Source organism: Pongo pygmaeus, chromosome 11 (genome assembly GCF_028885625.2).
Source record: "Pongo pygmaeus isolate AG05252 chromosome 11, NHGRI_mPonPyg2-v2.0_pri, whole genome shotgun sequence".
In the NCBI taxonomy this organism is placed as follows: Eukaryota; Metazoa; Chordata; class Mammalia; order Primates; family Hominidae; genus Pongo; species Pongo pygmaeus.
Window position 1 is genome coordinate 10,460,239 of NC_072384.2, and position 72,089 is coordinate 10,532,327.

Below are 72,089 nucleotides of genomic sequence, written 5' to 3' on the forward strand. Positions count from 1 at the left end.
GGAATGGAATGTGCAATGGAATGTGGAATGCAATGTGGAATGGAATGAAATGGAATGGAATGGAATGGAATGCAACATGGAATGGAATATTGAAGGGAACGTTGAATGGAATGCGAAAAGGAATGTGGAATGGAATGCAATGGAATGGAAGTGAAGGTGGAATGGAATGGAATGCAATGTGGAATGGAATGGAATGGAATAGAATGGAATGGAATGGAATGTGGAATGGAATGTGGAATGGAATCTGGAATGGAATTGAAGGTGGAATGTAATGTAATGGAATGTGTAATTTAATGGAATGGAATGGAAGATGGAAAGGAAAGTGGAATGGAATGGAATGTGTAATTTAATGGAATGGAATGGAAGATGGAAAGGAAAGTGGAATAGAACGTGTAATGGAAAATGGAATGTAACGTGGAGTGGAACGTGGAATGGAACGTGGAATCGACTGGAATGGAATGGAATGGAATGTGGAATGGAATGGAATGGAATGGAATGTGAAATGGAAAGGTATGGAATGTGGAATGGAATGGAATGGAATGTGGAATGGAATGCAATGGAATGGAATGTAGAATGGAATGGAATGGAATGTGGAATGGAATGGAATGAAATGGAATGAGCAATGTAATGGAATTGAATGGCATGTGGAATGGAATGGAATGGAATGGAATGGAATGTGGAATGCCATGGAATGGAACGTGGAGTGGAATGCGGAATGGAATGAAATGGAATATGGAATGGAATGGAATGGAATGTGGAATGGAATGTAATGCTATGTAAAATGGAACGTGGAATGGAATGTGGAATGTAATGTGGAATGTAATGTAATAGAATGTGCAATGAAATGTGGAATGGAATATAAAGGAATGTGGAAAGCAATGGAATGGAAAGGAAAGGAATGTGGTATGGAATGTGGAATGGATTGTGGAAAGAAATGTGGAATACAACACAATTGAATGTGGAATGGAATGTGGAATGGAGTGTGGAATGGAATGTTGAATGGAACGGAATGGAATGTGTAATTGAATGTGGAGTGGAAAGTGGAATGGAGTTTGGAATGGAATGTGCAATGGATCGGAATGGAGTGTGGGATCGAAAGTGGAATGGAACGGAATGGAATGTGGAATGGAAGGTAGAATGGAAAGTGAAATGAAATGGAATTGAATGTGTAATTGAACGTGGAATGGAAAGTAATGGGACGTGGAATGGAAAGTGGAATGGAACGTGGAATGTGATGAAATGGAAAGTGAAATGGAAGGTGGAATGGAATGTGGAAAGGAACGGAATGGAATGTGCAATGGAATGTGGAATGGAATTAAATGGAATGTAGAATGGAATGTGGAATGGACTGGAATGGAATGTGGAATGGAATGTGAAATGGAATGTGGAATGGAACGTGGAATGGAATGGTAAATGGGATATGGAATGGAACCTAAGGAAATATGGAATGGAATGTGGAATGTAATGTGGAATGGAATGGAAAGGAAGGTGGAATGAAATGGAATGGAATAAGGAATGGAATGTGGAATGGAACCTGGAATGGAATGGTAAATGGAATATGGAATGGAACTGAAGGCAATGTGGAATGCAATGTGGAATGTAATGTGGAATGGAATGGAAAGGAAGGTGGAATGAAATGGAATGGAATAAGGAATGGAATGTCAAATGGAATATGATATGGAATGTGGAATGGAATGGAATGGAATATGAATGGAATGAGAAATGGAATGGAATGGAATATGAATGGAATGTGGAATGGAATGCGGAAAGAAATGGAATGAAATGGAATGTGGAATGGAATGTGTAATGGAATGTGGAAAGTAATGGAATGGATTGTGGAATGAAGGGTGGAATGGAATGTGGAATGGAACGTGGAATGGAGTGGAGTGTAATGTGGAATGGAAAGTGGAATGGAACGCAGAGTTGAAAGTGGAATGGAATGAAATGGAACGTAGAACGGAACGTGGAATGGAATGTGGAATGGAACGTGGAATAGAAGGTGGAATGGAATGGAATGGAATGTGGAATGGAATGTGTAATGGAATGCAATGGAATATGGAATGGAATGTGGAATGGAATGCAATGGAAGGCGGCATGGAATGGAATGAAACGTGGAATGGAATGTGGAATGGAACATGGATTTCAAAAAGGAATGGAATGTGGAATGGAAAGGAATTGAATGTGGAATGGAATGGAATGGAATGTAGGATGGAATGTGGAATGGAACGTGGAATGGAACGTGCAATGGAACGTGGAATGGAAAGTGGAATGGAATGTAGTATGGAATGGAATGGAAAGTAGAATGGAATGTGGAATGGAATGGAAAGAAAAGTGGAATGGAATGGAGTGGAATGTGGAACAGAATGTAATGCCTTGTGGAATGGAATTTGGAACGGAATGTGGAATGAAATGGAATGGAATGTGGAACGGAATGTGGAGTGGAATGTGGAATGGAAGGAAATGAATGTGGAATGAAATGGAATGTGGAATGAAATGTGGAAAGGAATGGAATGGAAAGTGGAATTGAATGGAATGGAATGTGGAATGGAATACAGTGGAAAGTGGAATAGAATGAAATGGAATGGAATGTGGAATGCAATGGAAAGTGGAATGGAATGGAATGGAATGTGGATTGGAAGGTAATGGAATGTAGATTGGACTGGAATGAGAAATGGAATATGGAATGGAAAGTGGAAGGGCATGAAATGTAAACTGGAATGCAATGGAATGGAACGTGGAATGGAATGCAATGGATCGTGGAATGAAACGTGGAATGGAACGTGGAATGGAATGTGGAATGGAATTTCGAATGGAATGGAATGGAATGTGGAATGGAATGTTGTATGGAATGGAATGGAATGTGGAAGGGTAAGTGAAATGGAATGGAATGGAATGGAAAGTAATGTGGAATGGAATGGAGAGTAATATGGAATGGAATGTGGAATGCAATGTGGAATGGAATGGAATGGAATGGAATCTGAAATGGAATGTGGCAGGGAATGTGAAATGGAATGTGGAATGAAATGTGGAATGGAATGAAATGGAAAGCTGAATGGAACGTGGAATGGAATGTGGAATAGAATGGTATGGAATATGGAATGGAATGTGGAATGGAATGTCGAATGGAACATGGAATGTAATGGAATGGAACGTGGAATGGAACGTGGAATGGAACTTGGAAATGAACGTGAAATAGAGTGGAATGGAATGTGGAATAGAGTGGAATGGAATGTGGAATAGTATGGAATGGAATGTGGAATGGAATGGAATGGAATGTGGAATGGAATGGAATGGAATGTGGAATGGAATGTGAAATCCAATGTGGAAAGAAACGTGGAATGGAATGGGAAATGGAATATGGAATGGAATGGAATGCAATGTGGACTGGAATGTGGAATGGAATGGAATGGAAAGTGGAATGAAATGGAATGGAATGAGGAATGGAATGTGAAATGCAATATGATATGGAATGTGGAATGGAATGGAATGAAATGTGTAATGGAATGTGGAATGCAATGTAGAATGGAATGGAATGGATTGGAATGGAATGTGGAATGGAATGTGTAATGGATTGTGGAAAGGAATGGAATGGAATGTGGAATGTAAGCTGGAATGTATTGTGGAATGTAAACTGGAATGTAATGGCGTGGATTGTGGAATTGAACGGAATGGAAAGTGGAATGTAACGTGGAATGGAATGTGGAATGGAACGTGGAATGTAATGTGGAATATAATGGAATGTACTGTGGAATGGATTGTGGAATGGTATGGTTTGGAACATACAATGGAACGTGGAATGGAATGCAATGGAAGGCAGAATGGAAGGGAATGAAAAGTGGAGTAGAATGTGGAATGGAATGTGTAATGGAAAGGAAAGGAATGTGAAATGGAATGGAATGGAATGTAGAATTCAATGTGGAATGGAACGTGTAATGGAACGTGCAATGGAACGTGGAAGGGAATGTGGAATGGAATGTGGTATGAAATGGAATTGAATGTGGAATGGAATGTGGAAAGCAGTGAAATGCAATGTGGAATTGGATTTGGAATCGAATGGAATGGAATGGAATGTGGAATTGAATCTGGAATGGAATGGAATGCCATGTGGAATGGAACAGAATGGAATGTGGAATGGAATGGAATGGAACGTGGAATGGAATGGAATGGAATATGGAGTGGAATTGAATGGAATGTGGAATGGATTGTGGAATGGATCGGAATGGAAAGCAGAATGGAATGCGTAATGGAATGTGGAATGGAATGTGAAATGGAATGTGGAATTTAATGTGGAATGGAATGTGTAAAGTAATGTGGAATGAAATGTGCAATGGATTGTGGAATGGAATGGAATGGAAAGTGGAAGGGAATGGAATGGAATGTGGAATGGAATGTGCAATGGAATGGAATGGACTGTGGAATGGAATGTGAAATGGAATGGAGTGGAATGTTGAATGGAATGCGGAATCGAATGGAATGGAATGTGGAACACAATGTGGAAAGTAATGTGGAATGGAACGGAATGGATTGTGGAATGGAATGTGGAATGGAGTTTGGAAAGGAATGTGAAAAGGGATGGAAAGGAACGCCGAATGAAATGTGGAATGGAATGGAATAGGATGTGGAAAGGAATGGAATGGAAAGTGGAATAGAATGGAATGGAATATAATGCGGAATGGAATTTGGAATGTAATCGAATGGAATGTGAAATGTAATAAAATGGAATCTGGAAATGAATGGAAAGGAATATGAAATGGAATGGAACGTGGAATGTAATTCAAAGTAATGTGGATTGGAATGGAATGGAATGTGGAGTGGAATGGAATGGAATGGAAAGGATTGTGAAATGGAATGTGGAATGGAATGTGAAATGGAATGTGGAATGGAAAAGTGAATGGATTGAAATGGAAAGTGGAATTGAATGCAATCGAATGTAGAGTGGAATGCAATGGAACATGGAATGGAACGTGGAATGGAATGTGCAATGGAATGTGGAAAGGAATGGAATGGAATGTGGAATGAAATGTGGAATGGAATGTGGAATGGAATGCAATGGAATGCAGGAAGAAATGCAATAGAACGTGCAAAAGACTGTAGAAAGGAATGTGCAATGGAATGTGGAATGGAAAGGAATGGAATGTGGAATGGAATGGAATGTGAAATGGAATGTTGAATGGAATGTGGAATGGAATGTGGAAAGGAATGTGGAATGGAATAGAATGGAACTGGATTGAAACGTGGAATGGAAAGTGGAATGGAATGAGGAATGGAACGTCGAATGGAATGTAATGGAATGTGGAGTGGGAAGGAATGGAATGTGGAATGGAATATGGAAAGGAGTGTAATGGAATGGAATGTGGAATGGAATGGAATGGAATGTGGAATGGAATGGAATGAAAGAGAAAGTAAAATGGAATGTGGAATGGAATGAGAAATGAAATGTGGAATGGAATGTGAAACAGAATAAAAAGGAACGTGGACTGGAATGGAATGGAACATGGAATGCAATATAATGGAAAGTGGATTGGAACATGGAATGGATCATGTAATGGATCGTGGAATGGAATGTGGAGGGAATATGGAATGGAATGGAATGGAATGTGGAATGTAATGTGGAATGGAATGGAAAGGACAGTGGAATGGATTGAGGAATGGAACGGAAAGGAATGTGGAATGCCATGTGGAATGGAATGTGGAAGGGAAGGTGGAATGGAATGTGTAAGGGAAGGTGGAATGGAATGTGGAATAGAACGAAATGGAATGTGGAAGGGAACGTGAAGTGGAAAGGAATGGAACATTGAAGAGAAGGCGAAATGTAATGGAATGGAATGTGGAATGGAATGGAAAGGAATGTGGTGTGGAATGGGAAGAGGACTGGAATGGAATGTGGAATGGAATGAAATGGAATGAGGAATGGAATCGTGAACGGAATGCCATGGATTATGGAATGTAATGTGGAATGAAATGTGGAATGGAAAGTGGAAAGAATATGGGATGGAATGGAATGTGAAATGGAATGGAATGCAATGTGGAATGATATGTGCAATGGAATGGAATGGAATGTGGAATTGAATGTGGAAAGCAATGTGTAATGGAACGGAAAGGAATGTGGAATGGAATGTGGAATGGAATGTGGAATGGATTGTGGAATGGAATGTGGAACAGAATGTGCTATGGAATGTGGAAAGAAATGTGAAAGGAATGTGGAATGGAACGGAATGGAATGTGAAATGGAATGGAATGGAATGTACAATGGAATGTGAAATGGAATGGAATAGAATGTGGAAAGGAATGTGGAAACGAATGTGGAATGGAATGGAATATAGTGTTTTATGTAATGGAATAGAATATGCAATGGAAAGGAATTAAACGTGGAAGAGAATGTGAAATGCAATGTGGAAAGTAATTGAATGGAATGTGTAATGGAATGGAATTGAATGTGGAATAAAATGAAATGGAATGGAATGTGGAATAGAATGGAATGGAATAGAATGGAATGTGGCATCTAATGGAATGGAGTGTGGAATGCAATGTAATGGAATGGAATGTGAAATTGAAAGGAATGTAAAGTGAAATTGACCGGAATGGAATATGGAATGGAATGGAATGAAACTTGGAATGGAATGGAATGGAATGGTATGTGAAACGGAATGGAACTAGAAATGGAATGGAATGTTGATAGCCATGGAATGGAATGTGTAATGGAATGGAATGGAATGGAATGGAAAGTGAAACGGAATGTGGAATTGAATGTGAAATGGATTGTGGAATGGAATGTGAAATTGAAAGTGGATTGGAATGAAATGAAATGAAATATGGAATGGAATGGAATGGAATGTGGACTGGAATGAGGAATGGAATGGAATGGAATATTGTTGGAATGTGGAATGGAATGTGGAATGGATAGTGAAATGAAATGGAATGGAATGGAATGGAATGTGGAAATGTATGTGGAATGGAATGTGGAATTGAACGGAACAGAATGAGGAATGGAATGGAATGGAATATCCTTGGAATGTGGAATGGAAAGTGGAATGGATAGTGAAATGAAAGGAGGAATGGAATGTGTAAGGGAACGTAATGAAATGTGGACAGGAATGTGGAATGGAATGTGGAGTGGAAAGTGGAAGGGAAAATGGAATGGAAAGGAAGGGAACGTAGAATGGAATGTGCCATGGAATGGAACGTGGAATGGAATGGAATGGAATGCGGAATGGAATGTGCAATGGAATGTGGAGTGGAATGGAATGGAATGTGGAATGTAATGTGGAGTGGAATGGAATGGAATGTGGAATGGAATGCAATGGAATGTGGAATGGAATGAGGAATGTAATGGAATGTGGGATGTAATGGAATGGAATGTGGAATGGAATGTTGATTGAAATGTGGAATGGAATGTGGATAGAAATGGAATGGAACGTGGAATGGAATGTGGAGTGGAATGAAATGGAATGTGGAATGGAATGCATAGGAATGTGGAATGGAATGTGGAATAGAATGTGGAATGGAATGTGGAATGGAATGTGCAATGGAATGTGGAGTGGAATGGAATGGAATGTGGAATGTAATGTGGAGTGGAATGGAATGGAATGTGGAATGGAATGAGGAATGTAATGGAATGTGGGATGTAATGGAATGGAATGTGGAATGGAATGTTGATTGAAATGTGGAATGGAATGTGGATAGAAATGGAATGGAACGTGGAATGGAATGTGGAGTGGAATGAAATGGAATGTGGAATGGAATGCATAGGAATGTGGAATGGAATGTGGAATAGAATGTGGAATGGAATGTGGAATGGAATGTAATGTAATGTGAAAAGGGATGGATTGGATTGTGGAAAGGAATATGGAATGGAATGTTAAATGGAACATGGAATGGAACGTGGAATGGAATGTGGAATGCAAGGTAGTATGGAACGTGGAATGGAATGTGGATAGAAATGGAATGGAACGTGGAATGGAATGTGGAGTGGAATGAAATGGAATGCGGAATGGAATGCATAGGAATGTGGAATGGAATGTAGAATGGAATTGAATGTGGAATGGAAAGGAATGTAATGTGGAATGGAATGTGGAATGGAAAGTGTAATGGAATGGAGTGGAATGTGGAATTGAACGTGGAATGGAATGGAAAGGAAAGTGGAGTGGAACGTGGAATTGAAAGTGGAAGGGAACGTGGAATGAAATGAAAAGAGGAATGGAATGCATGGGAATTTGGAATGGAATATGAAATGGAATGTGGAATGAAATGTTGAATCGAATGGAAAGGACTGTAGAATGGAATGTGGAATGGAATGTGAAAGAGAACATGGAATGGAATGGAACAGAAGGTGGAATGGAACATGGAATGGAATGGAACGGAAGGTGGAATGGAATGGGGAATACAATGTGAAATGGAATGTGGAATGGAATGGAATGGAATGTGGAATTTAATTTGGTATGGAATGGAATGGAATGTGGAATGGAATGTGGAATGGAATGTAATGTAATGTGAAAAGGGATGGATTGGATTGTGGAAAGGAATATGGAATGGAATGTTAAATGGAACGTGGAATGGAACGTGGAATGGAATGTGGAATGCAAGGTAGAATGGAACGTGGAATGGAACGTGTAATGGAATGGAATGGAATGTGGAATGGAATGTGCAATGCAATGGATAGGAATGTAGAATGGAACGTGTAATAGAATGGACAATAGAATGGAATGGAATGTGGAATGGAATGTGGGTTGGAATGTAATGGAATGTGGAATGGAATGGAATGGAAGGTGGAATGGAATGTAGTCTGGAATTCAATGGGATGTGGAATGGAATGTGGACTGGAATGGAATGGAAATTGGAATGGAATGCTATGGAATGTGGAATGGAACTGAAAGATGTGGAATGGAACTGAAAGATATGGAATGGAATGTGGAATGGAATGTGATATGTAATGTGGAATGGAACGTGGAATATAATGTGGAATGGAATGTAGAATGGAAGGTTATGGCATGCGGAATGGAATGTAATTAAATGTGGAATAGAATTGAATGGAATGCAGAGTGGAATGTGGAATGGAATGCAATAGAATGTGGAATGGATTGTTTAATGGAATGGAATGGAATATGGAATGCAAAGGAATTTACTGGTATGGAATTTGCAATGGAATGGAATGGAATGTGGAATGGAATTTGGAATGGAATGCAATAGAACGTGAAATGGAACGTAGAATTGAACGTGGAATGGAACATGGAATGGAATGAAGAATGGAAGATGGAATGATATGTGGAATGCTATGGAATGGAATGTGGAAGGAATGTAATGGAATGTGTAATGGAATGTATGGAATATGGAATGGAATGGAAAGGTATGCAAACTATAATGGAATGGAATGGAATGGAATGTGAAATGGAATGTACTGGAATGTGGAATAGAATGGAAGGGAATGTGAAATGGAATTGAATGAAATGTGGAATGGAATGGAATTGAATGTGGATTGGAATGAAATAGAATGTGGAATGAAATGGAATGGAATGGAATGGAATGGAATGTGGAATTGAGTGGAATGGAATGTGGAATGGAATGCAACAGAATGTGGAATGGAATGGAATGGAACTTGGAATGGAGTGTGGAATGGAACGGAATAGAAGGTGGAATGGAATGTGGAATGGAATGTGGAATGGAATGTAATGGAAAGTGGAGTGGAATGGAATGGAATGTAATGTGGACTGTAATGTGGAATGGAATGCAATGGAATGGAATGTGGAATGGAATGTGAAATGGAATGGAATGCAGTCTGGAAAGGAATGTAATCGAAAGTGGAATGGAATGTGCAATGGTATGGAATGGAATGTGGAATAGAATGTGGACTGGAATGGAATAGAAGGAGGTATGGAAAGGAATGTGGAATGGAAAGTGGAATGGAATGGAAAGGAATGTATAATGCAACAGAAGGGACTGTGGAATGGAATGTGGAATGCAATGTGCAACGGAATCTGGGATGGAACAAAATCCAATGTGTAATGGAATGTGGAATGGAATGGAATGGAATTCTATGAGGAATGTAATGGAATGGAATGATATGCAATGGAATAGAATGGAATGTGTAATGAAATGGAATGGAATATGGAATGGAATGTGGATTGGAATGGAATTGAATGTGGAATGGAATGAATTGGAATTTGAAATGGAATGTGGAATGAAATGGAATGGAATTTGGAATGGAATGAGGAATGGAATGGAATGGAATGTGGAATGCAATGTGAAATGCAATGGAATGTGGAATGGAAAGTGGAATGGAATGGAATGGAATTAGGAATGGAATTTGGAATGGAATGGAAAGTAATAGAACGTGGAATGTAATGTGGAATCGAATGTGGAATGGAATGGAATGGAATGTGGAACGGAATGGAATGGAATGTGGAATGGAATGTGGAACGGAATGTGAAATGGAATGGAATGGAGTGTGGAACGGAAAGGAACAGAATAGAATGTGGAACGGAATGGAATGGAATGTGGAATGGAATGTGCACTGTAATGGAAAGGAATGTGGAATGGAATGTGGAATGGATTGGAATGGAACGTGGATTGGAATGGAATGGAATGCGCAATTCAACCTGGAATGGAATGGATTGGAAGGTGTATTGGAATGTCGATTGGAACAAGGAATGGAACACGGAATGAAAAGTGGAAGGTAATGGAATGTAATTGAAAGTGGAATGCACTGGAATGGAAAGGAATGTGGAATAGAATGGAATGGAATGTGGGATGAAAAGGAATGGAAAATGGAATGGGACGTGGAATGGAAGGTAGAATGTAATATGGAATGTAATGTGCAATGGAAAGGAATGTGGAATGGAATGGTAAGAGGCATGTAATGGAAATGAATGTAATGCGGAATTGACTGGAATGGAATGCAACGGGATGCGGAATTTAATGGAATGGTACTTGGAATGGAATGTGGAATAGAATGTGGAATGGAATGTGGAACAGAATGTGGAAAGGGATGTGGAATGGAATGCAACAGAATGCGGAATGTAATGGAATGGAACTTGGAATGGAATGTGGAATGAAATTTAACAGAAGGTGAAATGGAATGTGGAATGGAATGTGGAATGGAATAGAATGTAATGTGGAATGGAATGTGGAATGCAATGTGGAATGGAATGGAATGGAATATGGAATTGAATGGAATGGAATGGAATGTGGAATGGAATATGGAATGGAATGTGGAATGGAAAGGAATGAAATGTGGAATTGAATGCAATGGAATGGAATGTGGAATGAAATGGAATGGACTGTGGAATGGAATATGGAATGGAATGCAATGGAATGGAATGTGGAATGGAACGTGCAATGGAATGGAATGCAATCTAGAATTTATTGCAATAGAAAGTGGAATGGAATGTTGAATGCTATGCAATGGAATGTGGAATGGAATGTGGAGTGGAATGTAATGGAAAGTGGAATGGAATGGAAAGTATAATGGAATGTAATGGAATGTGGAATGGAACGGAAGGGATTGTGGAATGGAATGTGGAATGGACTGTGCAATGGGATATGGAATGGAATGGAATGCAATGTGGAATGGAAAGGAATGGAAATCAATATGAAATGGGATACTATATGGAATGGAATGGAATGGAATGGAAGGTGGAACTGAATGGAATGGAATGATATGCAATGGAAAAGAATGGAATGTGGAATGAAATGGATTGGAATGTGGAATGGAATGTGAAATGCAATGGAATGGAAAGTGGAATGGAAGGTGGAATGGAATGCAATGGAATGTGAAATGGACTGTGGAATGTAATGGAATGGAATGTGGAATGGAATGTGGAATGGAATGGAATGCAATGTAGAATGGAATGTGAAACGGAATGGAATGTGGAATTTAATGAAATGGAATTTCGAATGGAATGGAAAGTAATAGAAAGTGCCATGTAATGTGGAAATGAATGTGGAATGGAATGGAAAGGAAAGTGGAATGGAATGGAATGGAATGCGGAATGGAGTGTGGAATGGAATGTGAAATGTAATGGAATGGAAAGTGGAATGGTATGAAATGGAATAGAACGTGAAATGCAATGTGGAATGGAATGGAAAGGAATTTGTAATGGAATGTGGAAAGGAATGAAATGGAAAGTGGAATGGATTGGAATGGAATGTGGAAAGAAATGTGGAAAGTAATGGAATGGAATGTTGAATGGAATGCGGAATTGATCCTGGAAAGTAGTGGATTGGATGGTGGAGTGGAATGTCGATTGGAACATGGAATGGAACGTGGAATAGAAAGTGGAATGGAATGGAATGGAATGTATTGGAAAGGGGAATGCAACGTAATGGAAAGGAATGTGGAATAGAATGGAAATGAATGGAATGTGGAATGGAATGGAATGGAATATGGAAAGAAACGTGGAATAGAACATGGAATGGAATGTGGAATAAAATGTGGAATGGAAAGAAATGTGGAATGGAATGAAAAGAGGAATGTAATGGAATTGAATGGAATGTGGAATTGAATGGCATGGAATGTGGAATGGAAAGGATTGTGGAAGGGAATGGAATGGAAAGGGAATGGAATGGAATGGATTGGAATGAGGAATGGAAAGGAATGTGGAATGTAGTGGAATGCAATGTAATTAAAACAGAATGGAATGGAATGGAATGGAAAGTGGAATGGAATGGAATGTGGAATGGAATGGAATGGAATGGAATTTGGAAAGGAATGGAATGGAAAGTGGAATGGAATTGAATGGAATGTGGAATGGAATTGAATGGAATGTAATTTCGAATGGATGGAAAGTAAAGTGAAATTGAATGGAAAGGAATGTTTAACGCAATGTGGAATGGAAAAGAATGGTATGTGGAATGCAATGTGGAATGGAATGATATGCAATGTGGAATGGAATGTGGAATAGAAAGGAATGGAATGTGGAGTGGAATGTGGAATAGAATGTAATGGAATTTGTATGGACTGAGGAACGGAATGTGGATTGGAATGGAATGGAATGTGGAATGGAAGGTGGAATGGAGTAGAATGGAATTGGAATGGATTGTGGAATGGAATGTGGAATGGACTGTGGAATGGAATGGAAAGGAATGTGGAAAGAAAGGTGGTACGGAATGGAATGGAATGTGGAATGGAATGTAATGGAATAGGAATGGAATGTGGCATGGAATGGAATAGAATGGAATGGAAAGGAATGTGGAATGGAATAGGGAATGGAAAGATGAATGGAATTTGGAATGGAATGTGGAATGGAATGGAATGGAATGGAATGCGGAATGGAATGGAATGGAATGTGGAATAGAATGGAATTTAAGTGAATGGTATGGGAATGGAATGGAATGCAATGTGGAATGCAATAAAATGGAAACAAATGGAAAATTGCAATGGAATGGAATGGAAAGTTGAATGGAATGGAACGTGCAATGGAACTGAACGTGGAGTGGAATGGAATGTGAAATGGAATGGAATGGAATGGAACGGAATGTGGAATGGAATGCGGAATGGAATGGAATGTGGAATGGAATGTGGAATGGAATGGAATGGAATGTGGAATGGAATGGAATGGAATGTGGAATGGAATGGAATGGAACGATATGTGGAATGGAATGTGAAATGGAATGTGTAATGGAATGGAATGGATCGTGGAATGGAATGTGAGACGGAATTTAAAGGAATGTGGAATGGAATGTGGAATGCAATGGAATGGAATGTGGAATGGAATTTGGAACGGAACGTGGAATGTAATGGAAAGGAATGTGGAATGGAACGTGGAATGGAACGTGTAATGGAACGTGGAATGCAATGGAATGGAATATGGAATGGAAGGTGGAATGGGATTTGGAATGGAATCTGGAATGGAAAGTAATGGAATGTGTAACGGAATAGAGTGGAATGTGGAATTTAATGGAATGGAATGTGGAATAGAATGTGGAATGCAAAGGGATGGAATGTGGAATATAATTTGGAATGGAATGGAATGGAATCTGGAATGAAATGGAATGGAATGGAATGGAACACGAAATGGAATGTGGATTGGAACGTAGAATGGAATGTGTAATGGAATGGAAAGAATGTGGAATATAAGGTAATGGGATGTGGAATGGAATGTGGAATGGAAATTAACAGAATTGATTGGAATGGAATGTGGAAGATTTTAGAATGGAATGTTGAAGGTTATGGATTGGAACGTGGAATGCAACTTTGAATGGAATGGAATGGAACGGAATGGAAATTGGAATGGAATGTGTAATGGAATGCGGAATGGAACGTGGAATGTAATGGAGTGGAACGTAGTATGGAACGCAGATTGTAATGTTGTATGGAATGTGTAATGGAAAGTGGAATGTTTTGTGGAATGGAAAGACATGGAATGTGGAGTGGAATGGAATGCATTGTGGAATGGAATGGAATGGAATGTGGAATGGAATGGAATGGAATTGAATGCGAATAATGTGTAATGGAATGGAAAGGAATCCTGAATGGAATTGAATGGAAAGAAATGGAATGGTACGTTGAATGCAACGTGGAATAGAAAGTGGAAAGGAATGGAATGGAATGAAGAATGGAAGACAATGGAATGTGGAATGGAATGTGGAATGGAATGGAATGGAATGTGGAATGCAATGTGGAATAGAATGCAGAATGGAATGGAATGGAATCTGGAATGGCATGGAATCGAATGTGGAATGGAGTGGACTGCAATGGAATGCAGAATGGTATGCGATGGAATGTGGAATGGAATGGAATGGAATGGAATGGAATGTGGAATTGAATGGAATGCAAAGTGGAATGGATTGAAATGGAATGTGGTATGGAATGGAATGAAATGTGAATATAAAGTGGAATGGAATGGAAAGGAATCCAGAATGGAATTGAATGGAATGAATGGAATGGAACGTGGAATGGAACGTTGAATGGAACGTGGAATAGAATGTTGAAAGGAATGGAATGGAATGAGGAATGGAAGGCAATGGAATGTGGAATGGAAGGCAAAGGAATGTGGAACGAAATGTGGAAAAGAATGTGGAATGGAATGGAATGGAATCTGGAATGGCATGGAATCAAATATGGAATGGAGTGGAATGCAATGGAATGCAGAATGGTATTCAATGGAAGGTGGAATGGAATGGAATGGAATGGAATAGAATGTGGAATTGAATGGAATGCAAAGTGGAATTGATTGAAATGGAATGTGGAATGGAATGGAATAAAATGTGAATATAAAGTTGAAGGGAATGGAAAGGAATCCAGAATGGAATTGAATGGAATGAATGGAATGGAACGTGGAATGGAACGTTGAATGGAACGTGGAATAGAATGTGGAAAGGAATACAATGGAATGAGGAATGGAAGTCAATGTAATGTGGAATGGAATGTGGAATGGAATGCAAAGGAATGTGGAACGGAATGTGGAAAAGAATGTGGAATGGAAGGGAACGGAATCCGGAATGGAATGGAATCGAATATGGAATGGACTGGAATGCAATGGAATGCAGAATGGTATGCAATGGAATGTGGAATGGAATGAAATGGAATGTGAAATTGAATGGAATGGAAAGCGGAATGTGTTGAAATGGAATGTGAAATGGAATGAAATGGAATGGAAGGTGGAATGGAATGTGAAATTGAGTCTGGAATGGAACGTGAAATGGATGGAAATGGAACGTGAAAAGGAATGGAATGGCACGTGCAAAGGAATGGAATGGAACGTGGAATGGAATGTGGAATGAAAAGTGGAATGAAATGGAATGGAATATGGAATCTAATGTGGAATGGAATGGAATGGAACGTGGAATGGAATGCCGAATGGAACCTCTAATGGAACGTAGAATGGAAAGTGAAATAGAATGGAAGGGAACGTCTAATGGAAAGTAGAATGGAACGTTTTAATGGAATGGAGTGGAACGTGGAATGCAATGTGAAATGGAATGCGGAACGGAATGCAATGTAGCGTGGAATGGAATGGAATGGAATGTATTATGGAATATGGAATAGAATGAAATTGAATGTGGAATGGAATGTGGTATGGGATGTCGAATGGAAAGTGAAAGGGAATGTGGAATGCAACGTGGGATGGAATGTGGATTGGAATGTGGAATGAAATGGAATGGAATGTGGAGTGGAAGGTGGAATGGACTGGAAAGGAATGTGGAATTGAATGTGGAATGGAATGAAATGGAATGTGGAATGATATCTGGAATGGAATGGAATGGAATGTGGAATGATATCTGGAATGGAATGGAATGGAATGTGGAATGTTATGTGGAATGAAATGGAATGGAATGTGGAAAGGAATGTGCAATGGAATGGAATGGAATGTGGAACGGAATGTGGAATGGAATGGAATGTGGAATGGAATGTGGAATGGGATGTGGAATGGAACGTGGAATGGAGTAGAATGGAATGTGGAATGGAACGTGTAATTGAACGGAATGGAACATGGAATGGAATGTGGAATGGTACGTGGAATGGAATGTGGAATGTTACATTGAAAGCAATGTGTAATGGATTGTGGAATGGATCGTGGAATGAAATGTGGAATGGAACGTGGAATGTAACGTGGAATGGAATGTGTAGTGATATGCAAAGGAATGGAATGGAATGGAATGTGGAATAGATGGTGGAATGGAATTTGGAATGGAACGTGGAATGTAATGGAATGGACTGTGGAATAGAATTTGGAATGGAATGTGAAATGGAATGGAATGGAATGCGGAATGGAATGTGGAATGGAATGGAATGTGTAATGAAATGTGGAATGGAATGGAATGGAATGAGGATTGGAATGTGGAAAGCAATGCAGTGGAATATGGAATGGAATGGTATGGAATGTGGAATGGAATGTGGAATGGGATGTGGAATGGAACGTGGAATGGAGTGGAATGGAATTTGGAATGGAAAGTGGAATTGAATGGAATGGATCATGGAATGAAATGTGGAATGGAACGGAGTGGAACGAGGAAAGGAATGTGTAATGGAATGTGGAAAGGAAACTGGAATGGAACGTCGAATGGAATGTGGAATGTACAGCAATCTAATGTGGAGTGGAAGGGAATGGAATGTGGAATGGAATGGAATGGAATGTGGAATGAAATGTAAATTAATATGTAATAGAATGTGGAGTGGAACAGAATGGAATCCGCAATGGAATGGAATGAAATGGTATAGAATGTGAAATGGAATGTGGAATGGAATGGAATGCGGAATGGAAGGTGGAATGGAATGTGGAATGGAACGTCGAATGGAACGTGTAATGGAATGGAATGGAATGTGGAATATAATGTGGAATGTAATTGAATGGAATGTGGAATGGAATGTGGAATGTAATGTGGAGTGGAGTGGAATGTGGAATGGAGTGTGAAATGGAATGGATTGTGGAAAGGAATGTGGAATGGAAAGGAATGGAATGTCTAAATGGAACGGAATGGAATGTGGAACGGATTGTGGCCTGCAATGGGATGAAATGTGGAATGGAATGTGCAATGGAATGCAATGGAACTTGGAATGAAACATGGAATAGAACGTGGAATGGAAAGTGCAATGGAAGCTGGATTGGAATGTCAAAAGCAATGGAATGGAATGTGGAACAGAATGTGGAATGGAATGGAATGGAATGTGGAATGGAATGGAATGGAAAGTGGAATGGAATGTGTAAAGGAATGGAATGAAATGTGGAAAGAAATGTGGAATTGATTGGAATGGAGTGTGGAATGCAATATGGAAAGGAATGTGGAATGGAATGAAATGGAAAGTGGAATGGAACGTGGAATGGAATGGAATGGAACGTCGAATGGAACGAGGAAAAGTACGTGGAATGGAATGTGGAATGAAATGGATTGGAACGTGGAATGGAACGAGGAAATGAAGGTGGAAAGTAATGTGGAATGGAACATGGAATGGAATGTAGAATGGAATGGAATGGAACGTGGAATGGAATGTGGTATGGAATGGAATGGAATGCGGAATGGAACATTTAATTGATTGTGGAAAGGAAAGCGAAATGGAATGGCATTTGGAATTGAATGTGGAATGTGATGGAATGGAATGTGGAATGGAATGTGGAATGGAAGGTGAAATGGAATGGAATGGCATTTGGAATTGAATGTGGAATGTGGTGGAATGGAATGTGGAATGGAATGTGGAATGGAAGGTGAAATGGAATGGAATGTGGAATGGAATGAATGGAATTTCTAAATGGAATGGAAAGACATGTGGAATGGAACGTGGATTGGAATGTAATGTAATGTATAATGGAATGTGGAATGGAACACAATGGTATGTGGAATGGAACGTGGAATGGAAAGTGGAAAGCAATTGAATGGAAGGTGGAACGGAAGGTGGAATGGAAAGGATTGGAATGCGGAATACAATGGAATGGAATGTGAAATGAAATGTGGAATGGAATGTTAAATGAAATGAGGAATGGAATGTGGAATGGAATGGAATGGAATGTGGAATGGAATAGAATGGAATGTGGTATGGAATGTGGAAAGGAATGGAATGGAATGTGGAATGCATTGTGGAATGGAAAGTGGAATAGAATGTGGAATGGAAGGGAATGGAATGTGGAATGGAATGCGTAATGGAGTGTGGAATGCAATGTAGAATGAAATGGAATGGAATGTGGAATGGAATGTGGAATGGAAAGTGTAATGCAATGGAATGGAATGTGGAATGTAATGTGGAATGGAGTGTGGTATGGAATGTGTAATGGAACGGAATGGAATGTGGAACGGAATGTTGAATGCAAAGTGAAGGAATGGAATGGAATGTGGAATGGAACGTGGAATGAATTGTAATGGAACATGAAAGGTAACGTGGAATGGATCGTGGATTAGAATGGAATGGAAAGTGGAATGGAATGTGGAAAGCAATAGGGAAAGGAATGGAATGGAATACGGAATGTAATGTGGAATGGAATGGAATGGAATGTGTAATGCAATGTAATGGAATGTGAAAAGGAATGTGGAATGGAATGTGGAATGGAATGTGAAATGGAAAGTAGAAAGTAATGGAATGTGGAATGGATTGTCGAATGGAATGGAATGGAATGGAATGGAATGTGGAATGGAATGTGGAATGGAGTGTGGAAGGGAGTGTGGAATGGAATGTGGAATGGAGTGTGGAATGGAATGTGGAATGGAATGGAATGGAATGTGAAATGGAATGTGGAATGGAATGTGGAATGGAATGGAAAGGAATGTGGAATGGAATGTGGAATAGAATGTGGAATGCAACAGAATTTAATGTGGAATGAAATGTAGAATGGAATGTGGAAAGAAAGTGGAATTTAATGGAATCGAATGTGGAAAGGAACGTGGAATTTATTGGAATGGAACGTGGTCAGGAACGTGGAATTGAACGTGGAATGGAACGAGGAATGGAATGTGGAATGGAACGTGGAATGGAATGTGGAGTGGAATGTGGAATGTAATGTCGAATGCAATGGAATTGAATGTGGACTGGAATGTGGAATGGAATGGAATGGAATGGAATATACAATGGAATGTGGAATGGAATGGAATGGAACGTGGAATGGAATGGAAAGGAATGTGTAATGGAATATTATGGAATGTGGAATGGAATGGAATGGAATGGAACATGGAACGGAATGTGGAATGGAATGTGGAATGGAATGTGGAATGAAATGAAATGCAATGTGGAATGGAAGGTAATGGAATGTGGAATAAAATTGAATGGAATTGAATGTGGAATAGATTTGGAATAGAATGTGGAATGGAAAGGAATTGAACGTGGAATGGAACGTTCAAAGGATTGTGGAATAGAACAGGGAATGGAACATGTAATGGAATGTGGAATGGATTGTGGAATGGAACGTGGAATGGAACGTGTAATGGAATGTGGAATGGAATGTGGAATGGAAAGTGGAATGGAACGGAATGGGGAATGGAATGAAATGGAATGTAATGTGGAATGGAATGGAATGGTATGGAATGGAATGGATTGGAATGTGGAATGGAATGGAATGTGGAATGGAATGGAACGGAATGGAATGGAAAGTGGAATGCAATGTGGAATGGAATGCAATGGAACATGAAACGGAATGTTTGATGGAATGGAATGTAATACAATGAAATTTGGAAATGAATGGAATGGAATGCGGAATGTAATGGAATGGAATGTGGAACTGAAAGGAATTGAATATGGAATGGAATGGAATGCAATGGAATGTGGATTGGAATGGAATGGAATGTGGAATGAAACGGAATGGAATGTGGAATGGAATAGAATGTGGAATGGAATGAAATAGAATGGAATGAAGAATGGAACGGAATGTGGAATGGAATGGAATGGAATGGAATGTGTAATGGAATGGAATGGAATGGAATGTGTAATGGAATGGAATGAAATGGAATGGAATGGAATTTAATGTGGAATGGAATGGAATGGAATGTGAAATGGAATCGAATGTGGAATGCAATGAAATGGAATGGAATGTTAAATGGAATGGAACAGAATGTGGAATGGAATGGAATGGATGTGGAATAAAATGAAATGGAATGCAATGTGGAATTGAATAGAATGGAATAGAATGGAATATGGAATGGAATGTGGAATGGAATGGAATGGAATGTGGACTGTAATGTGGAATGGAATGGAATGAAATGTGGAATGCAATGAAATGGAATGTGGAGCCGAAAGGAATGGACTGTGGAATGGAACGCTGAATGAAACATGGAATGCAACGTTGAATGCTTCGTGGAATGGAAAGTGTAAAGGAATGGAATGAAATGTGGAATATAAGGGAATGCAACGTGGAATGGCACGTGGAATGGAACGTGGAATGCAACGTTGAATGGAACGTAGAATGGAATGTGGAATGGAATGCAATGTAATGTGGAATGGAACGTGAAATGGAATGGAATGGAACATGGAAGGGAACGTGGAAAAGAACGTGGAATGGAATGTGCGATGGAATGATGATTGCAAAGTGGAATGGAAGGCAATGGAAAGTGGAATGGAACGTGGAATGGTATGTAATGGATAGTGGATTGGAATGGAATAATCGAATGGAATAATCGAATGGAATCGAATGGAATAGAATGTGGAATGCAATGTGGAATGGAATGCAATGGAACATGAAATGGAATGTTTAATTGAATGGAATGTAATGCAATGAAATGTGGAAATGAACAGAATGGAATGTGGAATGGAATTGAATGGAATGGAATGGAATGCAATAGAATGTGGAATGGAATGGAATGTTGAATGGAATCGATTGTGGAATGGAATCAAATGGAATGGAATCTGAAATGGAAAGGAACTGAATGTGGAATGGAATGGAATGGAATGTTGAATAAAATGAAATGGAATGGAATGTGGAATGGAATGTGGAATGGAATGCAGAATGGAATGGAATGTGGACTGTAATGTGGAATTTAACGCAATGAAACGTGGAATGCAATGGAATGGAATGAGGAGTGGAAAGGAATGGAACGTGGAATGGAACGCTGAATGAAACTTGGAATGCAACGTGCAATGGAAAGTGGAATGGAATGGACTGGAATGTGGAATGGAAGGGAATGCAACGTGGAATGGAACATGGAATGGAATGTGAAATTCAACGAGGAATGGAATGTGGAATTGAATGGAATGGATTGTGGAATGGAACGTGGAATGCAATGGAATGGAACGTGGAAGGGAACGTGGAGTGGAACGTGGAATTGAATGTGCGATAGAATGTGGAATGGAATGTTGAATGAAAGGCAATGGAAAGTGGAATGGAACGTGGAGTGGAATGTAATGGAATGTGGATTGGAACGTGGAATTGATTGTGGAATGCAACGTGGAATGGAACGTGGAATGGAATGGAATGGAATGTGGAATGGAATGTGGAATGGAATGTGGAATGCAATCGAATGGAATGTTGAATGGAATGTGGAATGGAATGGAATGAAATGTGGAATGGAAAGCGGAATGGAATGTGGAATGGAACGTGGAATGCAATGTTGTATGGAATGGAATGGAATGTCGAACAGAATGGAATGGAATGTGGAATGGAATGGAATGTAGTGGAATTTGGAATGGAATGGAATCGAATGGAATGGAATGCGGAATATAATGGAATGGAATGTGGAATGGAATCGAATGTGGAATGGAATGGAATGGTATGGAATGGAATGCGGAATATAATGGAATGGAATGTGGAATGGAATGAAATGGAATGGAATGTGGAATAGAATGGAATGGAGGGGAATGTGGAATGGAATGGAGGGGAATGTGGAATGGAATGGAAAAGAATGTGGAATGGAATGCAATGGAATGTGAAATGGAATGGAATGGAAGGTGAAATGTAATGTGGAATGGAATGTTAAAAAGAATGCGGAATGGAATGTGGAACGGAATGAAATGGAACGTGTAATGCAATGGAATGGAATGTGGAATGGAGCGTGAAGGGGAACATAGAATGGAACGAGGAATGGAATATGTAATGGAATGTGGAATGGGGACTAGAATATGGAATGTGGAATGGATTGTGGAATAGAATGTGGAATGAAATGGAAAGGAATGTGAAATGGAATGTGGAATGGAATGGAATGGAAAGTGGAATGGAATGTGGAATGGAATGGAATGGAAAGTGGAATGGAATGTGGAATGAACCCGAAATGGAATGGAATACCACGTGGAATGGAACGTGGTTTGTATCATGGAATAGAATGTGGAAAGATATGAGGAATAGAATGTGGAATGGAATATGGAAGGGAACGTGATATTGAATGGAATGGAATGTTGAATGGAACGTGGAATGGAATGGAATGGAACGTGGAATGGAATTTGGAATGGAATGTGGAATGGAACATGGAATAGAACGTGGAATGGAATTTAATTCAATGTGAAATGGACTGTAGAATGGAATGGAATGGTATGTAGAATGCAATGTGGAATGGAATGGAACAGAAAGTTGAATGCAATGCGGAATGAAATGGAATGGAATGTGTAATGGAAAGTGGAGTGGAATGTTGAATGGAATATGGAATGGAATGGAATCGAATGTGCTATGGAATTAGGAATGGAATGTGGAATTGCAATAGGATGTCATGTGGAATGAAATGTGGAATGGAATGTGGAAAGGAAAGTGGAATGTAATGGAATGGGAAGTGGAATGGAACGTAGAATTGAATGGAATCGAACGTGGACAGGAACGTGGAATGGAAAGTAGAATTGAACGAGGAATGGAATGTGAAATGGAATGTGGAAAGGAATGCTGAATGGAATGTGTAAAGGAAGGTAGAATGGAATGTGGAATGGAATGTGGAATGGAATGGAATGGAATGGAATGTACATTGGAATGTGTAATAAAATGGAATGGAATGTGGAATGGAATGGAACGTGGAACGGAATGTGGAAAGGAATGTGGAATGGAATGTGGAATGGAATGTGGAATGGAATGTAATGCAATGTGGAATGAAATGTAATAGAATGTGGAATAGAATGTAATGGAATGGAATGTGGAATAGAATGTAGAATACAATGTGGAATGGAATGGAATGGAAAGAGGAATTGAACGGAATTGGACGTGAAATGTAACGTTTAAAGGAATGTGGAATGGAACGTGTTATGGAACATGAAATGGAATATGGAATGGAATGTGGAATGGAACGTGGAATGGAATTGAGTGTGGAATGGAATGGAATGGAATGTGGAATGGAATGGAATGGAATGGAATGGTATGGAATGGAATGGAATGTAATGGAATGGAATGTGGAATGGAATGGAATGGAATGTGGAATGGAATGGAATGGAATGGAATGTGGAATGCAATGTGGAATGGAATGCAATGGAATATGAAATGTAATGTTTAATGGAATGGAATGGAATGCAATGAAATGTGGAAATGAATGGAATGGAATGTGGAATGAAATGGAGTGGAATATGGAATAGGTTGGAATGGAATGTGGAATTGAATGGAATGCAATGGAATGTGGAATGGAATGGAATGGAATGTGGAGGGAAACGGAATGGAATGTGGAATGGAATAGAATGTGGAATGGAATGGAATGGAATGTGGAGGGAAACGGAATGGAATGTGGAATGGAATAGAATGTGGAATGGAATGAAATAGAATGGAATGTAGAATGGAATGGAATGGAATGTGGAATGGAATGTAATGCGGAATGGAATGGAATGGAATGGAATGTGGAATGGAACGGAATGGAATGTGGGATGGAATGGAATGGAAGGTGGGATGGAATGGAATGGAAGGTGGAATGGAATGAAATGGAATGGAACGTGAAGTGGAATGGAACGGAATGTGGAATGGATGGGAATGGAATGTGGAATGGAATGGAATGGAATGTTGAATAGTATGGAATGGAATGGAATGTGGAATGGAATGGAATGTGGAATGGAATGTGGAATGGAATGGAATGGAATTGAATATGGACTGCAATGTGGAATGGAATGGAATGAAATGTGGAATGGAATGGAGTGGAATGAGGAATGAATCATGAAACGGAATGGAATGGCATGTGAAATGGAAAGTGGAATGGAATGTGGAATGGAACGTGGAATGGAATAGAATGTAATGTGGAATGCAATGGAATGGAATGTGTAATGGAATGTAATGGAATGTGGAATGGAATGTTGAATGGAATGGAATTGATTGGAATGCAGAATGGCATGTGGAATGGAATGAATTGCCGAATGGAATGAGGAATGGAATGGAATGGAAAGTGGAATGTAATGTGGAATGTAATGGAATGGAATGTAAACTGGAATTTGGAAAGGAATGGAATGGAATGTGGAATACAATGTAATGGAATGTGTAATGGAATGAAATGGAATGTGGAATGCAATGGAATGGAACGTGGATTGGAAAGGGTAATGGAATGTGAAATGGTATGTGAAATGGAATGTAATGTATAACTGAATGGAATGGAATGGAATGTGGAATGAAGTCGAATGGAATGGTATATATAATGGATTGGAATATAATGTGGAATGGAATGGAGTGTGGAATGCAGTGTGGAATGGAATGCAATGGAATATGAAATGGTATGTGGAATGCAATGGAATGGAATGCAATGAAATGTGGAAAAGAATGGAGTGGAATATGGAATGGAATGGAATGGAATGGAATGTGGAACAGAAAGGAATGGAATGTGGAATGGAATGTGGAATAGTATGAGGATTCGTAGAATCTGCAAGTCGACCTTTGGAACGCTTTGAGCCCTATGCTGGAAAAGGAAATATCTTCACATAAAAACTAGATAGAAGCATTCCTAGAAACTTGCTTGTGATTTGCGCATTCAACTCACAGAGTTGAAGCTTCCTTTTGATATAGCTGTTTTGAAACACTCTTTTAGTAGAATCTTCAAGTGGATATTTGGAGTGTTAAGAGGTCAACACTGGAAAAGAAAATAACTTCATATAAAAACTACACGGAAGCATTCTGAGAAACGTCCCTGTGCTTTATGCATTCAAGTCACAGAGAGGAGCCTTCCTTTTGAAAGTGCAGTTTTGAAACACTCTTTTTGTAGAATTTGCTAGTGGATGTTTGGAGCGATTTGAGGCCTATGCTGGAAAACGAAATATCTTCCCATAAAAACTAGACAGAAGCATTCTCAGAAACTACTTTGTGATGAGTGCATTCAACTCACAGACTTGAACCTTCATTTTGAAAGAGCAGTTTTGAAACACTCTTTTTGTAGAATCCGCAAGTGGATATTTGGAGCGTTTTGAGGCCTTTGCTGGGAAATGAAATATCTTCACCTACGAATTACACAGAAGCATTCTCAGAAACTACTTTGCAATGTGTGCATTCAACTCACAGAGTTGAACCTGCTTTTTGATAGAGCAGTTTGGAAACATCCTTTTTGTAAAATCTGCAAGTGGATATTTGGAGCGATTTGAGGCCTAAGCTGAAAAAGGAAATATCTTCACAGAAACCCTAGACAGAAGCGTTCTCAGGAATTTCTGTGTGATGAGTGCATTCAACTCACGGACTTGAACCTTGCTTTTGATAGAACAGTTTTGAAACCCTCCTTTTGTAGAATCTGCAGGTGTTTATTTGGAGCGTTTTGATGCCTATGATGGAAAATGAAATATCTTCACATAAAAACGAGACAGAAGCATTCTCAGAACCTTCTGTGTGATGAGTGCATTCAACTCACACACTTGAACTTTCCTTTTGATAGAGCAGTTTTGAAACACCCTTTTAGTAGCATCTGTAAGTGGATATTTGAAGGGTTTTTATGGCAATGCAGGAAAAGGAATTATCATCACATAAAAACTAGGCAGAAGCATTCTCAGAAACGTCTTCATGATGAGTGCATTCAACTCACAGAGTTGAACGTTCCTTTTGATAGAACAGTTTTGAAACACTGTTTCAGTAGAATCTGCAAGTGGATATTTGGAGTGCTAAGAGGCCAACACTGGAAAAGGAAATATCTTCACATAAAAACTAGACGGAAGCATTCTCAGAAACTTCCCTGTGCTTTATGCATTCAAGTAACAGAGAGAAACCTTCCTTTTGAAAGCACAGTTTTGAAACACTTTTTTGTAGATTTTGCTAGTGGATGTTTGGAGCGATTTGGAGCCTATGCTGGAAAACGAAATATATTCCCATAAAAACTAGACAGAAGCATTCTCAGAAACTTCTTTGTGCTGTGTACATCCAACTCACAGACTTTAACTTTCCTTTTGAAAGAGCAGTTTTGAAAACACTGTTTTTGTAGAATCTGCAAGTGGATATTTTGAGCGTTTTGAGGCCTTTGCTGGGAAATGAAATATCATCACCTGAAAAGTAGACAGAAGCATTCTCAGAAAGTTCTTTGTGAGGTGGCATTCAACTCACAGAGTTGAAGCTTCTTTTGATATAGCTGTTTTGAAACACTCTTTCAGTAGAATATGCAAGTGGATATTTGGAGGGCTAAGAGGCCAACACTGGAAAAGGAAATATCTTCACATAAAAACTAGACGGAAGCATTCTCAGAAACTTCCCTGTGCTTTATGCATTCAAGTCACGGAGTGGAACCTTCCTTTTGAAAGCGCAGTTTTGAAACACTCTTTTTGTAGAATTTGCTAGTGGATGTTTGGAGCGGTTTGAGGCCTATGCTGGAAAACGAAATATCTTCCCATAAAAACTAGATAGAAGCATTCTCAGAAACTTCTTTGTGTTGTGTGCATTCAACTCACAGAGTTGAACCTGCCTTTTGATAGGGTAGTTTGGAAACAGCCTTTTTGTAAAATCTGCAAGTGGATATTTGGAGTGATTTGAGACCTATGCTGCAAAAAGAAATATCTCCACATAAACCCTAGACAGAAGCATTCTCAGAAACTTCTTTGTCATTTGGGGATTGAACTCACAGAGTTGAACCTTCCTTTTCATAGAGCAGTTCCGCAACGTTCTTGTTGTGGAAACTGCAAGTGGATATTTGGTGCGCTGCGGCATCTAGTGGAAAGGGAAATACATTCAGATGAAAACTAGATAAAACCGTTCTCAGAAACTCCTTTATGATGTGTGCATTCTACTCACAGAGTTGAACATTTCTTTTGATAGAACACTTTTGAAACACTCTTTTTGTGGAGTCTGCAAGTGGATATTTGGAGAGCTTTGTAGCCTATGCTGGAAAAGGAAACATCTTCACATAAAAAGTAGATAGAAGCATTCTCAGAAACTTCTTTGTGATGTGTGCATTCAACTCACAGATTTGAAGCTTCCTTTTGATATAGCTGTTTTGAAACACTCTTTCAGAAGAAGCTGCAAGTGGATATTTGGAGTGCTAAGAGGCCAACACTGGAAAAGGAAATATCTTCACATAAAAAAGAGATAGAAGCATTCTCAGAACCTTCTGTGTGATGAGTGCATTCAACTCACACACTTGAACTTTCCTTTTGATACAGCAGTTTTGAAACAGTCTTTTAGTAGCATCTGTAAGTCGATATTTGGAGGGGTCTTATGCCAATGCTGGAAAACGAAATGTCATCACATAAAAACTAGGCAGAAGAATTCTCAGAAACGACTTCATGATGAGTGCATTCAACTCATAGAGTTGAACGTTCCTTTTGATAGAACAGTTTTGAAACACTCCTTTTGTAGGATCTGCAACTGTTTATTTGGAGGGCTTTGAGGCCTATGTTGGAAAAGGAAATATCTTCACATAAAAACTAGACAGAAGCATTCTCAGAGACTTCCCCGTGCTTTCTGCATTCAACTCACATAGTTGAACCTTCCTTTTGATAGAACAGTTTTGAAAAACTCTTTTCATAAAATCTGCACGTCGACATTTGGAACGTTTTGAGGCCTATGCTGGAAAAGGAAATATCTTCACATTAAAACTGGATAGAAGCATTCTCAGAAACTTGCTTGTGATGTGCACATTCAACTCACAGAGTTTAAGCTTCCTTTTTATATAGCTTTTTTGAAACACTCTTTTAGTAGAATCTTCAAGTGGATATTTGCAATGTTAAGAGGTCAATACTGGAAAAGAAAATATCACATAAAAACTACACGGAAGCATTCTGAGAAACGTCCCTGTGCTTTATGCATTCAAGTCACAGAGGGGAACCTTCCTTTTGAAAGTGCAGTTTTGAAACACTCTTTTTGTAGAATTTGCTAGTGGATGTTTGGAGCGATTTGAGGCCTATCCTGGAAAACGGAATATCTTCCCATAAAAACTAGACAGAAGCATTCTCAGAAACTTCTTTGTGATGAGTGCATTCAACTCACAGACTTGAAACTTCATTTTGAAAGAACAATTTTGAAACACTCTTTTTGTAGAATCTGCAAGTGGATATTTGGAGCGTTTTGAGGCCTTTGCTGGGAAATGAAATATCTTCACCCGCAAACTACACAAAAGCATTCTCAGAAACTACTTTGTGATGTGTGCATTCAACTCACAGAGTTGAACCTGCTTTTTGATAGAGCAGTTTGGAAACATCCTTTTTGTAAAATCTGCAAGTGGATATTTGGAGCAATTTGAGGCCTACAATGCAAAAGGAAATATCTTCACAGTAACCCTAGACAGAAGCATTCTCAGTAACTTGTGTGTGATGAGTGCATTCAACTCACACACTTGAACCTCCCTTTTGATAGAACAGTTTTGAAACACTCCTTTTGTAGAATCTGCAGGTGTTTATTTGGAGCGCTTTGAAGCCTGTGATGGAAAACGAAATATCTTCACATAAAAACGAGACAGAAGCATTCTCAGAAACTTCTGCATGATGAGTGCATTCAACTCACACACTTGGACTTTCCTTTTGATAGAGAAGTTTTGAAACACTCTTTTAATAGCATCTGTAAGTGGATATTTGAAGGGTTTTTATGGCAATGCTGGAAAAGGAAATATCATCACATGAAAACTAGGCAGAAGCATTCTCAGAAACTTCTTCGTGATGAGTGTTTCAGCTCACAGAGTTGAACATTCCTTTTCATAGAGCAGTTTTGAAACACTCTTTCAGTAGAATCTGCAAGTGGATATTTGGAGTGCAAAGAGGCCAACACTGGAAAAGGAAATATCTTCACATAAAAACTAGACAGAGGCATTCTCAGAAACATCCCTGTGCTTTCTGCATTCAATCCACATAGTTGAACCTTCCTTTTGATAGAAAAGTTTTGAAAATCTCTTTTCGTAGGATCTGCAAGTCGACATTTGGAACACTTTGAGGCCTATGCTGGAAAAGGAAATATCTTCACATAAAAACTAGATAGAAGCATACTCAGAAACTTCCCTGTGCTTTATGCATTCAAGTCACAAAGAGGAACCTTAATTTTGAAAGCACAGTTTGAAACACTCTTTTTGTAGTATTTGCTAGTGGATGTTTGGAGCGAATTGATCAGTGCATTCAACTCGAAGACTTGAACATTCCTTTTGATAGAACAGTATTGAAACACTCCTTTTGTACAATCTGCAAATGTTTATTCGGAGCGCTTTGAGGCCTATGTTGGAAAAGGAAATATCTTCACATAAAAACTAGACAGAAGCATTCTCAGAAACTTATATGTGATGAGTGCATTCAACTCACAGACTTGAACCTACCAATTGATAGAGAAGTTTCAAAACACTCTTTTTGTAGAATCTGCAAGTGGATATTTGGAGTGCTTTGAGACCTATGCTGGAAAAGGAAATATCTTCACATAAAAATTAGACAGAAGCATTCTCAGACAATTCTCTGTGATGAGTGCATTCAACTCACAGAGTTCAACCTTCCTTTTGGTAGAAGAGTTTTGAATCACTCTCTTTGTAGAATCTACAATAGATTATTTGGAGCGCAATAAGGCCTATGATGGAAAAGGGAATATCTTCCCATACAAACTAAGCAGAATCATTCTCAGTAACATTTTTGTGATGAGTGCATTCAACTCAGAGACTTGAATATTCCTTTTGATAGAGCAGTTTTGAAACACTCTTTTTATAGAATCTACAAGTGGATATCTGGAGCAATTTGAGGCCGATGCTGGAAAAGGGAATATCTTCACATAAAAACTAGACAGAAGCATTCCCAGAAATTTCTTTGTGACGAGTGCATTCAACTCACAGGGTTGAACTTTCCTTTTGATAGAACAATTTTGAAACACTCTGTTTGTAAAATTTGCAAGTGGATATTTGGAGCAATTTGAGGCCTATGCTGCAAAAAGGGAATATCTGAACATAAGAACTAGACAGAAGCATTCTCAGAGACTTCCTTGTGCCTTATGCATTCAATTCACAGGCTTGAACCTTCCTTTTGATAGGGCAGTTTTGAAACACCCTTTTTGTAGACTCTGCAAGTGGATATTTAGAGCGATTTGAGGCCTATGGTGAAAAAGGGGATATCTTCATATAAAAACTAGATAGAAGCATTCTCAGAAACGTCCCTGTGCTTTATGCAGTCAACTCACAGACTCGAAACTTCCTTTTGAAAGAGCAGATTTTAAATACTCTTTTTGTAGAATCTGCAAGTGGATATTTGGAGTGATTTGAGGCCTATGCTGGAAAAGGAAATATCCTCATATAAAAACGAGACAAAAGCATTCTCCGAAACTTCTTTGGGATGAATGCATTCAGCTCACAGAGTTGAACCTTTCCTTTGATGGAACAGTTTTGAAACACTCTTTTTTTAGAATCTGTAAGTGGATATTTGGAGCGCTTTGGGTCCTATGCTGGAAAAGGAAATATCTTCACATAATATCTAGATGGAAGCATTCTCAGAAACTTCTCTGTGATGAGTCAGTTATGAAACACACTCTTTGAAGAATCTACAAGAGATTATTTGGAGCTCATTGAGGCCTATGCTGGAAAAAGGAATATCTTCATATAAAAAGTAGACAGAAGCATTCTGAGAAACTTCCCTGCACTTTGTGCATTCAACTCACACTCTTGAACCTTCTTTTTGAAAGAGCAGATTTGAAACACTCTTTTTGTAGAAACTGCAGGTGCATATTTGGAGCGCTTTGAGGCCTATGATGGAAAAGGAAATATCCTCACAGAAAAATTAGACAAAAGCATTCTCAGAAATTTCTTTGTGATGTGTGCATTTAACTCACTGAGTTGAACTTTCCTTTTGATAGAACAGTTTTGAAACAGACTTTTTGTAGAATCTGCAAGTGGATATTTGGAGCATTTTGAGGTCTATGCTGTAAAAGGAAATATCTTCACATAAAAGCTAGACAGAAGCATTCTCAGAAACTTCTTTGTGATGAGTGCATTCAATTCACAGGGTTGATCTTTCGTTTTGATAGAACAGTTTTGAAACACTCTGTTTGTAGAATTTGCAAGTGTATATTTGGAGGGATTTGAGGCCTATGCTGCAAAAAGGGAATATCTTCACATAAGAACTAGACAGAAGCATTCTCAGAGACTTCCCTGTGCTTTATGCATTCAACTCACACTCTTGAACCTTCCTTTTGATTGAACAGTTTGGAAACACTCTTTTCGTAGAATCTGCGATTGGATATTTGGAGCGATTTGAGGCCTATGATGAAAAACGAAATAGCTTCACCTTAAAACTAGACAGAAACATTCTCAGAAACTTCTGTGGGATGAGTGCATTCAACCAACAGAGTTGATCCTTCATTTTGATAGACTAGTTTAGAAACACACTTTTTGTAGAATCTGGAAGTGGATGTTTGGAGGGCTTTGTGGCCTATCCTGGAAAAGGAAATATCTTCACCTGAAAACTAGACAGAAGCATTCTCAGAAACTACTTTGTGATGAGTGCATCCAACTCACAGGGTTGAAACTTCCTTTTTATAGAACAGTTTGGAAACAATCCTTTTGTGGAATCTGCAAGTGGATATTTGGAGTGCTTGAGGCCTATGCTGCATTAAGAAATAACTTCACATAAAAACTATATTGAAGCATTCTGAAAAACATCTTTGTGATGTGTGCCTTCAACTCACAGACTTTAAACTTCCTTTTGATAAAGCAGTTTTGAAACACCATTTTGTAGAATCTGCAGGTGGATAATTTTAGCACTTTGAGGCCTAGGCTGGAAAACGGAATATCTTCACATAAAAACTGGACAGAAGCATCCTCAGAAACTTCCATGTGCTTTAGGAATTCAACACACAGACTTGAACCTTCCTTATGATTGAGCAGTTTTGAAACACTGTTTTTGTAGTACCTGCAATTGGATATTTGGAGCGCTTTGAGGCCTATCCTGGAAAAGGAAATACCATCATATAAAAACAAGACAGAAGCATTCTCAGAAACTTCTTTGTGATGTGTGTATTCAACTCACAGAGTTGAACCTTCCTTTTGAAAGAGCAGTTATTAAACACCCTTTTTTTAGAATCTGCAAGTGGATATTTTTGAATATTTGAGGCCAGTGCTGGAAAGAGAATCTCTACACATAAAAACTAGACAGAAGAATTCTCAGAAACTTCTCTGTGTTTTATGATTTCAACTCATAAAGTAGAACCTTCCTTTTGATAGAGCAGTTTTGAAACACAGTTTTTATAGAATCTGCATGTGGACATTTGGAGCGATTTGAGGCCTACGCTGGAAAAAGGAATATCTTCATATAAAAACCAGACAGAAGCATTCTGAGAAACTTCCCTGCACTTTGTGCATTCAACTCACACTCTTGAACCTTCTTTTTGAAAGATCAGATTTGAAACACTCTTTTTGTAGAAACTGCAAGTGCATATTTGGAGCGCTTTGAGGCCTATGATGGAAAAGGAAATATCCTCACAGAAATATTAGACAAAAGCATTCTCAGAAATTTCTTTGTAATGAGTGCATTTAACTCACCGAGTTGAACTTTCCTTTTGATAGAACAGTTTTGAAACGTCTTTTTGTAGAATCTGCAAGTGGATATTTGGAGCCTTCTGAGGTCTATGCTCGAAAAGGAAATATCTTCACATAAAAACTAGACAGAAGCATTCTCAGAAATTTCTTTGTGATGAGTGCATTCAACTCACAGGGTTGAACTTTCCTTTTGATAGAAGAGTTTTGAAACACTCTTTTTGTAGAATCTGCAAGTGCATATTTGGAGCGATTTGAGGCCTATGCTGCAAAAAGGGAATATCTTCACATAAAAACTAGAGAGAAGAATTCTCAGAAACTTCCCCATGTTTTATGCATTCAACTCACAGACTTGAAACTTCCTTTTGATTGAGCAGTTTTGAAACACTCTTTTTGTAGTATCTGCAAGTGGATATTTGATGAGATTTGAGGCCTATGATGAAAAAGGAAATATCTTCACCTAAAAACTAGACAGAAACATTCTCAGAAACTTCTTTGAGATGAGTGCATTGAACTCACAGAGGTGAAACTTCCTTTTGATAGAACAGTTTTGTAACACTCTTTTTGTAGAATCTGCAAGTGGATATTTGGAGTGTTTTGATGCCAATGCTGGAAAAGGAAATATCTTCACATAAAAACTAGACAGAAGCATTCTCAGAAACTACTCTGTGATGAGTGCATTCAATTCACAGAGGTGAACCTTCCTTTTGATAGACCGGTTTTGAAAAGCTCTCTTTATAGGATCTGAAAGTGGATACTTGGAGCGCTTTGAGGCCTATGCTGGAAATGGAAATATGTTCTCATAAAAACTTAGCAGAAGCATTCTCACAAAGTTCTTATTGATGCGTGAATTCAACTCACAAACTTAAACCTTCCTTTTGATAGAGCAGTTTTGACACACTCTTTTTGTAGAATCTGCAAGTGGATATTTGGAGCGCTATGAGGCCTACACTGGAAAAGGAAATATTTTCGCCTAAAAACTATACAGAAGCATTCTCTGAAACATCTCTATGATGAGTGCATTGTACTCACAGACTTGAACCTTCCTTTTGACAGAGAAGTTTTGAAACACACTTTTTGTAGATCCGCAAGTGGATAATTGGTGTGCTTTGAGGCCTAAGTTGGAAAAGGAAATATCTTCAGATAAAAACTAGACAGAAGCATTCTCTGAAACTTCTTTGTGATGCGTCCATTCATCTAACAGAGCAGAACTTTCCTTTTGATAGCACAGTTTTGAAACACCCTTTTTGTAGAATCTTCAAGTGGATATTTGGAGCGATTTGAGGCTTATGCTTTAAAAGGGAATATCTTCACATAAAAACTAGATGGAAGCATTCTCAGAAACTTCCCTGTGCTTTATGCATTCAACCCACAGACTTGAACCTTCCTTTTGAAAGAGCAGATTTAAAACACTCTTTTTGTAGAAACTGCAAGTGGATATTTGGAGTGCTTTGAAAAACTGGACAGAGGCCTTCTCAGAAACTTCTTTGTGATGAATGCATTCAGCTCACAGTGTTGAACCTTCCTTTTGATAGAACAGTTGTGAAACACTATTTTTGTAGAGTCTGAAAGTTGATATTTGGAGCTCTTTGAGGCTTACGATGGAAAAGGAAATATCTACACATAAAATCTAAATGGAAGTGTTCTCAGAAACTTCTTTGTGATAAGTGCATTCAATTCACAGAGCTGAAACATCCTTTTGATTGAACAGTTTTGAAACACTATTTTTGTAGAATCTGCAAGTGGATATCTGGAAGGCTTTGAGGCCTATGCTCGAAAAGGAAATATCTTCATATAAAAACTAGACTGAAGCATCCTCAGCGACTTCTTTGTGATGACTACATTAAACTAACAGAGTAGAACCTTCCTTTTGATAGACCAGTTTTGAAACACCCTTGTTATAGAATCCGCAAGTGGACATTTGGAGAGATTTGAGGCCTATGCTGGAAAAAGGAATGTCTTCACATAAAAACTAGGCAGAAGCATTCTGAGAAACTTCCCTGCACTTTATGCATTCAACTCACAGGCTTGAACCTTCCTTTTGAAAGAGCAGATTAGAAACACTCTTTTTGCAGTATCTGCAAGTAGATATTTGGAGGGCTTTGAAGCCTATGCTGGAAAAGGAAATATCCTCACGTAAAAACTAGACAAAAGCATTCTCAGAAACTTCTTTGTGATGAGTGCATTCAACTCAAAGAGATGAACTTTCCTTTTGATAGAACAGTTTTGAAACACTCTTTTCGTAGAATCTGCAAGTGGATATTTGAGCGCTTTGAGGCCTATGCTGGAAAAGGAAATATCTTCACATAAAAACTAGATGGAAGCATTCTCAGACACTTCTCTTTGATGATTGCATTCAACTCACAGGGAACAACATACTTTTTAATAGAACAGTTTTGAAGCACTCTCCCTGTAGTGTCTACAAGAGATTATTTGGAGTGCTTTGAGGCCTGTGCTGGAAAAGGAAATATCTTCCCATAAAAACTAAGCAGAACGATTCTCAGAAACATTTTGTGATGAGTGGATTCACCTCACGGACTTCAACCTTCCTTTTGAAAGAGCAGTTTTGAAACACTCTTTTTGTAGAATCTGCAAGTGGATATTTGGAGAGCTTTGAGGCCTATGATGGAAAAGAAAATATCTTTACATAAAAACTATACAGAACCATGCTCAGAAACTTCTCTGTGATGAGTGCATTGAAGTCAAAGAGTTGAACCTTCCTTTTGATACAGCAGTTTTGAAACACCCTTTTTGTAGAAACTGCAAGTGAATATTTGGAGCTCATTGAGGCCTATGCTGGAAAAGGAAATACCTTCACATAAAAACTAAACAAAAGGATTCTCAGAAAATTCTTTGTGATGTGTGCATTCAATTCACAGAGTTGAACAGTATTTTTGATGGAGCAGTTTTGATTTTTTCAGAATCAGCAAGTGGATATTTTGAGCGCTTTGAGGCCTATGCTGGAAAAGAAAATATCTTCACATAAAAACTAGACTGAAGCATTCTCAGAAACTTCTTAGTGATGAGTGCATTCAACTCATGGATTTGAACATTTGTTTTGATAAAGCGGTTTTGAAGCACACTTTTTGTAAAATCTGCAGGTGGATATTTGGAGTGCTTTGAGGCCTACACTGGAAAAAGGAATATCTTCACATAAGAAATTGACAGAAGCATTCTGAGAAACTTCCCCGTGCTTTATGCATTCAAATCAAAGAGTTGAACCTTACCTTTGACAGCGCAGGTTTGAAACACTCTTTTTGTAGAATCTACAGCTGGATATTTTGAGCACTTTGTGGTCTATCCTGGAAAAGGAAATAACTTCACATAAAAACTAGACTGATGCATTCTCAGAAACTTCTTTGTAATGTGAGCATTCAACTCATAGAATCGACCATTCCTTTTGACAGAGCAGTTTTGAAACACCCTTTTTTGTAGAAACTGCAAGTGGATATTTGTAGCCCTTTGAGGCCTATGCTGGAAAAGGAAATATCTTCACATAAAAACTAGACAGAAGCATTCTCACAACCTTCTTTGTGATGATTGCGTTGAACTCACTGAGTTGAAACTTTCTTTTGATAGGACAGTTTTGAAACACTCTTTTTTGTAGAATCTGCAAGTGGATTTTTGGAGCACTTTGAGGCCTACCCTGGAAAAGGAAATATCTTCACATAAAAACTAGACAGAAGAATTCTCAAAAACATCTTTATGATGAGTGCATTCAATTCACGGAATTGAACTTTCCTTTTGATAGAGCAGTTTGAAATACTCTTTCAGTGGAATCTGAAAGTGGATATTTGGAGTGCTATGAGGCATTTGCTGGAAAAGGAAATATCTTCACATAAAAACTAGACAGAAGCTTTCTCAGAAAGTTGTTTATGATGGGCGCATTCAACTCACAGAGTTGAAACTTCCTTTTGAAACAGCAGTTTTGAAACACACTTTTAGTAAAATCTGCAAGTGGATATTTGGAATGCTTTGAGGTCTATGCTGGAAAAGGAAATGTCTTCACAGAAAAACTAAACAGAAGCATTCTCAGAAACTTCTTTATGATGTGGGCATTAAATTCTCAGATTTGGACCTTCCTATTGATAGAACAGTTTTACATCACTGTTTTTACAGAATCTGCAAGTGTATATTTGGAGCGCTTTGAGGCTTATGTGGTAAAACGAAATAACTTCACATAAAAATGAAACAGAAGCATCCTCACCAACTTCTTTGTGATGTGTGCATTCTACTCACAGAGTTGAACCATACTTTTGATAGAGCAGTTTTGAAACACCCTTTTGGTAGGCTCTGCAAGTCGATATTTTCAGTGCTTTGAGGCCTATACTGGAAAATTAAATATCTTCACATAAAAACTAGATGGAAGCATTCTCAGAAACTTCTTTGTGATGAGTGAGTTGAACTCACAGAGTTTAACTTTGCTTTTTAAGAGCAGTTTTGAAACACCCGTTTTATAAAATCTGCAAGTGGATATTTGGAGTGCTTTGATGCCAATGATGGAAAAGGAAATATCTTCACATAAAAATTAGACAGAAGCATTCTGATAAACTTCTATGTGATGAGTGCATTCAAATCTCAGAGTTGAACCTTCCTTTTGAAAGAATAGTTTTGAAACACTCTTTTTGTAGAATCTGCAGTTGGATATTTGGAGCAATATGTGGCCTATCCTGGAAAGGGATATATCTTTATAAAAAAACTAGACAGTGGCATGCTCAGAAACTTCTTTGTGATGAGCACATTCATCTCACAGAGGTGAGACTTCCTTTAAATAGAGCAGCTGTGAAACACTCTTTTTGTAGAATCTACAAGTGTATATTTGGAGTGCTTTGAGGCCTATGCTGGTTAAGGAAATATCTTCACACAAAAATTAGACAGAATCATTCTCAGAAACTTCTTTGTGATGAGTGCATTCACCTCACAGAGTTAAGCCTTCCTTTTGATAGAGAAATTTTGAAACACTCTTCTTGTCGGATCTGCAAGTGGATATTTGGGGCACTATGAGGCCTACGCTGGAAAAGGAAATATCTTCACATAGAAACAAGACAGAAGCATTCACGAAAATTTCTTTTTTATGAGTGCATTCAACTCACAGAGTTGAACCTTCCTTTTCATAGAACAGTTTTGAAACACTCTTTTTGTAGAATCTGCAAGTGGATATTAGGAGCGTTTTGAGGCTTATGATGGAAAAGGAAATATCTTCACATAATAACTAGACAGAAGTATTCTCAGAAACTTCTCTGTGATGAGTGCACTGAACACCCTGAGATGAAACTTTCTTTTTATAGAACAGTTTTGAAACATTCTTTTTGTAGAATCTACAAGTGGATATTTAGAGCCCTTTGAGGCCTATGCTGGAAAAGGAAATATCTTCACATAAAAATTGGACAGAAGAATTCTCAGAAATATTTTTGTGTTGAGTGCATTCAACTCACAGACTTGAACTTTCCTTTTGATAGAGCAGTTTTGAAAAATCATTTTGGTAGAATCTCAAAGTGGATATTTGGAGTGCTATGAGGCTTATGCCAGAAAATTGAATATCTTCACATAAAAACTAGACAGAAGCATTCTCAGAAACTTCTTTTGGATGTGTGCATTCAACTCACAGAGTTGAACCTTGCTTTTGAAACAGCAGTTTTGAAACACAGTTTTAGTAGAATCTGCAAGGATGTTTGGAATGCTTTGAGGCCTATGCTCGAAAAGTAAATATCTTCTCATAAAAAATAGACATATGCATTCTCAGAAAGTTCTCTGTGATGAGTGCTTTCAACCCACAGAGTTGAGCTTTCCTTTTGATAGAATAGTTTTCAAACACAATTTTGTAGAATCTGCAGGTGGATATTTGGAGCAGTTTGAGGCCTATGATGGAAAAGGAAATATTTTCTCATGAAAACAAAACAGAAGCATTTCAGAAACTTCTTTGCTTTATGTGCATTCAACTCACAGAGGTGAACCATACTTTTGATAGAGCAGTTTTGAAACACCCTTTTTGTAGTATCTGCTAGTGGATATTTGGAGCGCTTGGAGGCCTATACTGGAAAATTAAATATCTTCAAATAAAAACTAGACAGAAGCATTATGAGTAACTTCTTTGTGATGAGTGCATTCAACTCACAGAGTTTAAAATTCCTTTTCATAGAGCAGCTTTAAAACACCCTTTCTGTAAAATCTGCAAGTGGATATTTGGAGCTCTTTGAGGCCTATGCTGGAAATGGAAACATCTTCACATAAAAACTAAACAGAAGGATTCTGGGAAACTTTTATGTGATGAGTCCATTCAACTCTCAGAGTTGAACCCTCCTTTTGATAGGACAGTGTTGAAACACTCTGTTTCAATAATCTGCAAGTGGATATTTGGAGCATTTTGAGGTCTATGCTGGAAAAGGAAATATCTTCACATTAAAACTAGACAGTAGCATTCTCAGAAACTTCTTTGTGATGAGTGCATTCAACTCACCAATTTGAGCCTTCCTTTTGATAGAGCAGTTTTGAAACCCTGTTTTTGTAGAATCTGCAAGTGGATATTTGGAGCACTTTGAGGCCTATGCTGGAAACGGAAATATCTTCACATAAAAACTAGACAGAAGAATCCTCAGAAACTTCTTTGTGATGAGCACATTCAATTCACAGAGGTGAGCATTCCTTTTGAAAGAGCAGTTTTGAAACACTCTTTTTGTAGAATCTGCAAGTGGATATTTGGAGTGCTTTGAGACCTATGCTGGAAAAGGAAATATCTTCACATAAAAACTAGAGAGAAGCATTCTCAGAAACTTCCCTCTGCTTTCTGCATTCAACTCACAGACTTGAACTTTCCTTTTGATGCAGCAGTTTTAAAACACTCTGTTTGTAGAATCTACACGTGGATATTTCTGGCGCTTCAAGGCCTATGTAAGAAAGGAAAATATCTTCACATAAAAACTCGATGGATGCATTTTAAGAAACTTCTTTGTGATGACTGAATTCAATTGACAGACTTGAACCATCCTTTTGATAGAGGAAATTTGAAACACTCTTTTTTTAGAATCTTCAAGTGGATACTTGGAGCACTTTGAGGCTTATGATTGAAAAGGAAATATCTTCACATAAAAACTAGACAGAAGCATTTTCAGAATCTTCTCTGTGATGAGTGCATTCACCTTACAGAGTTGTACTTTTCTTTTCATGCAACAATTTTGAAACACTCTTTTTATAGAATATGCACGTGGATATTTGCAGCTTTTTGAGGCCTATGCTGCAAAAGGAAATATTTTCACATAAAGACTAGAAAGAAGCATTCTGAGAAACTTCTTTGTGATGTGCACATTCATCTCACAGAGGTGAACCTTCCTTTTGGTAGAACACTTTTGAAACATTCTTTTTGTAGAATCTCCAAGTTATTATTTGGAGCACTTTGAGGCCTTTGCTGGCAAAGGAAACAACTTCACATAAAAACTAGATTGAAGCATTCTCAGACACTCCTTTGAGATGTGTGCATTCAACTTACAGCCTTGAACCTGCCTTTTGATCGAGCAGATTTGAAACACTATTTTTGTAGAATCTGCAAGTCGATATTTGGAGCACTTTCAAGCCTATGCTGGAATAGGAAATATCTTCACATAAAAACAAGACAGAAGTTCTATCGGAAACTTCTTTTTGATGAGTGCATTCAACTCAAAGAGTTGAGCCTTTCTTTTGATAGAACGGTTTTGAACCACTCTTTTTGTAGAATCAGCAAGTGGATATTTGGAGTGCTTTGAGGCCTATAATGGAAAAGGAAATATCTTCACATAAAAACTAGACAGAAGCATTCTCATAAACTTCTCTGTGATGAGTGCATTGAACTCCCTCAGTTGAAATTTTCTTTTGATAGAAAAGTTTTGAAACACTCTTTTTGTAGTATCTGCAAGTGGATATTTGGAGCGCTATGAGGCCTGTGCTGGAAAACGAAATGTCTTCACATAAAAGTTATACAGAAGAATTCTCAGAAACATCTTTGTGATGATTGCATTCAAGTCACAGAGTTGAACTTTCCTTTTGATAGAGCAGTTTTGAAAAACTCTTTTGGTAGAATCTGAAGGTGGACATTTGGAGCGCTATGAGGCCTATGCTATAAAAGAAAATATCTTCACATAAAAACTAGACAGAAGCATTTTCAGAAACTTCTTTGTGATGTGCGCATTCAACTCACAGAGTTGAACCTTGCTTTTGAATCAGCAGTTTTGAAACACACTTTTAGTTGATTCCTCAAGTGGATAGATTGAATGCTCTGAGGCCTAAGCTGGAAAAGGAAATATCTTCACATAAAAACTAAACAGAAGCATTCTCAGAAACTTCATTGAGATGTGTGCATTCAATTCACAGAGTTGAAGCTTACTTTTGATAGAGTAGATTTGAACCACCCTTTTTGTAGAATCTGCAAGTGGATATTTGGAGTGCTTTGAAGCCAATGCTGGAAAAGGAAATATCTTCACATAAAAACTAGACAGAAGCATTCTCAGAAACTTTTTTGTGATGTGTGCATTCAACTCACAGAATTGAACCTTCCTTTTGATAGCAGTTTTGAAACACCCTTTAAGTACAATCTGCAAGTGGATATTTGGAGCGCTTTGAGGTCTATGCGGGAAAAGGAAATATCTTCACATAAAAACTAGACAGAAGTATTCTTAGAAAGAGTGCATTAAACTGACAGAGTTGAACCTTCCTTTTGATAGAATACTTTGGAAACACTCTCTTTGTAGAATCTGGAAGTGGATACTTGGAGTGCTTTGGGGCCTATGCTGGAAAAGGAAATATCTTCCCACAAAAACTAGACAGAAACATTCTCAGAAACTGCTTTGTGATGAGTGCATTCAACTCGCAGAGTTGAATCTTCTTTTTGATAGGACAGTTTTGAAACAGTCTTTTTGTTCAATCTGTAAGTTTATATTTGGAACGCTTTGAGACCTATGACGGAAAAAGAAATATTGTCCATAAAAATTAGACAGATGCATTCTCAGAAAGTTGTCTGTGATGAGTGCATTCAACTCACAGAGTTGAACTTTCCTATTGATAGAAGAGATTTGAAACACACTTTTTGTAGGATCAGCAATTTATAATTGGAGGGCTTTGTGGCCTATGCTAGAAAAGAAAATATCTTCACACAAAAACTAGACAGAAGCATTTTCAGAGACTTCTTTGTGATGAGTGCATTCAACTCACACAGTTGAACCTTCGTTTTCATAGAAGTGTTTTGAAACACTCTTTTTGTAGAATCTGCATGTGGATATTCGGAGCGCTTTAAAGCCTATGATGGAAAAGGAAATATCTTCACATAAAAACTAGAAAGAAGCTTTCCAAGGAACTTCTCTGTAATGATTGTATTCAACTCACAGATTGAACCTTCCTTTTGATTGAGCAGCTTTGGAACACCATTTTTGTAGAATCTGCAAGTGGATATTTGGAGCAATTTGAGGCCTGTGCTGGAAAAGGAAATATATTCACATAAAAACTAAATAGAAGCATTATCAGAAACTTCTTTGTGATGTGTGCATTCAACTCACAGAGTTAAACCATACTTTTGATAGTGCAGTTTGGAAACACCCTTTTGTAGAATCTGCAAGTGGATATTTGGAGCGCTTTGAGGCCTATACTGGAAAAGTAAATATCTTCACATAAAAACTAGACAGAAGCATTTTCAGAAACTTCTTTGAGATGAGTGCATTCAACTCACAGAGTTTAAACTTCCTTTTGATAGAGCAGTTTTCAAACAACCCTTTTTAAAATCTGCAAGTGGATATTTGGAGCGCTTTCGGGCCTATGCTGGAAAAGGAAACATCTCCACATAAAAACTAGACAGAAGCATTCTCAGAAACATCTTTGTGATGAGTGCATTCAACTGACCTAGTTGAACCTTCCATTTGATATAGCAGTATTGAAACACCGTTTTTGTGGAATCTGCAACTGAATATTTGGAGCACTTTGATGCCTATGCTGGAAAAGGAAATATCTTCACATAAAAACTACAGAGAATCATTCTCAGAAACTTCACTGTGCTTTACGCATTCAACTTACAAACTTGAACTTTCCTTTTAATAGAGCAGTTTTGAAACACTCTTTTTGTAGGATCTGCAAGTGGATATTTGGAGCACTTTGAGGCCTCTTCTGGAAACGGTAATATCTTCACACAAAAAATTGATGGAAGCATTCTAAGAAACTTCTTTGTGAAGAGTGAATTCAAATCACAGGCTTAAACCATTCTTTTGATAGAGCAGTTTTAAAACACTCTTTTTGTAGAATGTGCAAGTGGATATTTGGAGGGCTTTGAGGCCTATGCTGGAAAAGGATATATCTTCACATAAAAAATAGACAAAAGGATTTTCAGAAACTTCTTTGTGATGAGTGCATTCAACTCAAAGAGTTGCACCTTCCTTTGGATAGAACAGTTTTGAAACCCTCTTTTTGTAGAATCTGTAAGTAAATATTTGCAGCGCTGTGAGGCCTATCCTGCAAAAGGAAATATCTTCACATAAACACTAGACAGAAGCATTCTCAGAAACTTTTTGTGATGTGCGCCTTCAACTCACAGAATTCAACCTTCCTTTGATAGAACAGTTTTGAAACACTCTTTTTGTACAATCTGCAAGTTGATATTGGAGCGCTTTGAGGCCTGTGCTGGAAAAGGAAATAACTTCACATAAAAACTAGATGGAAGATTTCTCAGAAACTACTTTGGGATGTGTTCATTCAACTCACAGGCTTGAACCTTTCTTTTGTTAGAGGAGTTTTGAAACACTCTTTTTGTAGAATCTGCAAGTGGATATTTGGAAAACTTTGGGGCTTATGATGGAAAAGGAAATACCTTCTCATAAAAACTAGAGAGAAGAATTCTCAGAAACTTCTATGTGATGACTGCATTCAACTCATGGGGTTGAACCTTCCTTTTGACAGAACGGTTTTGAAACACTCTTTTGAACAATCTGCAAGTGAATATTTGGAGTGCTTTGAGGCCTATGCTGTAAAGGGAAATATCTTCACATAAAAACTAAGCAGAAGCATTCTCAGAAACTTCTTTATGATGAGTGCATTCAGCTAACAGATTTGAACATTCCTTTTCATAGAGCAGTTTTGAAACACTCTTTTTGTAGCATCTACAAGTGAATATTTGGAGGGATTTGAGGTCTAGGCTGGAAAAGTAAGTATCTTCACATAAAAACTAGACAGAAGTATTCTCAGAAACTTCTTTGTGATGCATGCATTCAACTCAAGGAGTTGAACCTTCCCTTTGATAGAACAGTTTTGAAACACTATTTTTGCAGAATCTGCAAATGAATATTTGGAGTGTATTGAGACCTATGATGGAAATGGTAATATCTTCACATAAAAACCAGACAGAAGCAGTCTCAGAAACTTCTCTGTGATGAGTGCATTCAACTCACAGAGTTGAGCCTTCCTTTTGATGTAACAGATTTGAAACACTCTCTTTGTAGAATCTGCAAGTGGATATTTGGAGCACTTTCAGGTGTACACATTAAAAGGATATATCTTCACATAAACAATAGACAGAAGCATTCTCCAAAACTCCTTTGTGATGAGTACATTCAAATCACAGACTTGAACCTTCCTTTTGATAGAGCAGTTTTGAAACACTCTTTTTGTAGAATCTGCAAGTGGATATTTGGAGCGCTTTGAGGCCTATGCTGGAAATGGAAACATCTTCACATTAAAAATAGTCAGAAGAATTCTCAGAAACTACCTTGTGATGAGTGCATTTCACTCACAAATTTGAACCTTCCTTTTGATAGAACAGTTCTGAAGCACTCTTTTTCTAGAATCTCCAAGTGGATATTTTGAGCACTTTGAGGCCTATGCTGGAAAAGGAAATATCTTCACATAAAGAATAGTCTGAAGCATTCTCACAAAATTCTTTGTGATGAGTGCATTCAACTCACAGAGTTGAAACTTCCTTTTGATAGAAAAGTTTTGAAACACTCTTTTTGTAGAATCTGGAAGTGGATATTTGGAGCACTTTGGGGCCTACGATGGAAAAGGAAATATCTTCACATAAAAACTAGACAGAAGCATTCTCAGAAACTTCTCTGTGATAAGTGCATTCAACTCACAGAGCTGACCTTCCTTTTGAAAGAACAGTTTTGAAACACTGTTTTCGTACAATCTGCAAGTGGATATTTGGAGCACTCTGAGGCCTATGCTGGAAATGGTAATATCTTCACATGAAAAATAAGCAGAAGCATTCTCAGAAACTTCTTTGTGATGAGTGCATTCAACTCCCAGACTTGAACCTTCCTTTTGTTAGAGCAGTTTTGAAACACTCTTTTTGTAGAGTCTGCAAGTGGACATTTGGAGCGCTTTGAGGCCTATGCTGGAAAATTAAATATTTTCACATAAAAACTAGACAGAAGTATTCTCATCAAATTCTTTGCTATGAGTGCTTTCAACTCACAGAGTTGAACCCTCTTTTTAATAGAACAGTTTTGAAACCCTCTTTTTAAAGAATCTGCAGGTGGATATATAGAGTGCTTTGATGTCTATGATGGAAAAGGAAGTATCTGTGATGTGTCTATTCAACTCACAGACTTAAACCTAACTTTTCATAGAGCAGTTTTAAACAATCCTTTTGTAGAATCTGCAAGTGCATGTTTGGAGTGCTTTGAAGCCTATGCTGGAAAAGGAAACATCTTCTTACAAAAATTAAGTAGAAGCTTTCTCCAAAACTTCTTTGTGATGTGTGCATTCAACTCACAGGGTTGAACTTTCGTTTTGGTAGAACAGTTTTGGAAAACTCTCTTTGTAGAATCTGCAAGTGCATATTTGGAGCGCTTTGAGGCCGATGCTGGAAAAGGAAATATCTTCACATAAAAACTAGACAGAAGCATTCTCAGAAACATCTTTTGATGAGTGCATTAAACTCACAGACTTGGACTTTCCTTTCCATAGAGCAGTTTTGAAATACTCTTTTTGTAGAATCTGCAATTGGATATGTGGAGCACTTAGAGGCCGATGTTGGAAAAGGAAATATTATCACATAAAAACAACACAGAAATATTCTCCGAAAATTTTCTGCAATGAGTGCATTCAACTCACAGAGTTGAACCTTCCTTTTGAGAGAACAGTTTTGAAACATTCTCCTTGTAGAATCTGCAAGTGTATATTTGGGGAGCTTTGGGGACTATGCTGGAAAAGGAAATATCTTCACATAAAAACAAGACAGAAGCATTCTCAGAAACTTCTTTGTGATGTGTTCATTCAACTAACAGTGTTGCACCTTCCTTTTGATAGAGCAGTTTTGAAACACCCTTTTTATGGGATCTGCAAGTGTATATTTGGAGAGCTTTGAGGCCTATGTTGGAAAAGGAAATATCTTCACATAAGAACTAGACAGAAACATTCTCAGAAACTACCCTGTGCTTTATGAATTCAACCCACAGACTTGAACCTTCCTTTTGATAGAGCAGTTTTGAAACACTCTTTTTGTAGAATCTGCAAGTGGATATTTGGAGCGCTTTGAGGCCTATGCTGTAAAAGTGAATATCTTCACATAAAATCAAGACAGAAGCATTATCAGAAACTTCCTGTGTGTTATGCATTTATCTCACAGACGTGAACTTTCCCTTTGATAGAACAGTTTTGAAACACTCTTACTGAAGAAACTGCAAGTGGATATTTGGACAGCTTTGAGGTCTATGCTGGAAAAGGTAATATCTTCACATAAAAATTAAGCTGAATCATTCTCAGAAACTTCTTCATGATGAGTGCATTCAACTGACAGACTTGAACTTTCCTTTTGATAGAGTCGTTTTGAAACACTCCTTTTGTGGAATCTGCAATTGGATATTTGGAGCGCTTTGAGGCCTATGCTGGTAAAGGAAGTGTCTTCACATAAAAACTAGACAGAAGCATTCTCAGAAACATCTTTTGATGAGTGCATTAAACTCACAGACTTGGACTTTCCTTTCCATAGAGCAGTTTTGAAATACTCTTTTTGTAGAATCTGCAATTGGATATGTGGAGCACTTAGAGGCCGATGTTGGAAAAGGAAATATTATCACATAAAAACAACACAGAAATATTCTCCGAAAATTTTCTGCAATGAGTGCATTCAACTCACAGAGTTGAACCTTCCTTTTGAGAGAACAGTTTTGAAACATTCTCCTTGTAGAATCTGCAAGTGTATATTTGGGGAGCTTTGGGGACTATGCTGGAAAAGGAAATATCTTCACATAAAAACAAGACAGAAGCATTCTCAGAAACTTCTTTGTGATGTGTTCATTCAACTAACAGTGTTGGACCTTCCTTTTGATAGAGCAGTTTTGAAACACCCTTTTTATGGGATCTGCAAGTGTATATTTGGAGAGCTTTGAGGCCTATGTTGGAAAAGGAAATATCTTCACATAAGAACTAGACAGAAACATTCTCAGAAACTACCCTGTGCTTTATGAATTCAACCCACAGACTTGAACCTTCCTTTTGATAGAGCAGTTTTGAAACACTCTTTTTGTAGAATCTGCAAGTGGATATTTGGAGCGCTTTGAGGCCTATGCTGTAAAAGGGAATATCTTCACATAAAATCAAGACAGAAGCATTATCAGAAACTTCCTGTGTGTTATGCATTTATCTCACAGACTTGAACTTTCCCTTTGATAGAACAGTTTTGAAACACTCTTACTGAAGAAACTGCAAGTGGATATTTGGACAGCTTTGAGGTCTATGCTGGAAAAGGTAATATCTTCACATAAAAATTAAGCTGAAGCATTCTCAGAAACTTCTTCATGATGAGTGCATTCAACTGACAGACTTGAACTTTCCTTTTGATAGAGTCGTTTTGAAACACTCCTTTTGTGGAATCTGCAATTGGATATTTGGAGCGCTTTGAGGCCTATGCTGGTAAAGGAAGTGTCTTCACATAAAAACTAGACAGAAGCATTCTCAGAAACTTCTTTGTGATGTGTGCACTCAACTCACAGAGTTGAACCTTCCTTTAGGTAGAGAAGTTTTGAAACACCCTTTTTGTAGAATCTGAAAGTGGATATTTGGATCGCTTTGAGGCCTATGATGGAAAAGGAAATATCTTCACATAAAAACTTGACAGAAGCATTCTAAGAAATTTCCCTGTGCTTTATGAATTCAACTCACAGACTTGAACTTTCCTTTTGATTTAGTATTTTTGAAACACACTTTTTATAGAATCTGCAAGTGGATGTTTGGAGCATTTTCTGGCCTATGCTGGAAAAGGGAATATCTTCACATAAAAACTAGACAGAAGCATTCTAAGAAACTTCCCTGTGCTTTATGAATTCAACTCACAGACTTGAAGTTTCCTTTGATAGAGCAGTTTTGAAACACACATTTTGTAGAATCTGCAAGTGGATATTTGGAGGGCTTTCTGACCTATGCTGGAAAAGGGAATATCTTCACAGAAAATGTAGACAGAAGCATTCTCAAAAATTTCACTTTGCTTTAGGCATTTAACTCACAGACTGGAACCTTCCTTTTGATAGAGCAGTTTCAAAAAACTCTTATTGTAGAATCTGCATGTGGATATTTGGAGCGATTTGAGGCCTATGCTGGAAAAGGAAATATCTTCACATAAAAACTAGACAGAAACATTCTCAGAAACTTCTTTATGATGAGTGCATTCATCTCACAGAGTTGAACATTACTTTTGATAGAACAGTTTTGAAACACTCTTTTTGTAGAATCTGCAAGTGAATATTTGGAGCGTTTTGAGGCCTATGATGGAAAAGAAAATATCTTCACTTAAAAACTAGACAGAAGCATTCTCAGAAATTTCTCTGTGATGTGAGCATTGAACTCACAGAGTTGAACTTTCCCTTTTATAGAACAGTTTTGAAACAGTATTTTTGTATAATCTGCAAGTGAATATTTGGAGCGCTCTGAGGCCAATGCTCTAAAAGTAAATATCTTCACCTAAAAACTAGACAGACGCATTCTAAGAAACTTCTTTTTGATGAGTGCATTCAACTAACAAATTTGAACTTTTTTTGATAGAGCAGTTTTGAAACACTCTTTTAATAGAATCTGCAGGTGAATGTTTGGAGTACTTTGAGGCCAGTGCTCCAAAAGTAAATATCATCAAATAAAAACTAGACAGAAGCATTGTCAGAAACATCTTTATGATGTGTGCATTCAACTCACAGAGTTGAAGCTCCTTTTTGATAGATTAGTTTTGAAACACTCTTTTTGTAGAATCTGCAAGGGGATATTTGGACTGATTTGAGGCATTCGTTGGAAACGGGAATATCTTCACTTAAAACTAGACAGAAGCCTTCTCAGAAACTTCTTTGTGATGTGTGCATTCAACTCACAGTGTTGAACCTTCCTTTTTTGATAGAGCAGTTTTGAAATACTCTTTTTGTAGAATATGCAAGTGGACATTGGGAGCACTTTGAGGCCTTCTGAGGAAAAGGAAATGTCTTCACATAAAAATTAGACAGAAACGTTTTCAGAAACTGGTTTGTGATGTGTGCATTCAATTCACTGAGTTGAACTTTCCTGTTGATCAGCTGTTTTGAAACACTATTTTTGTAAAATCTGCAAGTGGATATTTGGAGTGCTTTGAATCCTTCATTGGAAAAGAGAATATCTTAAAATAAAAACAAGACTGAAGCATTCTCAGAAACTTCTTTGTGATGTGCACATTCAACTCACAGAGTTGAACCTTCCTTTTGATAGAGCAGGTATAAAACACTGTTTTTCTAGGATCTGCAATGGACATTTGTAGTACTTTGAGGACAATGTTGGAAAATGAAATATCTTCAAATAAAAACTAGACAGAAGCATTCTCAGAAATATCCTTGTGATGTTTGCATTCAACTGACAGAGTTGAACATACCTTTTAATAGAGGAGTTGTGAAACACTCTTTTTGAGAAACCTGCAAGTGGAAATTTGAAATGATTTCAGGCCTTTGTTGGAAACGGAATATCTTCACATAAAAACTAGACAGAAGCATTCTCATAAACGTCTTTGTGATGTGTTCATTCAATTCACAGAGTTGAACTTTTCTTTTGATAGAGCAGTTTTGAATCAATGTTTTTGTAGGATCTGCAATGGGATATTTGGACATATTTGAGGCCTTCTTTGGAAACTGGAATATCTTCACATAAAAGCTGGACAGAAGCATTCTTAGAAATTTCTTTGTGATATGTGCACTCAACTCAGAGAGATGAACCTTCCTTTTGCTATATCAGTTTTGAAACCCACTTTCTGTAGATTCTGCAAGAGGACATTTGGAGCACTTTAAGGCCTTTGGTGGAAAAGGAAATATCTTCACGTACAAACTAGATAGAAACATTATCAGAAACATCTCAGTGATGTGTGCATTCAACTCAATGATTTGAGTCTTCCTTTTGATAGAACAGTTTTGAAACATTCTTTTTGCAGAATCTGCAAGTGGATATTTGGAGCTCTTTGAGTCCTTCTTTGGAAACGGGAATATCTTCAAATAAAAACAAGACAGAAGAATTCTCAGAAACTACTTTGTGATATGTATATTCAACTCACAGATTTCAACCCTTCTTATGATAGAGTAGTTTTGAAACGCTCTTTTTGTAGAATCTGCAAGTGGACATTTACAGCTCTTTGAGGGCTGTGGTGTAAAAAGAAATATCTTCACATAAAAACTAGACACAATCATTCTCAGAAACTTCTTTGTGATGTTTTCATGCAATGCACAGAGTTGAACATATCTTTTCATAGAGCAGTAGTGAAACACTCTTTTTTAAGGACCTGCAAGTTGTTATTTGGACAGATTTGAGGCCTTCATTGGAAACAGGAATATCTTCACAGAAAAACTTGACAGAAGCATTCTCAAAAACTTCTTTCAGATGTGTGCATTCCCCTCACAGAGGTCAACGTAACTTTTCATAGAGCAGTTTTGAAACACTCTTTCTGTGGAATCTGCAAGTGGATATTTAGACCTCTTTGACACCTTCGTTGGAAACGAGAATATCTTCACATAAAAACTAGACAGAAGCATTCTCAGAAACTTCTTTTTCATGTGTGACTTCACCTGACAGATTTGAAACTTCCTTTTGATAGAGCAGTTTTGAAACATTTTGTGTAGAATCTGCAATTGGACAGTTTGAGAGTTTTGAGGCCTTCGGTGGAAAGGGAAATATCTTCACATAAAACTAGACAGAAGCAATCTCAGAAACTTCTGTGTGATCTGTGCATTCAACTCACAGAGTTGAACATTCCTTTTGATAGAGCAGTAGTGAAACACTCTTTTTGAAGAACGTGCAAGTGGATATTTGGACAGATTTGGGACCTTCATTAAAAAGAGGAATATCTTCACATAAAAACTGGACAGAAGCGTTATCAGTAATTTCTTTGTGATGTATGCTTTCAATTCACGGAGCAGAACATAAGTTTTCATGGAGCAGTTTTGAAACATTCTTTTTGTATAATCCACAAGTGGATATTTGGACCGTTTCAGGGCTTCATTAGAAACGGAATTATCTTCCCATAAAAACTATACAGAAGCATTCTCAGAAACTTCTTTGTGATGGGTGCATTTAACTCACAGATTTGAACATAACTTTTCATAGAGCAGTTTTGAAACAGTCTTTTTGTAGAATCTGTAAGGGGATATTTGGACCGATTTGAGGCCTTTGTTGGAACTTGAATATCGTCACATAAAAACTAGACAAAAGCATTGTCAGAAACTTCTTTGTGATGTGTGCATTCAACTCAAAGAGTTAAACCTTCATTTTGATAGAGCAGTTTTGAAACCTTTTTTTGTGGAATGTGAGTGTGGACAATTCGATCGCTTTGAGGCCTTCAGTGGAAAAGGAAATATCTTCACATAAAAACTAGACTGAGCATTCTCAGAAAGTTCTTTCTTTTGTGTGCATTCAACTTACAGAGTTGAACCTTCCTTTTGATAGAGCCATTTAGGTACAGTTTTTTTGAGGTATCTGAAAGTGGACATTTGGAGCACTTTGAGTTCCCCAGTGGAAAAGGAAATATCTTCACATGAAAACTAGACTGAAGCACTCTCAGAAACAACTTTGTGATATGGCCATTCAACTCACAGAGTTGAACCTTTCTTTTGATAGAGCAGTTTAGAAACTCTCTTTTTTGTAGAATCTGAAGGAGGGCATTTGTAGCACCTTGAGGGCTAGTGTGGAAAAGGAAATATCTTCACCCAAAAACTACACAGAAAAATTCTCAGAAACAAATTTGGAATGTTTGCATTCAACTCACGGAGTTGAACATACAGTTTCTTAGTGCAGTTGTTGAACACTCTTTTTGAAGGACCTGCAAGTGGATATTTGGAATGATTTGAGGCCTTCATTGAAAAAGGGAACATCTTCACATATAAACTAGACAGAAGGATTCTCAGAAACTACTTTGTGATGTGTGCATTCAACTCATGGAGTTGAACATAACTCTTCATAGAGCAGTTTTGAAACACTCTTTCGGTAGAATCTGCGAGAGCATATTTGGACAGTGTGAAGCCTTCATTGGAAACGGGAATATCTTCACATAAAATCTAGACAGAAGCATTCTCAGAAACTAATTTGGGATGTGTGCATTAGACTCACAGAGTTGAACATAACTTTTCATAGAGCAGTTTTGAAACACTCTTTTTGTAGAATCTGAAAGGGGATATTTGGACCAATTTGAGGATTTCGATGCAAACGGGAATATCTTCAGATAAAAACAAGACCTGAGCACTGTCAGAAACTTCTTTGTGATGTGTGCATTCAGCTCACAGAGCTGAAACTTCCTTTTGATAGAGCAGTTTGAAACCTTTTTTTATGGAATTTGCAAGTGGACATTTGGAGTGCTTTGAAGTCTTTGGTGGAAAAGGCAACAACTTCACATAAAACTAGACAGAAGCAATCTCAGAAACTTCTCTGTGATCTGTGCATTCAACTCACAGAGTTGAACCATCCTTTTCGTAGAGCAGTTTTGAAACACATTTTTTTGTAGAATCTGGAAGTAGAAAATTGGAGTGCTTAGAGGAATTCATTGGAAAAGGAAATCTCTTCACATAAAAACTAGACAGAAGCATTATGAGAAACTTCTTTGTATTGTGTGCAGTCAACTCCCAGAGTTGAATCTTCCTTTTGATAGAGCAGTTTTGAAACACTCTTTTTGTAGTATCTGCAATTGGATACTTGGAGAGCTTTGAAGACTTCATTGGAAACGGGAATGTGTTCAAATAAAATCAGAAGCATTCTCAGAAACTACTTTGTGATGTGTGCATTCAACTCACAGAGATGAACATTTCCCTTGATAGAGCAGCTTTGAAACACTCTTTTTGTAGAATCTGCAAATGGACATTTGTATCGCTTTGAGGGCTATGGTGGAAATTGAAATATCTTCAAATAAAAACTAGACGGAAGCATTCACAGAAACTTCTTTGTGATATTTGCATTCACCTCACAGAGTTGAACATGCCTTTTCATAGAGCAGTTGTGAAACAGTCTTTTTGAAATCCTGCAAGTGGATAATTTTACCAATTTGAGGCCTTCGTTTTAATCGGGACAATCTTCACATAAAAACTAGACAGAAACATTCTCAGAAACTTCTTTGTGATGTGTGCATTCAACTCACAGAGTAGAACATAAGTTTTCATAGGACAGTTTTGAAACACTCTTTCTGTAGAATCTGCAAGTGGATATTTGGACGGTTTGATTCATTCATTGGAAACGGGAATATCTTCCCATAAAAATTAGACTGAAGCATTCCCAGAAACTTATTTGTGATGTGTGCATTCAACTCACAGAATTGAACATACCTTTTCATAGAGCAGTTTTGAAACACTCTTTTTGTAGAATCTGCAAGGGGATATTTGGACCAATTTGAGGCCTTCTTTGGAAACAGGAATATCTCCACATAAAAACTAGACAGAAGCATTGTCAGCAACTACTTTTTGATGTGTGCATTCAACTTAAACAGTTGAACCTTCCTTTTGCTAGAGTAGCTTTGAAACCTTTTTTTTTTTTTTTTTTTGGAACGTGCAAGTGGACATTTGGAGTGATTTCAGGCCTTCGGTGGAAAAGGAAATAGCTTCACATAAAAACTAGAGAGAAGCATTCTCAGAAACTTCTTTGTGACGTGTGCATTCAACTCACAGAGTTGAACATAACTTTTCATAGAACAGTTTTGAAACCCTCTTTTTTTAGAATCTGCAAGTGGATAATTGGAACGCTTTTAGGCCTTCATTGGAAACAGGAATATCTGCACATTTTTTATGTGCAGATATAGACATAAGCATTCTCAGAAATTACTTTGTGATCTATGCATTCATCTCACAGAGTTCAACGTTCCTTTTGATGGAGCAGTTTTGAAACACTCTTTTTGTAGAATCTGCAAGGGTATATTTCACCGATTTGAGGCTTTCGTTTGAAACAGGAATTTCTTCACATAAAAACTAGACAGAAGCATTTTCAGAAAATTCTTGAAGATGTGTGCATTCAACTCACAGAGTTAAACCTTCCCTTTTATAGAGCAGTTTTGAAGCACTCTTTTTCTAGAATTTGTAAGGGGACATTTGGACCGTTTTGAGGCCTATGGTAGAAAAGGAACTGTCTTCACTGAAAAACTAGACAAAGACATTCTCAGAAACATCTTTGTGATGTGTGCATTCAAATCACAGAGTTGAAACTTTGTTTTGATAGACCAGTTTTGAATCACTCTTTTTGTATTATCTGAAATTGGATATTTGGAGCACTTGGAGGCCTATGGTAGAAAAGGAAATATCTTCGCTTAAAAACTAGACAGAAACAATCTCAGAAACTCCTTTGAGATGTGTGCATTCAACTAACAGTGTTGAAATTTCCTTTTGATGCAGCAGTTTTGAAACACTCTTTTTGTAGAATCTGCAAGTGGATATTTGGAGCGCTTTGAAGACTTCATTGGGAACGGGAATATCTTCAAATGAAAACTAGACAGAAGCATTCTCAGAAACTACTTTGTGATGTGTGCATTCAACTCACAGAGTTGAGCCTTCCTTTTGATAGAATAGTTTTGAAACACTTTTTTTGAAGTATCTACTGGTGGATATTTGGAGCACATTGTGGCCTATGGTACAAAAGGAAATGTCTTCACATAGTAACTAGACAGATGCATTTCTCCTAAACTTCTTTGTGATGTTTGAATTCAACTCACAGAGTTGAACATAACTTTTCATAGAGCTGTTTTGAAACACTCTTTTTCTATCTTCTGCAAGTGGAATTTTGGAACGATTTGAGGCCTTCATTTGAAACGGGAATTTCTTCACATAAAAAGTAGACAGAACCAACCCAAATGTCCAACAATGATAGACTGGATTAAGAAAATGTGGCACATCTACACCATGGAATACTATGCAGCCATAAGAAATGATGAGTTCATGTCCTTTGTAGGGACATGGATGAAATTGGAAATCATCATTCTCAGTAAACTATCGCAAGAACAAAAAACCAAACACCGCATATTCTCACTCATAGGTGGGAATTGAACAATGAGAACACATGGACACAGGAAGGGGAACATCACACTTCGGTGACTGTTGTGGGTTGGGGGGAGGAGGGAGGGATAACATTGGGAGATATACCTAATGCTAGATGACGAGTTGGTGGGTGCAGTGCACCAGCATGGCACATGTATACATATGTAACTTACCTGCACATTGGGCACATGTACCATAAAACCTAAAGTATAATAATAATAATAATAATAATAATAATTACAATAAAAGAAAAAAAAAACATACATACATATTATAAAGGATTCAGGGATAAAAAAAAAAAAATACTGACATAAGACAGTTCAAAGTTACTTCCTAGAATTTTCACTAGAAATTAGGGTTACTAAGAGTTAAAATTATTGAAAATATATGTAATCAGAACCACTAGATATGAGAAAAACAATTTTTTATACAGAGTGTATAAACAACAGAAAGACATGGTTTTGATAAAAAGTTATAAAGGTGTAAAATATATTTGTTAAAACAATAATATTTTCTGGTTTAAAAGTTACTTAAATGTTGTTTCAAATTTAAAAAATAGATAACACTAGCTAAATACAAAGAATTGAGAAGAGAAAATATTTTAAAAATCATAAGAGATTATAAAAGGTTTATAAAAATCTGTTGTGGTCAAAAGCTAACTAAGATTAGATAGATTTATTTATAAGGTTTATTAAAATTAACTTTAGCATTAATAATACATAAATACAAAAGTAAAATTCAGTTTTCTCTTTTAAACAAAAATTTCATGTAGTATTAATAAGTCACAGTAAAATATTTTTGTTCACCTTTTTTGTAAACTGAAAAAAAGAGAGAGAGGGAGAGTGGAGAGAAGAAAAGAAATATTCTGTCTCATGCTGTTTTTCTTTTATTGGAAAACTGAGTCTCCTCTCTGTTAAAGAGTAAATGTTTTTGCTTTGTAAAATCTTTGAATTATCACTTTGGCTAAATAAATATTATTTAATAGTGAAAAAAATAAAAATAAAAATAAAAAAAAAATAAAAAAAAAGAAGCATTCACAGAAACTTCTTTGTGATGTGTGCATTCAGCTCAAGGAGTTGAACTATCTTTTTTTTTTTTTTTTTTTATTTTATTTTTTTATTTATTACTTTTTTTCTTTTATTGTTATTATTATTATCATTATTATACTTTAGGTTTTATGGTACATGTGCGCAATGTGCAGGTAAGTTACATATGTATACATGTGCCATGCTGGTGCGCTGCACCCACCAACTTGTCATCTAGCATTAGGTATATCTCCCAATGCTATCCCTCCCCCCTCCCCCCACCCCACAACAGTCCCCGAAGTGTGATGTTCCCCTTCCTGTGTCCATGTGTTCTCATTGTTCAGTTCCCACCTGTGAGTGAGAATATGCGGTGTTTGGTTTTTTGTTCTTGCGAGAGTTTACTGAGAATGATGATTTCCAGTTTCATCCATGTCCCTACAAAGGACGTGAACTTATCATTTTTTATGGCTGTATAGTATTCCATGGTGTATATGTGCCACATTTTCTTAATCCAGTCTATCATTGTTGGACATTTGGGTTGGTTCCAAGTCTTTGCTATTGTGAATAATGCGGCAATAAACATACGTGTGCATGTGTCTTTATAGCAGCATGATTTATAGTCCTTTGGGTATATACCCAGTAATGGGATGGCTGGGTCGAATGGAATTTCTAGTTCTAGATCCCTGAGGAATCGCCACACTGACTTCCACAATGGTTGAACTAGTTTACAGTCCCACCAACAGTGTAAAAGTGTTCCTATTTCTCCACATCCTCTCCAGCACCTGTTGTTTCCTGACTTTTTAATGATTGCCATTCTAACTGGTGTGAGATGGTATCTCATTGTGGTTTTGATTTGCATTTCTCTGAAGGCCAGTGATGGTGAGCATTTTTTCATGTGTTTTTTGGCTGCATAAATGTCTTCTTTTGAGAAGTGTCTGTTCATGTCCTTCGCCCACTTTTTGATGGGGTTGTTTGTTTTTTTCTTGTAAATTTGTTTGAGTTCATTGTAGATTCTGGATATTAGCCCTTTGTCAGATGAGTAGGTTGCGAAAATGTTCTCCCAATTTGTAGGTTGCCTGTTCACTCTGATGGTAGTTTCCTTTGCTGTGCAGAAGCTCTTTAGTTTAATTAGATCCCATTTGTCAATTTTGGCTTTTGTTGCCATTGCTTTTGGTGTTTTAGACATGAAGTCCTTGCCCATGCCTATGTCCTGAATGGTAATGCCTAGGTTTTCTTCTAGGGTTTTTATGGTTTTAGGTCTAACATTTAAGTCTTTAATCCATCTTGAATTGATTTTTGTATAAGGTGTAAGGAAGGGATCCAGTTTCAGCTTTCTACATATGGCTAGCCAGTTTTCCCAGCACCATTTATTAAATAGGGAATCCTTTCCCCATTTCTTGTTTTTGTCAGGTTTGTCAAAGATCAGATACTTGTAGATATGTGGCATTATTTCTGACGGCTCTGTTCTGTTCCATTGATCTATATCTCTGTTTTGGTACCAGTACCATGCTGTTTTGGTTACTGTAGCCTTGTAGTATAGTTTGAAGTCAGGTAGTGTGATGCCTCCAGCTTTGTTCTTTTGGCTTAGGATTGACTTGGCGATGCGGGCTCTTTTTTGGTTCCATATGAACTTTAGAGTAGTTTTTTCCAATTCTGTGAAGAAAGTCATTGGTAGCTTGATGGGGATGGCATTGAATCTGTAAATTACCTTGGGAAGGATGGCCATTTTCATGATATTGATTCTTCCTACCCATGAGCATGGAATGTTCTTCCATTTGTTTGTATCCTCTTTTATTTCCTGGAGCAGTGGTTTGTAGTTCTCCTTGAAGAGGTCTTTCACATCCCTTGTAAGTTGGATTCCTAGGTATTTTATTCTCTTTGAAGCAATTGTGAATGGGAGTTCACTCATGATTTGGCTCTCTGTTTGTCTGTTATTGATGTATAAGAATGCTTGTGATTTTTGCACAGTGATTTTGTATCCTGAGACTTTGCTGAAGTTGCTTATCAGCTTAAGGAGATTTTGGGCTGAGACAATGGGGTTTTCTAGATATACTATCATGTCATCTGCAAACAAGGACAATTTGACTTCCTCTTTTCCTAATTGAATACCCTTGATTTCCTTCTCCTGCCTAATTGCCCTGGCCAGAACTTCCAACACTATATTGAATAGAAGTGGCGAGAGAGGGCATCCCTGTCTTGTGCCAGTTTTCAAAGGGAATGCTTCCAGTTTTTGCCCATTCAGTATGATATTAGCTGTGGGTTTGTCATAAATAGCTCTTATTATTTTGAGATACGTCCCATCAATTCCTAATTTATTGAGAGTTTTTAGCATGAAGGGTTGTTGAATTTTGTCAAAGGCCTTTTCTGCATCTATTGAGATAATCATGTGGTTTTTGTCTTTGGTTCTGTTTATATGCTGGATTACATTTATTGATTTGCGTATATTGAACCAGCCTTGCATCCCAGGGATGAAGCCCACTTGATCATGGTGGATAAGCTTTTTGATGTGCTGCTGGATTCTGTTTGCCAGTATCTTATTGAGGATTTTTGCATCAATGTTCATCAAGCATATTGGTCTAAAATTCTCTTTTTTTGTTGTGTCTCTGCCAGGCTTTGGTATCAGGATGATGCTGGCCTCATAAAATGAGTTAGGGAGTATTCCCTGTTTTTCTATTGATTGGAATAGTTTCAGAAGGAATGGTGCCAGCTCCTCCTTGTACCTCTGGTAGAATTCGGCTGTGAACCCATCTGGTCCTGGACTTTTTTTGGTTGGTAAGCTATTGATTATTGCCACAATTTCAGCTCCTGTTATTGGTCTATTCAGAGATTCAACTTCTTCCTGGTTTAGTCTTGGGAGGGTGTATGTGTTGAGGAATTTATCCATTTCTTCTAGATTTTCTAGTTTATTTGCATAGAGGTGTTTGTAATATTCTCTGATGGTAGTTTGTATTTCTGTGGGATCGGTGGTGATATCCCCTTTATCATTTTTTATTGCATCTATTTGATTCTTCTCTCTTTTTTTCTTTATTAATCTTGCTAGCGGTCTATCAATTTTGTTGATCCTTTCAAAAAACCAGCTCCTGGATTCATTTATTTTTTGAAGGGTTTTTTGTGTCTCTATTTCCTTCAGTTCTGCTCTGATTTTAGTTATTTCTTGCCTTCTGCTAGCTTTTGAATGTGTTTGCTCTTGCTTTTCTAGTTCTTTTAATTGTGATGTTAGGGTGTCAATTTTGGATCTTTCCTGCTTTCTCTTGTGGGCATTTAGTGCTATAAATTTCCCTCTACACACTGCTTTGAATGCATCCCAGAGATTCTGGTATGTTGTGTCTTGGTTCTCGTTGGTTTCAAAGAACATCTTTATTTCTGCCTTCATTTCGTTATGTACCCAGTAGTCATTCAGGAGCAGGTTGTTCAGTTTCCACATAGTTGAGCGGTTTTGAGTGAGATTCTTAATCCTGAGTTCTAGCTTGATTGCACTGTGATCTGAGAGATGGTTTGTTATAATTTCTGTTCTTTTACATTTATTGAGGAGAGCTTTACTTCCAAGTATATGGTCAATTTTGGAATAGGTGTGGTGTGGTGCTGAAAAAAATGTATATTCTGTTGATTTGGGGTGGAGAGTTCTGTAGATGTCTATTAGGTCTGCTTGGTGCAGAGCTGAGTTCAATTCCTGGGTATCCTTGTTGACTTTCTGTCTCGTTGATCTGTCTAATGTTGACAGTGGGGTGTTAAAGTCTCCCATTATTAATGTGTGGGAGTCTAAGTCTCTTTGTAGGTCACTCAGGACTTGCTTTATGAATCTCGGTGCTCCTGTATTGGGTGCATATATATTTAGGATAGTTAGCTCTTCTTGTTGAATTAATCCCTTTACCATTATGTAATGGCCTTCTTTGTCTCTTTTGATCTTTGTTGGTTTAAAGTCTGTTTTATCAGAGACTAGGATTGCAACCCCTGCCTTTTTTTGTTTTCCATTTGCTTGGTAGATCTTCCTCCATCCTTTTATTTTGAGCCTATGTGTGTCTCTGCACGTGAGATGGGTTTCCTGAATACAGCACACTGATGGATCTTGAGTCTTTATCCAATTTGCCAGTCTGTGTCTTTTAATTGGAGCATTTAGTCCATTTACATTTAAAGTTAATATTGTTATGTGTGAATTTGATCCTGTCATTATGATGTTAGCTGGATATTTTGCTCGTTAGTTGATGCAGTCTCTTCCTAGTCTCGATGGTCTTTACATTTCGGTATGATTTTGCAGTGGCTGGTACCGGTTGTGCCTTTCCATGTTTAGCGCTTCCTTCAGGAGCTCTTTTAGGGCAGGCCTGGTGGTGACAAAATCTCTCAGCATTTGCTTGTCTGTAAAGTATTTTATTTCTCCTTCACTTATGAAGCTTAGTTTGGCAGGATATGAAATTCTGGGTTGAAAATTCTTTTCTTTAAGAATGTTGAATATTGGCCCCCACTCTCTTCTGGCTTGTAGGGTTTCTGCCGAGAGATCCGCTGTTAGTCTGATGGGCTTCCCTTTGATGGTCACCCGACCTTTCTCTCTGGCTGCCCTTAACATTTTTTCTTTCATTTCAACTTTGGTGAATCTGACAATTATGTGTCTTGGAGTTGCTCTTCTCGAGGAGTATCTTTGTGGCGTTCTCTGTATTTCCTGAATCTGAATGTTGGCCTGCCTTGCTAGATTGGGGAAGTTCTCCTGGATGATATCCTGCAGAGTGTTTTCCAACTTGTTTCCATTCTCCCCGTCACTTTCAGGTACACCAATCAGACGTAGATTTGGTCTTTTCACATAGTCCCACATTTCTTGGAGGCTTTGCTCGTTTCTTTTTATTCTTTTTTCTCTAAACTTCCCTTCTCGCTTCATTTCATTCATTTCATCTTCCAGGGCTGATACCCTTTCTTCCATTTGATCGCATCGGCTCCTGAGGCTTCTGCATTCTTCACGTAGTTCTCGAGCCTTGGTTTTCAGCTCCATCAGCTCCTTTAAGCACTTCTCTGTATTGGTTATTCTAGTTATACATTCTTCTAAATTTTTTTCAAAGTTTTCAACTTCTTTGCCTTTGGTTTGAATATCCTCCCGTAGCTCGGAGTAATTTGATCGTCTGAAGCCTTCTTCTCTCAGCTCTTCAAAGTCATTCTCCATCCAGCTTTGTTCCGTTGCCGGTGAGGAACTGCGTTCCTTTGGAGGAGGAGAGGTACTCTGGTTTTTAGAGTTTCCAGTTTTTCTGCTCTGTTTTTTCCCCATCTTTATGGTTTTATCTACTTTTGGTCTTTGATGATGGTGATGTACAGATGGGTTTTTGGTGTGGATGTCCTTTCTGTTAGTTTTCCTTCTAACAGACAGAACCCTCAGCTGCAGGTCTGTTGGAGTACCTGGCCGGCCATGTGAGGTGTCAGTCTGCCCCTCAGATGGAAATGCAGAAATCACCCATCTTCTGCGTCGCTCGCGCTGGGAGCTGTAGACCGGAGCTGTTCCTATTCGGCCATCTTGGCTCCTCCCTTCGAACTATCTTTTTAAAGAGCATTTTAGAAACACTCTTTTTTAGAATCTGCAAATGGACACTTTTTATGATTTTGGGCTATGGTGGAAAAGGAAATATCATAAAATAAAAACTACACAGAAGCATACTCAGAAACTTCTTTGTGATGTGTGCATTCAACTCTTAGAATTGTATATATCTTTTCATAGAGCAGTTTTGAAACTGTCTTTTTGTGGAATCTGCAAGTGAATACTTGGAATGCTTTGTGGCCTTCTTTGGCAACGGGAGTACCTGCACATAAAAACAAGAAAGAAGAATTCTCAGAATTTTTTTGTGATGTGTGCATTCAACTGACAGAGTTGATCCTTCCTTTTGATAGAGGAGTTTTGAGACACTGTTTTTGTAGATTCTGCAAGGGGATAGACCAATTTGAGGCCTTCATTGGAATCCGGAATAGCTTCACATAAAAACTAGACAGAAGGATTCTGAGAAACGATTTTGTGATGTGTGCATTCAACTCACAGAGGTGAACCTTCCTTTTCATAGAGCAGTTTTGAAACACTCTTTTTGTAGAATCTGCAAGTGGAAATTTGTTCCGTTTTGAGGCCTTTGTTGGAAACGGGAATATCATCACCTAAAAATTAGACAGAAGCATTCTCAGAGATTTCTTTGTGATGTGTGCTTTTAACCCACGGAGTTGAACCTTCCTCTTGATAGAACACTTTTGAAACACTCTTTTCCTAGAATCTGCAATGGGATATTTGGACCGTTTTGAAGCCTTCGTCAGAAACAGGAATATCTTCACCTAAAAGTACACAGAAGCATTCTCAGAAACTATTTTGTTATGTGAGCATTCAACTCACCGAGTTGAATCTTCCTTTTCATAGAGCAGTTTTGAAACACTTTTTGTGTAGAATCTGCTAGTGGATGTTTGCAGCGCTTAGAGACATTCGGTGGAAAAGGAAATATCTCCACATAAAAACTACACAATAGCATTCTCAGAAACTTCTTTGTGATGTGTGCATTGAACTCACAGAGTTGAATCTTCCTTTTGATAGAGCAGCTTTGAAACTTTCTTTTTGTAGAATCTGCAATTGGACATTTGCAGCGCTTTGAAACCTTCATTGGAAACGTGAATATCTTCCACTAAATCAAGACAGAACCATTCTCAAAAACTGCTTTTTGATGTGTTCATTCAACTTACATAGCTGAACATTACCTTTCATAGATCAGTTTTGATACACTCTTTTTGTCAAATCTGCAAATGGACATTTGTAGCGCTTCGTGGGCTATGGTGGAAAATGAAATATCTTCAAAGAAAATTAAACAGAAATATTCTCAGAAACTTCTTTGTGATATGTGCATTCAGCTCAAAGAGTTGAACATAACTTTTCATAGAGCAGCTTTGAAACCATTTTTTGTAGATCTGCAAGTGTACATTTGATCACTTTGAGGCCTTCAGTGGAAAAGGAAATATCTTCACATAAAAACTAGACTGAAGAAGTCACAGAAACTTCTTTGTGTTGTGGGCATTCAACTGACAGAGTTGAACCTTCCTTTAGATAGAGCTGTTTTGAAACACTGTTATTGTAGAATCTGCAAGTGGATATTTGGAGGGCTTTGAGTCCTATGCTGGAAAAGGAAATATCCTCACATAAAAACTAGACAGAAGCATTCTCAGAAACTGCTTTGTGATGTGTGCATTCAACTCACAGAGTTGAACCTTCCTTTTGATAGAACAGTTTTGAAACACTCTTTTTGTAGAATCTGAAAGTGGATATTTGGAGAGCTTTGTGGCCTATGCTAGAAAAGGAAATATCTTCACATAAAAACTAGACAGAAGTGTTCTCAGAAACTTATTTGTGATGTGTGCATTCAACTTACAGAGTTGAACTTTCCTTTAGATAGGGTAGTTTTGAAACACTGTTTTTTTAAAATCTGCAACTGGATATTTGGCAGGCTTTGAGGCCTTTCCTGAAAAAAGAAATATCTTCACATAAAAACTGGACAGAAGGGTTCTCAGAAACTTCTTTCTGATGTGTGCATTCAACTCACGAGTTGAATCTTACTTTTGATAGAGCAGTATCGAAACACACTTTTGGTAGAATCTGCAAGTGGATTCTTAGAGCACTTTGAGTCCTATGATAGAAAAGGAAATATCCTCACATAAAAACTAGACAGAAGCATTCTCAGAAACTTCTTTGTGATATGTGCATTAAACTCATTGAGTTGAACTTAACGTTTCATAGAGCAGTTTTGAATCACTCTTTTTGTAGAATCTTCAGGTGGACATTTTGAGTGCATTGACACCTTAGGTGGAAAAGGAAATATTTTTACATAAAAACTACAGAGTAGCATTCTCAGAAATTTATTTATGATGCGTGCATTCAACTCATGGGATTGAACATTCGCTTTCATATAGCAGTTTTGAAACTCTCTTTTTGTAGAATTTGCAAGTGGATATTTAGAGTGCTTTGAGGCCTAAGGTAGAAAAGGAAACATCTTCATATAAAAACTACACAGAAGCTTTCTCAGAAACTTCTTTGTGATGTGTGCATTCAACTGACATGGTATAACCTTCCTTTTTATAGAGCAGTTTTGAAACACTCTTTTTGTAGAATCTGCAAGTGGTTATTTGGAGTGGTTTGAAGCCTTCGTTGGAAACGGTAATATCTTCAAATAAAAACTAGACAGAAGAATTCTCAGAAACTACCTTGTAATGTGTGCTTTCAACTCACGAAATTGAGCATTTCTTTTGATAGAGCAGTTTTGAATCTCACTTTTTGTAGAATCTGCCAGTGGATATTTGGAGTGCTTTGAGGCCTACATTAGAAAAGGAAATATCTTCACATAAAATCTAGAGAGATGCATTCTCAGGAACTTCTTTGAGATGTGTGCATTCAACTCACAGGGTTGAACCTTCCTTTTTATAGAGCAGTTTTGAAACACACTTTTTGTAGAATCTGCAATTGGCTATTTGGAGAGATTTGAAGCCTTCGTTGGAAACGGGAATTTCTTCAAATAAAGAAGAGACAGAAGCATTCCTAGAAACTGTTTTGTGATGTGTACATTCAACTCACAGAGTTGAACCTTTCTTTTGATAGATCAGTTTTGAAACACTCTTTTTGCAGCATCTTCAAATGGTTGCTTGTAGAGCTTTGAGAGCTGTGGTGGAAAAGGAAATATCTTCAAATAAAAACTACACAGAAGTATTCTCAGAATCTTCTTTGTTAAGTGCACATTCAACTCACAGAGTTGAACACACCTTTTCATAGAGCAGTTGTGAAACACTCTTTTTGAAGGACCTGCAAGTGGATATTAGGACGGATTTGAGGCCTTCATTGGAAATGGGAATGTCTTCACATAAAAACTAGACAGAACCATTCTCAGAAACTTCTTTGTGATGTGTGAATTCAATTCACATTGTTGTACATAACTTTTCATAGAGCAGTTTTGATACACTCTTTTTGTAGAATCTGCAAGTGGATATTTAGAAGACTTTGAGGTCTTCGTTGGAAAAGGGAATATCTGCAGATAAAAACTTGACAGAAGCATTCTCAGAAACTTCTTTGTGATGTGTGCATTCAACTCACAGAGTTGAAGCTTCCTTTTGATAGAGCAGTTTTGAAACACTCTTTTTGTCAAATCTGCAAGGGGATATTTTGACCATTTTGAGGCTTTCGATTTAAACGGGAATACCTTCACATAAAAACTGGAGAGAAGCATTCTTAGAAACATCTTTGTGATGTGTGTATTCAACTGACAGAGTTGAACCTTTGTTTTGATAGAGCAATTTTGTAACACATTTTTGGTAGAATCTGCAAGAGGACATTTCGAGCCCTTTGAGACATTTGGTACAAAAGGAAATATCTTCACATAAATACTAGACAGAAGCATTGTCAGAAACTTTTTTGTGATGTGTGCATTCAAACTCACAGTGATGAGCCTTCCTTTTGATAGAGCAGCTTTGAAAGACTCTCATTGTAGAATCTCCAAGTGGATATTTGGAGCACTTTGAATCCTTCATTGGAAACGGGAATATCTTCAAATAAAAACTAGACAGAAGCATTCTCCAAAACTACTTTGAGATGTATGCATTCAATTCATGCAGTTGAGCCTTTCTTTTGATAGAGCAGTTTTGAAAACTCTTTTTGTAGAATCTGCAAATGGATATTTGGACTGCTTTGAGGCCTATGGTAGAAAAGGGAATACCTTCACATACAAACTAGACAGAAGCAGTCTCAGAAACATTTTTGTGATGTCTGCCTTCAACTTATAGAGTTGAACATTTGTTTTGATACAGCACGTTTGAAACACCTTTTTTGCAGAATCTGCAATTGGACATTTGGAGTGCTTTGTGACCATTGGCGGAAAAGGAAATATCTTCACATAAAAAGTAGATAGAAACATTCTCAGAAACTTCTTTGTTACGTGTACATTCAACTCACAGAGTTGAACCTTCCTCTTGATAGAGCAGTTTTGAAACACTTTTTTTTTAGAATCTGCCAGTGGACAATTGGAGTGCTTTGAGGCCCTCGGTGGTAAGGGAAATCTCTTCACATAAAAACTACTCAGAAGCATTCTCAGAAACTTCTTTGTGATGTGTGCCTTCAACTCACAGAGTTGAACCTTCCTTTTGGTAGAGCAGTTTTGAAACACTCTTTTTGTACAATCTGCAAATGGCTATTTTGAGCGCTTTGAAGCCTTCGTTGCAAACGGGAATTTCTTCAAATAAAAACTCGACAGAAGCATTCTCAGAAACTGTTTTGTGTTGTGTGCATTCAGCTCACAGTGTTGAATATTTCTTTTGACAGGGAAGTTTTAAAACACTGTTTTTGTAGAATCTGCATATAGAGATTCGTAACGCTTTGAGAGCTATGGTGGAAAAGTAAATATCTTCAAATAAAAACTAGAGAGAAGCATTATCTGAAACTTCTTTGTGATGTGTGTATTCAACTCACAGAGTTTAAACTTTCTTTTGATGGAGCAGGTTTGAAACACTCATTCTGTAGTATCTGCAAGTGTATATTTGGAGTGCTTTGAAGACTTCATTGGAAATGGGGATATCTTCAAATAAAAACTAGACAGAAGCATTCTCAGAAACAACTTTGTGATGTGTGTATTCAACTCACAAAGTTGAACATAACTTTTTATAGAGGAGATTTGAAAATCTCTATTTGCACTATCTGAAAGGGGATATTTTGACCGTATTGAGGCCCTCATTGGAAACAGGAAAATCTTCCCATAAAAACTAGACAGAAGCATTCTCAGAAACTTCTTTGTGATGAGTGGATTCAACTCACAGAGATGAAACTTCCTTTTGGTAGAGCAGTACTGAAACACTCTTTTGTAGAATCTGCAAGTGGACATTTGGAGCACTTTGAGGCCTTTGGCAAAAAAGGAAATACCTTCACATAAAAACAAGACAGAAACATTCTCAGAAACTTCTTTGTGATGTGTGCATTCCACTCACAGAGTTAAATCTTCCTTTTGATAGAGCAGATTTGAAACACTCTTTTTTTAGCATCTGCAAGTGGATAATTGGAGCACTTTGAAGCCTTTGTTGGAAACGGGAATACCTTCCACTAAAAACTAGACAGTAGCATTCCCAGAATCTACTTTGTGATGTGTGCATCCAACTCATAGATTTGAATATACCTTTTCATAGGGAAGTTGTGAATCATTCTATTTGAAAAACATGCAAGTGGATATTCATGGAATAAAATGTGGAATGCATTGGAATGTAGATTGGAATGTGTAATACAATGGAATGGACCGTGGAATGGACTGTGGAATGGAACGGGGAATGGAATGGATTGGAAAGGAATGGAACATGGAATGGAATGGAATGGAATATTGAATGGAATGGAATGGAATGTAAAATGGAATGTAATGGAACTTGGAATGGAATGGAATGGAAATTAATGTGAACTGGAAAGGAATGGAATGGAAGGGAAAGTGGAATGGAATGGAATTGAATGTGTAATGAAATGTGGAAAGGCATGGAATGGAATATGGAATGGAGTGGAATGGAATGTGGAATGAAATGCAAAGGAATGTGGAATGAATCGGAAGGGAATGTGGGAATGGAAGGTGGAATGGAATGGAACCTAATGGAATGTGGAATGGAATGGAATGGAATGTGAAACGGGATGGAATGGAATGGAACATGGAATATAATGGAATGGAAAGCGGAATGGAATGAAATGGAACGTGGAATGTAATGGAATGGAATGTGGAATGGAATGCAATGGAATGTGGAATGGAATGTGGAATGGAAAGGAATGTAATGTGAAATGGAATGGAATGGAATAGAAGGAGGAATATAATGGAATGGAATGTGGAATGGAAAGGAATGGAAAGTGGAATGTAATGGAATGGTATTTGGACAGCAATGCAATGGAATGTGGAATGGAAAGGAATGGAAAGTGGAATGGAATGGAATGGAATGTGGAGTGGAATGGAATGTAATGTGGAATGGAATGGAATGGAATGTGGAATGGAAAGGAATGGAATTTGGAATGGAAAGAAACGGGTAATGGAATGGAATTGTATGTGTAATGAAATGGAATGCAAGAAAATGTGGAATGGAACAGAATGGAATGGTGTGTGGACAGGAATTGAATGGAATGGAATGTGGATTGGAATTTAGAATGGAATGGAGAGGAAAGGGTAATGGAATGTGGAATGAAATGGAATGGAATGTGGAATGGAATGGAATGGAAAGTGGAATGGAATGGAATAGATGGTGCAATGGAATGGAATGGTGCGTGGAATGGAATGGAATGGAACATGGAATGGAACGTGGCATGCAACGTGGATTGGCACGTGGAAGGGAATGCAAGGTAAAGTGGAAGAGAATGGAATGGAACGTGGAAAGGAATGGAATGGAAAGTGAAATGGAATGGAGTGTAATGTGGAATGGAATGGAATGGAAGGGAATGGAATGGAATGGAATGTGGATTGGAATGGAATAGAATGTGGAATGGAATGTGAAATAGCATGGAATGGAATGTGGAATGGAATGTGGAAAGCAATGTGCAAAGGATTGGAAAGGAATGTGAAATGGAATATCATGTGGAATGGAATGAGGAATGGAATGTGGAATGGAATGGAATGTAATGTGGGATGAAAGGAAAGGAGTGTGGAATAGAATGTGGAAAGGAGTGGAATGTAACATTGAAAGAATTGTGTAATGCAATGGAAAGTAATGTGGAATGGAAAGTGGAATGGAATGTGGAATGGATTGCAATGTAATGTGGAGTGAAATGGAGTGGAAATGGAATGGAATTGAATGGATTGTGCAATGGAATTGAATGGATTTTGCAATGGAATTGAATCGAATTTGGAATGGAATGACGAATGGAATAAAATGGAATGTAGACAAGAATGTGGAAAGGAATGGAATCGAATGGAATGGAATGGAATGTGAATGGAGTGGAATGGAATGGAATGGGGAATGGAATGGAACGGAATGTGGAATGCAGTGGAAAGGAATGTGGAATGGATTGGAATGGAATGTGGAATGGAATGGAATGAAAGGTGGAATGGAATGGGATGGAAAGAAAGTTGGAATGGAATGGGATGGAAATAAAGTTGGAATGGAATGGGATGGAAATAAAGTTGGAATGGAATGGAATGTGGAATGGAATGGAATGAAAGGTGGAATGGAATGGGATTGAACGAAAGTTATAATGGAATGGAGTGAAATGTGGAATGGAATGTGGAATGGAGTGGAATAAAGGAATCTGGAATGGAATGGAATAGAATGAAATGGAATGCAATGTGGAATGGAATGGAATGGAATGGAAGGTGGAATGGAATGTATTGGAATTTGGAAAAGAAATTTGATTGGAATGGAATGGAATCTGGAATGGAATGGAATGGAATGTGTAATAGAACATGGAATGGCACGTGGAATTGAACGTGTTATGGAAAGTGGAATGGAAAGTGAAATGGAATGTGGAATGGAATGTGGAACGGAATGGAATGCAATGTGGAATGGAATGGAATGGAATTTGGAATGGAATGGAATGTGTAATGGAATTGAATAGTACGTGTAATGAAATTGATTGGAAGGAAATGTGGAATGGAATGGAATGGAATGGTGTGTGGACGGAAATGGAGTGGAAAGGAATGTGGAATGGAATTTAGAATGGAAAGGAAAGGAAAGGGGAATGGAATGTGGAATGAAAGGGAATGGAATGTGGAATGGAATGTAGAATGGAATGCAGTGGAAAGTGTAATGGAATGTGGAATGGAATGGAAAGGAATGTGGAATGGAATGTCGAATGTATTGGCAAGGAAAGTGGAATGGAACGTGGAATGGAATGGAATGGAATGTGGAATGGAATGGAATGGAAAGTGGAATGGAATGGAATGCAACGTCGAATGAATTGGAAGGGAATCTGGGAATGGAACGTTGAGTGTAATGGATTGGAATGGAATGGAATGTGGAATGGAATGGAATCTGGAATGGAATAGAATGTGGAATGGAAAGGAATGGAATGTGGAATGCAATGTGGAATGGAATGGAACGGAATTTGGAATGGAATGTGGAATGGAATGGAATGTGGAGTGGAATGGAATGGAAAGAGGAATGGAATGTAGAATGGAATGTGGAATGGAATGTGGAATGGAATGCAATGGAAATGAATGGAATGTGGAATGGAATGGAATGGAATGTGGAAAATAATAGAATTGAATGGAGTGTGAAATGGAATGGAAAAGAATGTGGAATGGAATGGAATGGAATATGGAATACAATGTGGAATGGTGTGGAATGGAAAGTCGAATAGAAGGGAATGGAATGTGCAATGCGAAGTAGAAAGGAATGGAATGGAATGTGGAACAGAATGTGGAAGGGAATATAATGGAATGTGGAATGCAATGGAATGGAATGGAATGTGGAATGCAATGGAATGGAATGTAACAGCATGTGGAACGGAATGGAATGAAATGGAATGCGGAATGGAATGGAAAGGAATTGAAAGTGGAATTGAATGGAAAGGAATGTGGAAAGCATTGGATTGGAAAGTGGAACGCAATGTGGAATGGAATGGAATGGAATGTGGAATGGAATTGAATGTGGAATTGAATGGAACAGAATGTGGAATAGAATGGAATGGAATGGAATGTGAAACGGAAATAGAATGGAATGTTTAAAGGAATATAAGGGAATGTGGAATGGAAAGGAATGTGGAATGGACTGGAATGGAATGTGGAATGGATTGGAATGGAATGAGGAATGTAAAGTGAAATGGATTCTGCAAAGCAATGGAATGTGGAATGGAATGTGGAAAGGAATGGAATTGAAGGGAATGGAATGTAGAATTGAATGGAATGGAATGTGGAATGGAACGGTATGTAATGTTGAATGTAATGGAAAGTGCAATCGAATGGAATGGAATTTGGATTGAGACGGATTTCAATGTGGAATGGAATGGAATGGAATGTGGAATGGAATTGTATGGAATGTGGAATCGAATGTGGCATGGAATGGAATGGAATATGGAAAAGAAGTTGGATTGGAATGTGGAATGGAATTTGGAATGGAACGTGATATGGAATGGAAAGTGGAATGTAATGTGGAATGGAATTGAATGGAATGTGGACTGGTATGTGGAATGAATTGGAATGGAATGTGGAATGGAAAGTGGAATGGAATGGAATAGAATTTTGGACTGTAATGTGGAATGGAATGGAATGGAATGGAATCGAATGGAATGTGGAATGGAATGGAATAAATATGGAATGGAAAGGAATGGAATGGAATGTGGAATGGAATGTAATGGAACATGGAATGGAACGTGGAATGGAATGGAAAGAAATGAGGAAAGGAACGTGGTATAGAATGGAATGTGGAATGGAATGTGGAATGGAATGGAAAGGAATGTGGTATGGAATGTGGAATGGAATGGAATGGAATGTGGAATGGAGTTGAATGGAATGTGAAAAGGAAAGTG